At 40.6% G+C, this 53,185-nt stretch overlaps 2 protein-coding genes across 2 annotated transcripts; both read left to right on the top strand.

Moving 5' to 3' along the window:
* Nucleotides 1-25,259: 25,259 nt before the first annotated feature.
* si:ch211-106h11.1 (volume-regulated anion channel subunit LRRC8D) lies at nt 25,260-31,941 on the top strand. Its single transcript, XM_062990886.1, has 4 exons — nt 25,260-26,129; nt 27,937-28,187; nt 30,372-30,749; nt 30,828-31,941. Exons 1-4 carry the CDS (start codon nt 25,260-25,262, stop codon nt 31,939-31,941), a joined length of 2,613 nt encoding a protein of 870 aa, XP_062846956.1.
* A 6,158-nt stretch (nt 31,942-38,099) lies between these two features.
* Nucleotides 38,100-50,833, top strand: ddx39ab (DEAD (Asp-Glu-Ala-Asp) box polypeptide 39Ab). The gene is made up of 10 exons (XM_063016326.1): nt 38,100-38,149; nt 41,437-41,645; nt 42,583-42,710; nt 42,812-43,088; nt 43,248-43,366; nt 43,462-43,593; nt 45,356-45,465; nt 48,066-48,210; nt 49,561-49,708; nt 50,585-50,833. The coding sequence occupies exons 2-10, from the start codon at nt 41,438-41,440 to the stop codon at nt 50,599-50,601; spliced, it is 1,284 nt and encodes a 427-aa protein (XP_062872396.1). The 5' UTR covers nt 38,100-38,149; nt 41,437; the 3' UTR covers nt 50,602-50,833.
* The last annotated feature ends 2,352 nt before the right edge of the window (nt 50,834-53,185 follow it).

Genomic DNA, 53,185 nt, shown 5'->3' with positions numbered 1-53,185 from the left:
AGCTTTTATTTTGTCTCATTCTTCCTGCAAACATGTCTTAAGATGTGCAACAGTACAGGGTCGTAGTTTTCGCATTTTTCATTTCAAAATTCTCCACACATTCTCTAATGGAAAAAAGCAGGACTGCAGGCAGGCCAGTCCAGTACCCGTACTCTCTTCTTCTGCAGCCATGCCTTTGTAATGTGTGCAGCATGTGGTTTTGCATTGTCTTGTTGAAAAATGCATGAAAGTCCCTGGAAAAGATGACAACTTGAAGGCAGCATCTGTATTAATATTTCTGTATTAATGCTGCATCACAGAAGTGTAAATGACCTTTTCCAAGGACACTGACACAACCCCATACCATGACAGACCCTTGCTTTTGGACTTTTTGGCCTATAATAGTCCTCCAAAAAAAGATCTGTAATGCTGATTTGTCTGAGCACAATAAATGTTACCACTGTGTGATAGTCCAAATATTGAGGATGTTTTTCTTTGCCAATGTGGAACTCTTTCGTTCTGGAATCTGTGAAGTTGCATTAAAATGCTTATTGTAATAACTGCTACCTCAGTAACCACTATGGTTTATAAACTTAGCACAGTCCTTCAATTTATGAATATTTAATACTGTGTAATAGGTTAATGCCTTTGTTTATTTATCCGTTGGTCCTTTCTGTGTATTTATTGCGTTGTTTTGCACTTGTCTTTACTTATTTGCTCTTAATGTAGTCATGTGCTGTTTTTTGATGCACCGTGGTCCTGGTGGAAGGCTATTATTGCTAACAGTACTTGTAAACAGCTGAAATGACAATAAAGCCTCTTGAATTTGAATTGCACAGTTTGAGGCATGGCTGGATTACTGACCGGGCCAGTGGGGCCAGCGCCCAGGGGCCCTTGAGGTCAGGGGGCCCCGGGGGGCCCTGGCCCAAAACATTTTGCGATGCCTATCAACATTTATGATACAATATATTTTTATTTCCGAGGGCCCTCCATTTTAAGGATCCTCTGACTATTAGGGACTTTGACCCCAGGGCCTCGTGGGGGCCCTAGCCATGCTTTTGGGGCCCCTAGCCATGCTTTTGGGGGCCCTAGCCATGCTTTTGGGCCCTAGCTATGCTTTTGGGCCCCTTATGAAAATGGATGAGGCGTTGTGGCACTGCTCTGACTTCGACTTCTGGCTATTAGGGGTCCTAGGAAAGAGGGGGGCATATTTTTAGAGGGCCCTGGTTATGAGAGCCCCTACCAGGGGGCCCTAGAGAAGAGCAGGGCATACCATTAGAGGGACCTTGATTACGAGGGCCCCTGCTATGGGGCCCTTGACTTCCATAGAAGTCGTTTACCATGGCTCCTTGACTTTCTAGGGACCTACAAATTGCCAGGCAAGCTACCATATTTCATAACAGACGTTTTGTTGCAAATATGCGATTCAGGCCCTTACTTAATGTTTCTGAATTTGTATTTTTTCAAAATTATTATGTTCAATTTCTCTTAAGCGCAGAGACACAAATTAATTTAGCAATTTTGCAATTATTTAAATTTAAGACAAGCAATTTCAAGCAGTTTGAATGCATACACACACTTAACTGAGCTATTTGATGTTCTTTTCATGCCTGACAATATGTCCAACAGTGAGCTCACTTTAAAGGCTAACTCACTCGCTGCAGCATATCCTTCATATCTGAACATGAGCCTGGCAGATGAATTGATACAATACAAATCATTCATAACAGAAAAAGAAAAATGTCCTAGTAAAATGCTCAAAACCATGATAAATTTGAATTTACAGTCAACCTTTCCAAATGTCTACATAGCACTTAGACTTTTTTTGACTGTGCCTATCACAAATTGTGAAGGGGAGCGTTCATTCTCCAAACTGGCTCGTATTAAGAATGAACTCAGGATTAGGATGCGCCAAAACTGCCTGAACTCACTGTCACTTCTGGCCATTGAATCAGATTTGGTCAGACAGCTTAATTTTAATGAATTAGTGGATGACTTTGCAAGAAAGAAGAGTAGAAAAATACTAATATAAAATAGATTCTTGTGTTAGGGTTAGTTATTGACAGGTTGTTTAATGTATTAATTTATTTATGTTATTTATTTATTTTTTTTGGGGGGGGGGGGGCGCCTGGGCAAGACTATCCTTAATCCGTCCTTGGTTTGAGGTATGATATCTGGGCTTCCACTCTGGACATGGACTTGTGTGTCCTTAACATTTCAAAACAGTTGTAATTTCAGCCTGCCTCAAGTAAAAAAAAAAAAACTGGGTTACTGTCATAGGTTTCAAGTCAAGTTAAGTCAGTTTTTTTTACAGTAGACATTGTCTCAACCCTTTAAATTATAGTAAGAAACCTTGAGAGGAACCAGACTCAACAGCGACCTCCATCCTCCTTGGTTTGCCTGGAGGTTGAACTTTTCTTCTTGTCCTTGTGTTTTGTCCCTCTTGTGTACAGTACATCCATGGACATGCTAATGGAGCAATATAGTAAAATATGCTAACAAGCTGTCATTTATTTTTAATATTGGCAGTGTTCAGAAAAAGGACACAAACTGTCCCTGATTCTGAGTACCAGAGTGCATGCTGTTCACCATGCTGCATACCAAGTGTGTCACATGTATTTAAACTGTTTTACCCAATGTGGCTCTACTGTGTTTTGGCACTTTTTTTAGCAAATCCTCAGCAAAAAAAAAAAAAAACAGTTATTTGTATTATGTATTGTGTGGTATTTTTAGCCATATCACACTTAGAATTTACTAAAATTTTGGCTTTAAACCATAATTTTTAACTAATTCTTTATCAGTGATCTGGAATTCATTTTCCTGCTCAGTTTCATCAGGTCTCTCATTTTGTGAAGCGGTGTGTGTGTGAAGTGCGGTGCTTGTGGTGAAGAGAAGCGAGTGAGGTGCAGCTGGCACAGGCGACGTGGCGGTACGTTCGGCGGATGAGAGAAGCCGAGCGGAGCGTTTTGGGGGAGACAGAGGGGTACAGGGGCTCGGGGGGCTTGAGGAGGGGGGCTTCTCTCCACAGTCCCTTGATGTCTTTGTTTTTCCTGCCTGTCTTCAACCGTGCTTTCTAGGAACCTGAATGTTGGGGGGTTTGGGGTTGAGAGAGAAGGGGGATGTGTAAATGAGTAAGTGAGAGCTATTTAACTCTTCCATGAACAGATAGTGGATGGTTTATTGAGGTGTTGATTTCATTTGTGCTGCGTTACAGAATACATGTCATTATTGTATGTTTATGATAGTGGAGATTGCACTGAGGGTGCACACTCTCACCTCCAATCAGGACCTTATAACGGCTCTTAGAAAAAATTAGACTTCATCTATTGAACCCGACAGGTCTGGTGGTGGGCTTATAGAAAGATAAACTGGTAAATAGTTTTTCATAGGAATATGATACTGGTTTAGAAGGAGTAGGGTTTGGGGTTCCAGAAAATGTTTATCAAACCTATTTTATGTAGATTATGTTGAATCTGTCTAAAAACCTGGTGATCTTTCTGCATAGACGCATTTTACGTCATCCTACACTCTCAAGAAAAAGACGTCTCAATTTTTTTATGCCTTAAAATGCTCCTACTGAGATGCAAAGCAGCTACAGTTTTTACATCACTTCCTGTGTGATACTTCTTTTAACTGACCCCATAACAAGATTAAGTCAAGTCAAAGTCTGCTTTATTGTCAATACTGCAATATGTACAAGACATACAGAGGATTCAAATGACATTACTCTCTGAACCATGATGCAGCAGTAAACATTAAATAAACACTAAACGTAAAATATATGACAAATATATGAATTAAATAAACACACTAAATGCAAAAATATCTGAATTGAGTAAAACACTGGATCGTAAATATATAAATATCATATATTATGTATAATATATCAGTCTGTGTTGAATGAATGAATATAATATACAAGTTTCACTTTTTGAATGGAATTACTGAAATAAATCAACTTTTTCATGATATTCTAATTTTATGACCAGCACCAGTATATATATATATATATACTGGTGCTGGTCATAAAATTAGAATATCATGAAAAAGTTGATTTATTTCAGTAATTCCATTCAAAAAGTGAAACTTGTATATTATATTCATTCATTAAACACAGACTGATATATTTCAAATGTTTATTTCTTTTAATGTTGATGATTATAAGTGACAACTAATGAAAACCCCAAATTCAGTATCTCAGAAAATTAGAATATTGTGACAAGGTACAATATTGAAGGCACCTGGTGCCACACTCTAATCAGCTAATTAACTCAAAACACCTGCAAAGGCCTTTAAATGGTCTCTCAGTCTAGTTCTGTAGGCTACACAATCATGGGGAAGACTGCTGACTTGACAGTTGTCCAAAAGACGACCATTGACACCTTGTTCAAGGAGGGCAAGACACAAAAGGTCATTGCTAAAGAGGCTGGCTGTTCACAGAGCTCTGTGTCCAAGCACATTAATAGAGAGGCGAAGGGAAGGAAAAGATGTGGTAGAAAAAAGTGTACAAGCAATAGGGATAACCGCACCCTGGAGAGGATTGTGAAACAAAACCCATTCAAAAATGTGGGGGAGATTCACAAATAGTGGACTGCAGCTGGAGTCAGTGCTTCAAGAACCACCACGCACAGACGTATGCAAGACATGGGTTTCAGCTGTCGCATTCCTTGTGTCAAGCCACTCTTGAACAAGAGACAGCGTCAGAAGCGTCTCGTCTGGGCTAAAGACAAAAAGGACTGCTGAGTGGTCCAAAGTTATGTTCTCTGATGAAAGTAAATTTTGCATTACCTTTGGAAATCAAGGTCTCAGAGTCTGGAGGAAGAGAGGAGAGGCACAGAATCCACGTTGCTTGAGGTCCAGTGTAAAGTTTCCACAGTCAGTGATGGTTTGGAGTGCCATGTCATCTGCTGGTGTTGGTCCACTGTGTTTTCTGAGGTCCAAGGTCAACGCAGCCGTCTACCAGGAAGTTTTAGAGCACTTCATGCTTCCTGCTGCTGACCAACTTTATGGAAATGCAGATTTCATTTTCCAACAGGACTTGGCACCTGCACACAGTGCCAAAGCTACCAGTACCTGGTTTAAGGACCATGGTATCCCTGTTCTTAATTGGTCAGCAAACTCGCCTGACCTTAACCCCATAGGAAATCTATGGGGTATTGTAAAGAGGAAGATGCGATACGCCAGACCCAACAATTCAGAAGAGCTGAAGGCCACTATCAGAGCAACCTGGGCTCTCATAACACCTGAGCAGTGCCACAGACTGATGGACTCCATGCCACGCCGCATTGCTGCAGTAATCCAGGCAAAAGGAGCCCCAACTAAGTATTGAGTGCTGTACATGCTCATATTTTTCATGTTCATACTTTTCAGTTGGCCAACATTTCTAAAAATCCTTTTTTTGTATTGGTCTTAAGTAATATTCTAATTTTCTGAGATAGTGAATTTGGGGTTTTCATTAGTTGTCAGTTATAATCATCAACATTAAAAGAAATAAACATTTGAAATATATCAGTCTGTGTGTAATAAATGAATATAATATACAAGTTTCACTTTTTGAATGGAATTACTGAAATAAATCAACTTTTTCATGATATTCTAATTTTATGACCAGCACCAGTATATGTGTATATATATATATATATATATATATATATATATATATATATATATATATATATATATATATATATATACTGTATATATTATGGCAATATATATATATATACAGTATATATATATATATGTCCCCGATATTAACATCCGACACAGTAAAGTGACATAAGGCAGATTAAACAGATTAAAGTCTGTGGGTATGACCAGTGCAATTATAAACAGTAGTGCAATTTGAATGAGCTTGTAGACTGATTAACGTGTTAAGTGCATAACCAGTTTCTGAGAATGTCAAAGTTCGGTAGAACAGGAGAACAGGAAGAGAGATGAGCATCTTGACGGCTGTCCCTCAGCTCCATATCATTCTTGAAACACCAATGGCAATTGAGAACAGAGGAAAAACAAAGTGGTTTCTTGCAATGACCACAATGTTAGGGTTAACTAACAATGATCACACAAGCAATTGTACTTTTATTGTCTTTATTAATCACATTAATTAATGACTAGCTAAAATCCAGGCAGATAAACGTATGTGACTTTGTAACTTAATGGAACCTAATATTGTGAAGCTGCTCTGATTAGGTGAGTGTTTATTATACACACAGAGTTCATTTAGTTTCTTAACGAATCAATACAATGAAATAAGTCTGCATCAGAGGTTTTCAGCGTATCTGAGGTTACCAGTGGCTATCAGAGGTGTTCAGTGTATCTGAGGTTTTCAGTGGGAATCTGAGGTTTTCAGTGTATCTGAGGTTACCAGTGTATCTGAGGTTTTCAGTGTATCTGAGGTTACCAGTGTATCTGAGGTTACCAGTATATCTGAGGTTTTCAGTGTATCTGAGGTTACCAGTGGCTATCAGAGGTGTTCAGTGTATCTGAGGTTTTCAGTGGGAATCTGAGGTTTTCAGTGGGAATCTGAGGTTTTCAGTGTATCTGAGGTTACCAGTGTATCTGAGGTTACCTGTGGGAATCTGAGGTTTTCAGTGTATCTGAGTTTACCTGTGGGAATCTAAGGTTTTCAGTGTATCTGAGGTTACCTGTGGGAATCTGAGGTTTTCAGTGTATCTGAGGTTACCTGTGGGAATCTGAGGTTTTCAGTGTATCTGAGGTTACCAGTGTATCTGAGGTTACCAGTGTATCTGAGGTTACCAGTGTATCTGAGGTTACCAGTGGCTATCAGAGGTGTTCAGTGTATCTGAGGTTTTCAGTGGGAATCTGAGGTTTTCAGTGGGAATCTGAGGTTTTCAGTGTATCTGAGGTTACCAGTGTATCTGAGGTTACCTGTGGGAATCTGAGGTTTTCAGTGTATCTGAGGTTACCTGTGGGAATCTAAGGTTTTCAGTGTATCTGAGGTTACCAGTGTATCTGAGGTTACCAGTGTATCTGAGGTTACCTGTGGGAATCTGAGGTTTTCAGTGTATCTGAGGTTTTCAGTGGGAATCTGAGGTTTTCAGTGTATCTGACGTTACCAGTGTATCTGAGGTTTTCAGTGTATCTGAGGTTTTCAGTGTATCTGAGGTTACCAGTGTATCTGAGGTTACCAGTGTATCTGAGGTTACCAGTGTATCTGAGGTTTTCAGTGTATCTGAGGTTTTCAGTGTATCTGAGGTTACCTGTGGGAATCTGAGGTTTTCAGTGTATCTGAGGTTTTCAGTGTATCTGAGGTTTTCAGTGTATCTGAGGTTACCAGTGGGAATCTGAGGTTTTCAGTGTATCTGAGGTTACCAGTGTATCTGAGGTTTTCAGTGTATCTGAGGTTACCAGTGTATCTGAGGTTTTCAGTGGGAATCTGAGGTTTTCAGTGTATCTGAGGTTACCAGTGTATCTGAGGTTTTCAGTGTATCTGAGGTTACCAGTGTATCTGAGGTTTTCAGTGGGAATCTGAGGTTTTCAGTGTATCTGAGGTTACCTGTGGGAATCTGAGGTTTTCAGTGTATCTGAGGTTACCTGTGGGAATCTGAGGTTTTCAGTGTATCTGAGGTTACCAGTGTATCTGAGGTTACCAGTGTATCTGAGGTTTTCAGTGTATCTGAGGTTACCAGTGTATCTGAGGTTTTCAGTGTATCTGAGGTTACCTGTGGGAATCTGAGGTTTTCAGTGTATCTGAGGTTACCAGTGTATCTGAGGTTTTCAGTGTATCTGAGGTTACCAGTGTATCTGAGGTTTTCAGTGTATCTGAGGTTTTCAGTGGGAATCTGAGGTTTTCAGTGTATCTGAGGTTACCAGTGTATCTGAGGTTTTCAGTGTATCTGAGGTTACCAGTGTATCTGAGGTTTTCAGTGTATCTGAGGTTACCTGTGGGAATCTGAGGTTTTCAGTGTATCTGAGGTTACCAGTGTATCTGAGGTTTTCAGTGTATCTGAGGTTACCTGTGGGAATCTGAGGTTTTCAGTGTATCTGAGGTTACCAGTGTATCTGAGGTTACCAGTGTATCTGAGGTTTTCAGTGGGAATCTGAGGTTTTCAGTGTATCTGAGGTGTTCAGTGTATCTGAGGTTACCAGTTTATCTGAGGTTTTAAGTGGGAATCTGAGGTGTTCAGTGTATCTGAGGTTACCAGTGTATCTGAGGTTTTCAGTGGGAATCTGAGGTGTTCAGTGTATTTGAGGTTACCAGTGTATCTGAGGTTTTCAGTGGGAATCTGAGGTTTTCAGTGTATCTGAGGTGTTCAGTGTATCTGAGGTTACCAGTTTATCTGAGGTTTTAAGTGGGAATCTGAGGTGTTCAGTGTATCTGAGGTTACCAGTGTATCTGAGGTTTTCAGTGGGAATCTGAGGTGTTCAGTGTATTTGAGGTTACCAGTGTATCTGAGGTTTTCAGTGGGAATCTGAGGTTTTCAGTGGGAATCTGAGGTTTTCGGTGTATCTGAGGTTACCAGTGTATCTGAGGTTTTCAGTGGGAATCTGAGGTTTTCAGTGTATCTGAGGTTTTCAGTGGGAATCTGAGGTTTTCAGTGTATCTGAGGTTTTCAGTGGGAATCTGAGGTTTTCAGTGTATCTGAGGTTTTCAGTGTATCTGAGGTTTTCAGTGGGAATCTGAGGTTTTCAGTGGGAATCTGAGGTTTTCAGTGTATCTGAGGTTTTCAGTGTATCTGAGGTTTTCAGTGGGAATCTGAGGTTTTCAGTGTATCTGAGGTTTTCAGTGTATCTGAGGTTACCAGTGTATCTGAGGTTTTCAGTGTATCTGAGGTTTTCAGTGGGAATCTGACGTTTTCAGTGGGAATCTGAGGTTTTCAGTGTATCTGAGGTTTTCAGTGTATCTGAGGTTACCAGTGTATCTGAGGTTACCAGTGTATCTGAGGTTTTCAGTGTATCTAAGGTTTTCAGTGTATCTGACGTTACCAGTGTAGCTGAGGTTTTCAGTGTATCTAAGGTTTTCAGTGTATCTGAGGTTTTCAGTGTATCCGAGGTTTTCAGTGTATCTGAGGTTTTCAGTGGGAATCTGAGGTGTTCAGTGTATCTGAGGTTTTCAGTGTATCTGAGGTTTTCAGTGGGAATCTGAGGTGTTCAGTGTATCTGAGGTTTTCAGTGGGAATCTGAGGTTACCAGTGTATCTGAGGTTTTCAGTGTATCTGAGGTTACAAGTGTATCTGAGGTTTTCAGTGTATCTGAGTTTTTCAGTGGGAATCTGAGGTGTTCAGTGTATCTGAGGTTACCAGTTTATCTAAGGTTTTCAGTGGGAATCTGAGGTTACCAGTGTATCTGAGGTTTTCAGTGTATCTGAGGTTTTCAGTGTATCTGAGGTTTTCAGTGGGAATCTGAGGTGTTCAGTGTATCTGAGGTTACCAGTGTATCTAAGGTTTTCAGTGGGAATCTGAGGTTACCTGTGTATCTGAGGTTTTCAGTGGGAATCTGAGGTTACCAGTGTATCTGAGGTGTTCAGTGTATCTGAGGTTTTCAGTGTATCTGAGGTTTTTAGTGTATCTGAGGTTTTCAGTGTATCTGAGCTTACCAGTGTATCTGAGGTTTTCAGTGTATCTGAGGTTTTCAGTGTATCTGAGCTTACCAGTGTATCTGAGGTTTTCAGTGTATCTGAGGTTTTCAGTGTATCTGAGCTTAGCAGTGTATCTGAGGTTTTCAGTGTATCTGAGGTTTTCAGTGTATCTGAGGTTACCAGTGTATCTGAGGTTACCAGAGGCTATCAGAGGTTTTCAGTTTATCTGAGGTTTTCAGTGTATCTGAGGTTTTCAGTGTATCTGAGGTTTTCAGTGTATCTGAGGTTTTCAGTGGGAATGTGAGGTGTTCAGTGTATCTGAGGTTTTCAGTGGGAATCTGAGGTTACCAGTGTATCTGAGGTTTTCAGTGTATCTGAGGTTACAAGTGTATCTGAGGTTTTCAGTGTATCTGAGGTTTTCAGTGGGAATCTGAGGTTACAAGTGTATCTGAGGTTTTCAGTGTATCTGAGGTTTTCAGTGGGAATCTGAGGTGTTCAGTGTATCTGAGGTTACCAGTGTATCTAAGGTTTTCAGTGTATCTGAGGTTTTCAGTGTATCTGAGGTGTTCAGTGTATCTGAGGTTTTCAGTGTATCTGAGGTTTTCAGTGTATCTGAGGTTTTCAGTGTATCTGAGCTTACCAGTGTATCTGAGGTTTTCAGTGTATCTGAGGTTTTCAGTGTATCTGAGGTTACCAGTGTATCTGAGGTTACCAGTGGGTATCTGAGGTTACCAGTGTATCTGAGGTTACCAGAGGCTATCAGAGGTTTTCAGTTTATCTGAGGTTTTCAGTGAATCTGAGGTGTTCAGTGTATCTGAGGTTACCAGTGGGTATCTGAGGTTACCAGTGTATCTGAGGTTACCAGTGTATCTGAGGTTACCAGAGGCTATCAGAGGTTTTCAGTGTATCTGAGGTCACCAGTGTATCTGAGGTTACCAGAGGCTATCAGAGGTTTTCAGTGTATCTGAGGTTTTCAGTGAATCTGAGGTTTTCAGTGTATCTGAGGTTACCAGTGGGTATCTGAGGTTACCAGTGTATCTGAGGTTACCAGAGGCTATCAGAGGTTTTCAGTGTATCTGAGGTTTTCAGTGTATCTGAGGTTACCAGTGGGTATCTGAGGTTACCAGTGTATCTGAGGTTACCAGAGGCTATCAGAGGTTTTCAGTTTATCTGAGGTTTTCAGTGAATCTGAGGTGTTCAGTGTATCTGAGGTTACCAGTGGGTATCTGAGGTTACCAGTGTATCTGAGGTTACCAGTGTATCTGAGGTTACCAGAGGCTATCAGAGGTTTTCAGTGTATCTGAGGTCACCAGTGTATCTGAGGTTACCAGAGGCTATCAGAGGTTTTCAGTGTATCTGAGGTTTTCAGTGAATCTGAGGTTTTCAGTGTATCTGAGGTTACCAGAGGCTATCAGAGGTTTTCAGTGTATCTGAGGTTTTCAGTGAATCTGAGGTTTTCAGTGTATCTGAGGTTACCAGTGGGTATCTGAGGTTACCAGTGTATCTGAGGTTACCAGAGGCTATCAGAGGTTTTCAGTGTATCTGAGGTCACCAGTGGGTATCTGAGGTTTTCAGTGTATCTGAGGTCACCAGTGGGTATCTGAGGTTACCAGTGTATCTGAGGTTACCAGAGGCTATCAGAGGTTTTCAGTTTATCTGAGGTTATCAGTGGGTATCTGAGGTTACCAGTGTATCTGAGGTTACCAGTGGGTATCTGAGGTTACCAGTGTATCTGAGGTTACCAGAGGTTTTCAGAGGTTTTCAGTTTATCTGAGGTTTTCAGTGAATCTGAGGTGTTCAGTGTATCTGAGGTTACCAGTGTATCTGAGGTTTTCAGTGTATCTGAGGTTATCAGTGGGTATCTGAGGTTACCAGTGTATCTGAGGTTACCAGTGGGTATCTGAGGTTACCAGTGTATCTGAGGTTACCAGAGGTTTTCAGAGGTTTTCAGTTTATCTGAGGTTTTCAGTGAATCTGAGGTGTTCAGTGTATCTGAGGTTACCAGTGTATCTGAGGTTACCAGAGGCTATCAGAGGTTTTCAGTGTATCTTAGGTCACCAGTGGGTATCTGAGGTTACCAGTGTATCTGAGGTTACCAGAGGCTATCAGAGGTTTTCAGTGTATCTGAGGTTTTCAGTGAATCTGAGGTTTTCAGTGTATCTGAGGTTACCAGTGGGTATCTGAGGTTACCAGTGTATCTGAGGTTACCAGAGGCTATCAGAGGTTTTCAGTGTATCTGAGGTCACCAGTGGGTATCTGAGGTTACCAGTGTATCTGAGGTTACCAGAGGCTATCAGAGGTTTTCAGTGTATCTGAAGTTTTCAGTGTATCTGAGGTTTTCAGTGTATCTGAGGTTTTCATTGTATCTGAGGTTACCAGAGGCTATCAGAGGTGTTCAGTGTATCTGAGGTTTTTAGTGTATCTGAGGTGTTCAGTGTATCTGAGGTTTTCAGTGTATCTGAGGTTTTCAGTGTATCTGAGGTTACCAGTGTATCTGAGGTTTTCAGTGTATCTGAGGTTTTCAGTGTATCTGAGGTTACCAGTGTATCTGAGGTTTTCAGTGTATCTGAGGTTTTCAGTGTATCTGAGGTTTTCAGTGTATCTGAGGTTACCAGTGTATCTGAGGTTACCTGTGTATCTGAGGTTTTCAGTGTATCTGAGGTTAGTAGTGGGTGTGTATCTGTATCTGAGGTTAGTAGTGGGTGTGTATCTGTATCTGAGGTTAGTAGTGGGTGTCTAAGGTTTTCAGTGGGAATCTGAGGTTTTCAGTGGGTCACTGAGGTTACCAGTGTATCTGAGGTTACCAGTGTATCTGAGGTTTTCAGTGTATCTGAGGTTACCAGTGTATCTGAGGTTACCAGTGTATCTGAGGTTTTCAGTGGGTCTGAGGTTTTCAGTGGGTCTCAGAGGTTATCAGTGGATATCTGAGGTTACCAGTGGGTCTCAGAGATTATCAGTGGATATCTGATGTTACCAGTGGGTCTCAGAGGTTGCCAGTGGGTTGCAGAGGTTATCAGTGGGTATTTATGGTCACCAGTGGGAATCAAAGGTTTTCTGAGGGTCTCTGAGGTTTTCAGTGGGTCAATGAGGTTAGTAGTGGGTGTCTAAGGTTTTCAGCGGGTCACTGAGGTTACCAGTGTATCTGAGGTTTTCAGTGTATCTGAGGCTACCAGTGTATCTGAGGTTTTCAGTGTATCTGAGGTTTTCAGTGTATCTGACGTTACCAGTGTATCTGAGGTTTTCAGTGTATCTGAGGTTTTCAGTGTATCTGAGGTTTTCAGTGTAACTGAGGTTTTCCGTTAAAATCTGAGGTTTTCAGTGTATCTGAGGTTACCAGTGGGAATCTGAGGTTACCAGTGGCTATCAGAGGTGTTCAGTGTATCTGAGATTTTTAGTGTATCTGAGGTTACCAGTGGGTATCTGAGGTTACCAGTGGGTCTCAGAGGTTATCAGTGGGTATCTGAGGTTACCAGTGGGTCTCAGAGGTTATCAGTGGGTATCTGAGGTTACCAGTGGGTCTCAGAGATTATCAGTGGGTATCTGATGTTACCAGTGGGTCTCAGAGATTATCAGTGGGTATTTGATGTTTCCAGTGGGTCTCAGAGATTATCAGTGGGTATTTGATGTTACCAGTGGGTCTCAGAGGTTTCCAGTGGGTCGCAGAGGTTGTCAGTGGGTATCTATGGTTACCAGTGGGAATCAAAGGTTTTCTGAGGGTCTCTGAGGTTTTCAGTGGGTCAATGAGGTTAGTAGTGGGTGTCTAAGGTTTTCAGTGGGAATCAGAGGTTTTCAGTGGGTCACTGAGGTTACCATTCGGTCTCAGAGGTTATCAGTGGGTATCTGAGGTTACCAGTCGGTGTCTGAGGTTTTCAGTGGGAATCACATGATATCATTGGCCCTTTGATTGTGAGATGTAAGATCTCAGTGGTAATATTGAGTAGTTGCTTTGCAGTAGTGATGAGGTTTTGAAGCAGGCTGTGGTTTGAGTCAGGGAACGAGGGGAAGACCACTGCACTTTACACTGTTACATTCTCACGGCCCACAGCTCTTTCACTCTTTCCCTGCTCTCATCACTAGAAACTACCTACAGTCAGCTCCAGATTCAAATTATTTATAATAAACATTAATTAATTTATTTGTTCATTGTCTGTTTTACCACCGCTTCATCCTGGTCAGGGTCATGGTGGGTCCAATTCCCTGGGCGAAAGGCAGAAAACACCCTGGACAGGTCACCAGTCCATCACAGGGCAATTTTAATGAACATTTACTACTTATGTAATGAAATACTAGTTTAATTACCCCTAGAAAGATTAACTGCAAAGTAGTTAGTTGCAACTGCAAAAAATTAGTTTAATTTAATACTTAATATTAGTGATATATTAACGTATTTTTAAAGTACATCATTCAATTTGTTTTACATAATGTTATTAAAATGTATATTTATTTTAAGCATCTGTTGGCTGATTTAGCTTTAGTCTGGTGCTTTCAAACGTTTGGCTGGTAGAGTATCTGTTATGGCTATAAAAAAAATCACAACATTTTTAATGTTGGCCTGATACACTCATTGTTCTAGGTATCAGTTGTGTATGTAGGCAATGCTCAGTATTTCTCATCCTCCCCTCTATCAGCCTCTGGCTCTCTGTTTCCGCACCTTATGTGGGTTAATCTGAGAAAGAGTGGGTCGTCAGGGGTGTGTGAAAGTGTCCTCGGAATCTGTAAAGTACACAGTCGCATGAGTAAACACGTTATGTAATACAGCACAGTTTAGTGAAGTTTTTTTTTTTTACTGACTTAACCAACTTCAGGTTCAAACAGACTAGACCATAGTGTGGGTGTGAGAAGACTTGCAACAGAAAGCATCCTATATTACAATGCAGTTTAGCATTTTTACTGTTTGGTAAATACTATAAAATCATTAAATCATTCTAATCATTAAATCATTTCTAATTTGAAATGTTTTGTTTGTCAACCTATTCAAGCTTACATGTCCAGATCAGTTAGCTAAGCTACTAAATATAAACTGTAAAAAATGCACAAAGTTACTGTTAGTTTTGTGTTCTGTCTTCCAAGGTTACTGAGTGTATAACTCACTGGCCAATTTATTAGAAACCCATATTTATTACTGTAATTTCAGTTTGTCGTGTTCAGATGGCTGTACAGTTCACACTACACAATTTGATCTCGTAATCTGGAGTCTTTTAAGTCGTCATGGTTTTCACACTACACGATTGATCGGCGATAGGGGGTCACGCACTACACCATCTATCATCAGGAGGAATCTCAGACGAGTCTGTCTGGTCTCCCAAACTACGTCACAAAAACACACAAGAAGTGACGAGGGGTTTGATGATTATTATGTCCAAAAATGTACGTCAACAATAAGTGAGCGATCAAAGTTGATATGTAGCGTAAAAGCAAGTAGAAAAAGAAATGAATCTGGGTGAGGGATTGGATTTGGCTGCGCGGCCAGCAGGAATCGTCTGTTCTGTTCTGTTCTGTAGTGAGTTGGGGGTAAATAAAAAATTTTTGCAATGAAACATTGGTATGAAAGATTGGCATGGACGATAAGGTCACAAATACAGTAAATCTTGTGTGTGTGCCGATTTATTCTAGAAACTATATTATTCTCCTGCCCCACACATTTACAACTCCTCCCCCTAATTTTCTCTTCTGTATCTTGCATTCATAAAAGTCACAACCTAATCGCAACACTTTTCACACTACATGATCTTGAGTCGCTGACAGATCCAGATATTTAGCATGCTAGATATTTTTCTTGAGTCTGCGAGCACTCGGCGAGTCACTCTGATCGAGTCGTTGAACAGTTCACACATAGAGATTGAGAGCTGATTTGCCTCCGAGCTGCCACATCTAGCGGCGACCAAGAATCTGAGAAAAGGAATCTGAGGCTGCAGTGGCCACAAGGACATCAAAACCAGACTGTTTAAGATTGAGAAACACAGAGATCAGTGTGTGACTGGCCTGACAAGCAAATAATAGAGTGTCAGTGGACTGTGCACACATCAAAGGGCGGGTGTCAGGCAAATATACCCTCCTCAGACGTGATCTGTGTCTAGCAGTGGACAAATAATTGGCTATTCTAAATTGGGGGAAAAAAATGCATAAATAAAAATGATTATTTACTATAACCTATGTATACATACTGTATGTGTATATATGTACTGTATATATTTATACGTAGTATATATAGTGTTCTCTTATATAATTGATATTGCATTACAGCGTCTTTATTTTTATATTTTGTTATTTAATTTTAATTTTTTTTCTCTTTTTCTCCGATTTCCCCCCAATTTTCTCCCCTAATCTTGTCGTATCCAATTACCCTGATTGCGTTATGCTTCACCTCTACCAATACAACCCTCCACTGCTGACTGAGAAGCTTTGCAACTGACACACACCCCCTCCGACACGTGTGCAGTATCGACTGCATCTTTCCACCTGCACGAGGTGACTTCATATGTGGCAGAGATCGTAATTGCACCAGTTATGAGGAACCCTGGTCCGGCTCATCCCACCCTGAACAACAGCCAATCGTTGTCCATCCACAGTCCATTACATTATTAGAAGATTCAGAGAATCTAAATAAATATCTCTGTATAAAGGCCAACACAAAAAAAAACCTATACTAAATGGCTTGCATAGAATTTACTTATAAATTACTTCTAATATTGCCGTGTGTCTCTGAGCCTAGGGGTAGCCTAGAAGTTAAGGTACTGGACTAGTAATTGCTGGTTCAAGCCCCACCACTTCCAGGTTGCTGCTGTTGGGCCCTTGAGCAAGGCTATTAACCATCAATTGCTCAAACTTTATACTGTCACACTACTGTAAGTCACTTTGGATAAACGGTGTCTAATGCTGAAAATGTAAATGTTCATGTGGTATTTTTTGAAAAGGCGTATGCACAAGGGCTTTTTTAACACTTACTCCACCCAGCCAAGCCTTGCTGAGTTAATAGGTAAGATGGTGTGAAGCGATCAAGGGGTGTGAAACCACAGGTCCTGTAAAGGACAGAACAATCTTTTTTTCTAGCTTGTGTATGACTGCAGACACACAAAGGTAATTTTTTCATTGTATATTTGAAAGCGGAAACTGGTCGTACGAGTGGCTGATTTTTTATCTTTTGTTTCATAGTTTTAACATGTTGCATGTTAAAAATAGAAAAATGGGATCAGTTCATCCCAGTCTATTAGAATAATGAGTCTGACCAGTAAGATTATAAAATGAAAATAAATGAAAATTTAAAATGACAGTAAAGCCGCTCAGGTGGCGCAGCGGTAAAAACACACGCTGTTCACCAGAGCTGACATCTCGAATACATCATTTTGAAACTTGGCTCTGCCTGCCGGCTGAGTGGCCACATGAACAACGATTGGCCTGTTGTTCAGATAGGGGCGGGATTAAGCCGGATCGGGACTCTCTCTCAGACTAGTGATTCGATTATGACCTCGATTATGACCTCTGCTGGCTGGTTGGTGGCATCTGCACAGAGATGGGAAAGGAGTGCGGGAGAGGGTGTGGCTCTCTGTACACAGCACCGTACTGCACTGCACTCGTCAAGTGTAGGTGATAAGATGTTCGATTGCTGTGCACGTGTCGGACGGGGCGTGGAGCAGCCTCGTCCTCCCCTATCAGGAGCAGGGACCAGCATTAGTGAGAGGATGATTGATGGGTAGAAATTGGATGCACTAAAGTGGGAGAAAATTACAGTAAAGACTACATTATTAGTTGATTAAGGAATGTAGAGAAAAACTGAAAGCAGAAACTGGCCCCACTGGCCTCTAGCGAGCACAATTGGCAGAGCCTGCAGCAGACAGAATTGGTCACTAGTCTGCTGTGTGGGAAAAGACCAGACTAATGAGAAGGTGGGGTCCTCAAATGCTATGCAAGGTCCCTGGTTAGCAGCACCTGTGCAGAAGTGGAGTAACGTGGTGATCTCCATGTGAAAGACTGGCCTCAAAAAAATGGAAAACAGAGAAAGAAATGACTTTTAATGTTAAGGCTAACCAACTTCATTGTATTTTGTCAATACACTTAAAAAACACTGGAACAGGAGCAAAATAAAGTCACTTCACTATGGGACAGTGGTAGCCTAGTGGGTAGAGCTTTGGGCTATCAACTGAAAGGTCATGCAGCCACTGCTGGGCCCTTGAGCAAGGCCCCTATCCCTGTCTGCTTCAGGGGGGCTGTACAATGGCTGACCCTGCGTTCTGACCCCAGCTTCCAAAACAAGCTGGGATATGCGAAGAAAGAATTATTATTGTACTGTATGTCTGTATATGTATATATGACAAATAAAGGCGTTCTGTTCTGAAGTATTTACGCTACAGTGTTTTGAAACACTCCACAATAAGCAGGTAAATCATTAACAGGTGAAAGTTTCATAATTGGGTATAAAAGGAGGATCCACCAAAGGCTCTCTGACAGTCACAAATCACTGAAATCCCATGTATGACATGTGATCAATACACTATATGGCCAAAGGTATTTGGACAACTGACCATGAGCTTGTTTGACGTCCCAAAACAAATGGCATTAAAACAGAGTGACCTCTGTGTGATCTTTTCAGCTACAACAACCACTCTTCTGAGAAGTCTTCTCACAGGACTTTGAAGTATGCCTGTGGAAACTTGTGCCCATTCAGTAGTACTAAAGAGCATTTCCATGTTTGGGCACTGATGCTGGTCAAGAAAACCTCAACTGATGTTCCAGTTCATTTGGAATCTGTTTAGTGGTGCTGAGGTGCAGGACTCTGGAGTTTCTATAAACCAAGATTTTCTTCATGTCTTTATAGAGCTTGCTTTGTACACAGGGGCACAGTCATGCTGGAACAAGAAAGGGCCTTCCCTAAACTGTTGCTGCAAAGTTAGAAGCATATCAAACTCAAATGTAGCTTTGTTGGCATGACAAAATATATACATTTGTATCGCCAAAGTATAGTTACATATTTAGAAAATGTAGTAAAAAGAAAATAATAACAATAGCAAATATACAATATATAAAATTTACAGATATACATGTAAAGATTTAAGAAAAACAGTGCAAATGGTAACAACAATAAAAGAAACAGTAACAGTGACATGGTCACCCACTGTCCCTCACCTGGTGGCAGGTGTGTGTATAGTGCTGCTAGTGTGCAGTCAAGACATGCAGTCAGGTTAATTGGAGATACTAATAATTGGACTAAGTGTGAGTGTGTGTAAAAGTGTGTGGTGTGTGTGTGTGTGTGTGTGAAAGTGTGTGGTGTGTGGGTGCGCTGTGATGGACTGGCAACCTGTTGTGGGTGTTTCTTGCCTTTCGCCCAATAAATCAAACCCACTGCTACCCTGACCAGGATAAAGCAGGGGTTAAACAGACAATAAATGAATCATTGATTTATTACACCTGTTAGCAATTGCTGTGCCTGAAACACACAAATTCCCAAATAAGAAGGAGTGTCCTAATACTTTTGTGTATCTAAACTATTAATTTGTATTTATAAGAATGCTGACTTCCCCACACGGCGTGTGAATAAACCATTGTTCCTCTAAGTCCCATAAGCATGTGCTGCACTTTTTGTGTGGTCCCTTCTCTCACTGGCTTTGTTCCCACTCTCAAACTTCCTTACTAATGAGTATCCCAAAAGAGTGTGGCCACATTCTTCTGTGTCACTATGGTTACATCCAAAAAATGCATACTACCATACTCCACAGTGTGTGTTTTGTCATCACCCCTCTCTTTTACACTCCTCATCCTGAGTGAACCGGACTGTACCGGCCTGGCATTCAACAGCCAAATCCCAAACGGCTCACCGTTCCCTGAAGAAGCGCACTTCTGCACCCTACATGTGCAGTCCAGACTCCACATCTAGTGCCGTGCCGTCTCCTTTTTGTTTTACACAGATCTGTGTTTGTACCCTGTGTAGTGCACCTTTGTAGCAACAAGGCAGAATTTGGGCTGCAGCCTGTGTGATGTACTCTGTGATACTGTTTGTAAGCGTCCCAAACTCCTGGACACTGGGTACTGAGAGTTGGTCACTATAAAGTAAGTACATTTTTGTGTGTGTAGTTGTTTGTGTAGCATGGCAGGCAAAAGGTTATTTATTTAAATTATTTTTAGAAAGAAAAATGACATTACATCTGTGTGTATAGTCAATAGTCCATGAAGTAAAAGTAAGAATTATAAAAAAAAGTACTACGTACAGTTAACTGTGATGATAACACTATATGGCCAAAAGTATTTGGACACCTGGCGATGCTTGTTGGACATCCAATTTTAAAAAGAAATGGTCTTAAAATAAAGTTGACCTCTATGTGATCTCTATCTTTTCAACTAGAACCCCAACAGCCACTCTTCTGAGAAGGCATTTCACAATACTTTAAAGTATGTCTGTGGGAATTTGTGCCTGTTCAGTCAAAAGGGCATTTGTATGGTATCATTTCAAAGCTGTTCAGTGTGGCTGAGGTCAGAGTTTCTTTGTATCAAGCTTTTCTTCGTGTCTTTATAGAGAGGTGCACAGTCATGCTGGAACAGGAAAGCACCTTCCTGCTATGTTGGAAGTGTGTAATTTCCTTTATATGATTGATTTATTACACCTGTTAGTAACTGTTGTGGCTGAAACATATGAATTCAGTCATTAGACGGGATGTCACATTACTTGTGCCCATATAGATCAGGGTTTTTCAAACTTTTTTCAAGCAACCTGAATTTTGTCCATGATTTTTTAAGTGACCCAGGAAACACAAACAATGCATCTTATTCTCTCTATACAAGATGTAACATAAAGGGTTGTTCACATGTTTTTTTTTTTTTCTCTGGGTATTTGATGGCATGCATCCAACAAAATAAGAATAATAATGCAGTGGTACCTCGAACTAATTTTCCCCATTTAAAATAAAGGAAATAGAATTAATCCGTTCCAGCCCTCTGACAAGTCCCCAAAATATTGTAAATTATGAAAAAATACACGTTTTTAATTAAGAAAAACACATGTATAAACATATAAAACACAACAAAATAAATAAATAAAAGAAAAATGTATAAAAAACAGTAAGAAAATGTATAAAATACGTAATAATCAGTATTATTATAAAAAGCACGCCTTGCTCATGCTTTTCTATTATCTCTTGCTTTAACTCAATCGACATCATCCTCTTCTTCTTCTCACCATTGTCACTTGCACTTTCTTGGGACCCATGAGAAGAACGGGATGAGGGGATGCTAGAGGATTGTGGGACCGAGGATTGTGGGAGCGAGTACTGTACTAGTAGTAGTAGTAGTTGGGAAATTCCTTTGAAACGGCTCCCTTGCGCCGACGCGCAAACTAGCGGTAGCGTCCCCGAAGCTCCAGCCCGGCTTGTATCTTGGATCTGGGCTCGTATCAAGAGCAGAAATTTTGTCCGAGCCTCGGCTCAGATCTCGAAAAGCTCGTATGTGGAGCAGCTCGTATCTAGAGGTACCACTGTATAATTAATATAATATAATTAAAAGGAAATTATTCAATACATGTCAGGTAAATATTGAAATTTGAGGTTACTACACACGTGTCGGAGGGGGCGTGTGTCAGTTTGCTCTCCTCGATCGGGGCGGTGGGCAGCACCAGTAGAGAGAAAGCATGACGCAATTGGGTAAAAATTGGACACGTTAAAATTCTTAGTCTGATCCTCAGATTTTGCAGCTCTGGTAACAGATCAACGTTTATCATACACAATAATAATAATAAATTATTTGAAATTGTACAAATGTACCAAAAGCGATGCCACTCAGGTGGTGCAGCGGTAAAACACGCTAGCACACCAGAGCCGACATCTCGAACTCGTCGGTTCGAAACTCAGCTCTACCACCCGGCAGTGAGAACAACGATTGGCTTGTTCTTCATACAGGGAGGAAATAGTCGGATGGGGACCTCATAACTGATGCAATTATGACCTCTGCTGGCTGGTTGATGGCGCCTGCACAGAGTTGAGGGTGTGGCTCTCCGTACACAAAGCTGATCCGCACATGCAGGTGAAAAGATGCTGAGATTCTATTTCAGTTTCATTACAATGGCTTTTTTGTGATTTACATTAAATTCTTAGTCTGATCTCCAGATTTTGCAGCTCTGGTAACAGATCAACGTTTATCATACACAATAATAATAATAAATTATTTGAAATTATTCAAATGTACTGAAAAGCGATGCCACTCAGGTGGTGCAGCGGTAAAACACGCTAGCACACCAGAGCTGACATCTCGAACTCGTCGGTTCGAAACTCAGCTCTGCCATCCAGCTGTGCTGGGTGGCTATATGAAGAACGATTGGCTTGTTGTTCATTCAGGGGGGAAATAGTTGGAAAGGGACCTTATAACTGATGCTATTACGACCTCTGCTGGCTGGTTGATAGTGCCTGCACAGAGTTGAGGGTGTGGCTCTCCGTACACAAAGCTGATCCGCACATGCAGGTGAAAAGATGCAGTCGGTCACTGCACACGTGTCGGAGGGGGCGTGTGTCAGTTCGCTTTTCTCGATCAGCACCAGGTCCAGTAGTAGAGAGAAAGCATTACGCAATTGGGTAAAAATTGGACGCGCTAAAACTCGGTAGAAAATGCCTTTAAAAAAATCCCATTCCAAACCATGGACATTATTATAGAGTTGGCCCACCTTTTGGAGCTACAGTGGATTTAGGAAGTATTCAGACCCCTTATAATTGGCATTTTTACCACCAGGCTACACTTAATCACTGGTAATGACAAAGTGACAAAGTGATTTTTTACAGTTATATATTTTTTTGAAAATCAATTAAAAATCAAAAACTAAAATCTCTTATTCACAACCGTATTCAGGCCCTTTTTTTTTTTTTTTTTTTTTTTTTTTTAGAAGCCATTATGGCTGCAGTTACAGCTCAAAGTCTTCTTGGATGTGTCTATACAAGCCTTGCACACCAGGGTTTGGGCAGTTTATCCCAGTTCCAGTTCTTTATAGCAGTTCCTGTTATCCTCAGGCTATCAGATTGGATAATGAGCATCTGTAAACTGCCATCTTCAGGGTTCTCCACAGATGTTCAGTGGGGTTTAACTCTGGGCTTTGAATGGGCCACTCGAGGTCAGAGACTCACCCTAAAGGATCTCCTGGATTGTTTTTACTATATGCTTTGGGTCAATGCCTTGTTAAACAATGAACTCGCAGACCAAACTGAATCGCCCTGGTAGAGCAGCGGGATATTCCGCTAGCACAACAGCGCTGTAATTCTGAGCTCTTTTTTTTAGTTTTTTTTTTTTATGCATTTTCTTAATTTTAGTGCGTCCAATTGCCTGATTGCATCATGCTTCCTTTCCACCAATGCCGATCCCCCGGTCGTATGCATTTTGTCACCTACACTTTGACGAGTGCAGTGCGGATCAGCTCTGTGTACAGACAGACACACCCTGACAGCACTCTTTTCCCGTCTCTGTGCAGGCGCCATCAATCAGCCAGCAGAGGTTGTAATTGCACCAGTTATGAGAGAGACCCTATCCGGCTTTAATATCCCACCCCTATCTGAACAACAGGCCAATCATTGTTCATGTGGCCGCTCAGCCCATTCAAGGTCCCAGCGTATGTTTTTACCGCTGCGCCACCTGAGCGGCCTGTAATTCTAAGCTCTTTGAGTTTGAATCTCAGCTCTGCTACCCTAGCTGGCACAACTGGCCACTAGTCTGCTTAGTGGGAAAAGACCGGACTAAAAAAGGGTCTGTTAGCATTAACAGGTCTGTATCTTTTAGCATTAGGTATGGTTGAAACACCTTAACAGATTTAGTTTAGTTTATCTAAACTGTGAAGTATTTGTATAATTTTTTTAAACAATTCTTTTGTTCAATACACTTTATAAGTGGACACTCATCCTAACAGTTGTACACACACCCAAGTGAATAAAAGCAATTATATTAAATATATTTTGGTAAAATTTGTGTTAACAGGCATATTAAATCACTTTAATTTGTAATCATTTGTATGATACTGTAAAAAGGTTGAGGTGTTTTCCTCTTGTATTTTATATAGCCAAAAAAAAGTGGACACCCATCCTAACTGTTTCACACACCCAGTGTGAACCAGGCATATAAAATCAATTTCATTACATGTATTTTGGAATAATTTGTATGATTCTGTGAAAAGCTTGAGTTATTTCCCTGCTGTATACTATATAGCCAAAAGTAAGTGGACACTAATCATATGTTTCACACACACACAGTGCTAACAGGCGTATAAAAACAATTATATTAAATATATTTTGGAACAATGTGCATGATTCTGTTAGCAGGTTGAGGTGTTTTCCTTTTGTATTTTATACAGACAAAAGTAAGTGCACACCCATCTTAACTGTATCACATATGCACAGTGTTAACAGGCAATTATATTCAATATACACTGCCTGGCCAAAAAAAAGGTCACCACCTGGATTTAACTAAGCAAATAGGTAAGAGCCTCCCATTGGATAATTACTGCATGGGTGATTGTTTCAGCTGGTTATTTAACCCTAACTGATGCAGTGAGTAGCTTCTCATTTGTTAAACAACCATGTCGAAAGACACATCCTGTGGTCGTGGAAAAGATGTTAATCTGATTCAGAATGGTCAAATTATTGGCATGCAGCAAGCAGAGAAAACTAAGGAGATTGCTGAAACTACTAAAATCGGGTTAAGAACAGTCCAACGCATTATTAAAAAGTGGAAGGACAGGGGGGAAACATTATCTTCAAGAAAGGAGTGTGGTCGGAAAAAAATCTTGAATGATCGTGATCGGCGATCACTTAAACGTTTGGTGAAATCAAATGGTAGAAAAACTACAGTAGAACTCAGGGAAATGTTTAATAGTAAAAGTAAGAGCATTTCCACATGCACAATGTGAAGGGAACTCAAGGGATTGGGACTAAACAACTGTGTAGCCTTAAGAAAACCACTTGTCAGTGAGGCTAACCGGAAAAAACGGCTTCACTTTGCTAGGGAGCATAAAGATTGGACTCTGGAGCAATGGAAGAAGGTCATGTGGTCTGATGAGTCCAGATTTACCCTGTTCCAGAGTGATGGGCGCATCAGGGTAAGAAGAGAGGCGGCTGAAGTGATGCACCCATCATGCCTAGTGCCTACCGTACAAGCCTGTGGGGCAGTGCTATGATCTGGGGTTGCTGCAGTTGGTCAGGTCTAGGTTCAGCAATGTTATGTGCCCAAAGAATGAGGTCAGCTGACTACCTGAATATACTGAACCACCAGGTTATTCCATCAATGGATTTTTTCTTCCCTGATGGCACGGGCATATTCCAAGATGACAATGCCAGGATTCATCGGGCTCAAATAGTGAAAGAGTGGTTCAGGGAGCATGAGACATCATTTTCACACATGGATTGGCCACCACAGAGTCCAGACCTGAACCCCATTGAGAATCTTTGGGATGTGCTGGAGAAGACTTTGCAGTGGTCCAAATCTCCCATCATCAATACAAGATCTTGGGGAAAAATTAATGCAACTCTGGACAGAAATAAATGTTGTGACATTGCAGAAGCTTGTGGAAACGATGCCACAGTGAATGTGTGCCGTAATCAAAGCTAAAGGCGGTCCAACCAAATATTACAGTGTGTGACCTTTTTTTTTTTGGCCAGGCGGTGTATTTTGGAATAATGTGTAGAATTCTGTGGATATATAGAGTTGTTTTCTTGCTGTTTTTTATTATTACACATGATTCTGCTTTAATGCAGCGCTACATTTCTGTCTTTCACTTTTATTTCAGGCTATGTTTACTCTGTCCGAGCTGTGGTCTGTCAGTGAGAGGCAGGGTCACTATAAGCTCCTAAAGCCGTGGTGGGAGGTCTTCATGGACTACCTGGTGCTCCTCATGCTGATGGTGTCTATCCTAGCCGGGACGCTCCTGCTGTCACAAGACAGAGTCGTGTGCGTCCCTGTTCACTCCACACCGAGCAACGACAGCGTTTTTAAGACTCCCTCATCTTCCCAGATGCCTTCTTATCATTCTATACATGAGAGCACGCCTAAGGGCATTAGAAACTTCTTGGACTTCCAGCAGTACACCTACGTGAGCCATGTGTGCTACCATGAGGCCCTGCCATGGTTCTCACGATTCCTGCCCTACGTGACCCTTTTGCAGTCGCTGATCCTCCTCGCCAGCGGCTCCTTCTGGTTCCACTTCCCACTCACTTCTGCCAGGATTGAGCATTTCTTGGCCATACTGGCTAAGTGCTGCGAGTCACCCTGGACCTCCAGGGCTCTTTCCCATGCTGCCCGGCTATACAGGGCCGGCAGTCACCCTTCAGAGGTGGAAAAGCAGACGAGGACTTCTCTTCCTAAACCGTTTACCCGACACGCCAGTCTTGATTCAGGGACAGACAGCCCCCTGCTGGCTAGGACCAGTAGTACATCTACTTTCCAGCCTTCTCCGTGTCCATCCAATTCCTCTCGCTGCTCCACACTGTCTGCTCTGGCAGATCCAGAACCTCCTGCTGTATCTAAAGCAGCTCCAGTCCTTCCAGAAGGTTCTACACCCAGGCAGGCTATGGACCGAAGTGATGGAGAACAGGCCAGAGCTCTTTTTGAGAGGGTTCGCAGGTTTCGAGCTCACTGTGAGAGCTCTGATATTATTTACAAGGTGAAAATCTAAATATATCAGCTACGTATCATCTGACATTGTTTTTAAGTACAGTGGAACCTCGATTTAACTGACTATTAATGTATTTATTTATTAGGATTTTAACCCTTTGATGCACAACCTGGGTCAAAAGTGACCCAACTGAGTTTTTATTGTCTATATCTTTGCAATAAATTAATTTTGTCATTCAAGCTTCCATGAATTTTTCAATTAACTTGTTTTTGATCATCACAAATCCTTATTTCAGTTTTATATTTTTTGCTTTTTTAATAAAAATCCTTTTTGTATCACTACCCTTCTAATGCACAACATGGGTCAAAAATGACCCTTATGTATTTACTATGGAAGAAAACTACTGACAGAAACTACTGACATTTGTAAATGTTTGTAGTCAAAAACATATTTACTGATCTTTTGAAAGACAACCAAAGATTAGGCTCTTGAATCTTGAATATGTCCAATACTATTTGCTTGCTAGCTGTTTACATATTCTAGTATAGATAGCTTTTATTAGCTAAGACAGCAAATACATGAATAACTGACAAATGTGCATATGAAAATATTCTTGAATGGATGAATATGGGTCATTTTTGACCCATGTTGTGCATTAGAAGGGGTTTGCTTAGCTTGTGCATCAAAGGGTTAACATCATGTTTTACACACTTAGGACAGGTAGTTACTGGTTACACAAGATTCATCAGTTCACAAGTTTAATATCAAACACAGTCATGGACAATTTTGTATCTCCAATTCACCTCACTTGCACGTCTTTGTACTGTGGGAGGAAACCGGAGCTCCAGGAGGAAATCCACGCAGACACAGGGAGAACATGCAAACTCCACACAGAAAGGTCCCGGACCGCTCCACCTGGGAATCCAACCCAGGAACTTCTTGCTGTGAGGTGACAGTGCTACCTGAGCCACCGGGCCACCCCTGATTTAATGGAATAAAAGGGGGGCGCACTGGTCCGTAAAATGTGATTGTCCGAAAGGTCCACAAAAGTGCTAAACATGCACATATGGTCAACAGTAAAATTAACAATGTAAATAGATGAGTAAATATGGTAATGTAAAACCTGTAAATAAATATTAAAATTGGTTTATTGCAGCGCTTTCCAACCTTTTTTGCACCACAGACCGATTTCATATAAGATATAATTTCACGGACCCTCTGGGGCGGGAGGATTTAAAATAGAATAACTGTACTACTCACAAATTAGCTTTTTTCACTGCAGTGAGACGCTGCTCCCACCTAGTGGTGATTGGAGACAATAACACCCATAAAAAAGCAGTGTTTTCATTGCTTTTGTAGTGATCTCTAATTATTTATTCTTTCTGTGCGGCCCGGTAATAAATAACCCACGGACCGGTACTGGTCTGTGGCCTGGTGGTTGGAGACCACTGGTGTAGTGTACTACTGGGGAGAAGTTTCATATTTCATACAACCATATTCCTCACATGCATGCGCAAAATTTTCAGCAATATCTAGATGCCTCTTTTGCTTACCACTTGTCTTTCGAAGCCATAACTAACTACAAAATTAAGCATAAAACACTGAGAAAAAGGCGAGAACAAAGCAAGCCTCCCGGCAAAATAAAGCCTATCATGCATGTAAACAGAGAGACGTGCGCCGACTAGCAGACAGTTACAGTACTACCGGTCTTGGTACGCTTCTCATGGCAATTTTAAACAATCGGAGCAGTTTTCCAGATTTTGTCCTTTAAATCCGAAATCCATTAAATGTGGGTCCGTTAAATCGAGGTTCCACTTTACCTGTAGTACTGTGTCCTGTGTTTTTGTGCTTTCAGGTGTACACAGCCCAGACAGTGTTCAAGGTGCTGAAGTTCATCATAATCGTAGGCTACACCACTCCTTTATTGGGTTCCATCACGTTTAATCACATCTGCCAGCCCCACTCGCATGCTTTAATAGGATATGAGGAGTATCAGTGCAGCCACTCACTGTCGTCTGTACTTCGCAAGCTGATGAAAGCCTACATCTGCCTCGTAAGCCTGTATGGATTGTTGGGCATCTACACCCTTTTCTGGATCTTCCACAAGTAGGCTTGTTATATCATTTTCCTGTGCCTGGTTTATACTGTATATAGTGAGAGTAATGAAATGTAACTTCAGGCAGGTTCACAGCACTAACCTGTCAGTAAAAAGCACATAGTACATAGTGGAATTAGCAGTGGTGTAGGGACCATTATTTAAACTGGCCCCACTGATTCTTCTTAATATATAAATAAATAACAATCCCACATTTTACAGTTAAAAGATTAATATTGCCAATTTGCCAAAAATAAAACCTACAAATTGCTCATACAGCTCAAACAACGACTGGTTGATCTTCCTCCAATTCCAAAACGAACCAAAAAAATACAGGAAAAAATAATAATTCTTATTCGCCCTTACTTCAATGAATTCATACATGTGGTGAAGCTCGTGCTCATGGTCACAGCGGGTCCGGTTCCACCAGGAAACACTGGGCACAGGAAGGAATACCCTAGAAAGAGAACCAATCTATCACAGGGCTTCAGCCATCCCAACCCCAGACAGAAATGGCCAATCATGCCTGTGTAACTACCTGTCCTGTCATACATGTAACAAAAGTGTAAAACATGATGGTAACTAGGGGTGTAACGATGCACCACAAGACAGTTAATAACCAATTAAAAAATTCCACGATTCAAATCGATTTGACATGTAAAATGAATCGATATTCACTTTAAACAGCAGAGGGCACTGGCGCTATACACCACGCCTGGTTTACGGCACTGGCGCTATACACCTCGCCTGGTTGACGTCACTGGCGCTATACACCTAGCCTGGTTGCCAGATTCGAAGGTTTTCTGTTTAATTGGGCTTAATTCAAAATTGTTTGCATAGTTTGTACCTACTTCAGAAATAAAAGGGCATTTATTATTTAGATAAATAAAGGATAATCACAAATACAGTATTTTGTTTAAGGAAATAATAAAAGAAAACTTTGTCATAATTTGTCTTCAATTTTAGTTTAAAAAATCGTATCGTGAACCCAGTATCGTGAATCACATCACATTGTGGGTAGAGTGTATCGTTACATCCCTATTACTAACTGACCTAACCAACAGCGATTTTATCAGCTGGTCAGTGTTGGGGGGGGGGGGCTGTTGACCGTGGTCCCACGATTGATTGGCGTCCTGTCCGGGGTGTGCTGCTGCATTGCACCCTGTGAACCAGACCCTGATCAGGATAAAGCGGTGGTAAAACATAAGAATGAATGAATGAATGAATAAATAAAATACTTAGTAGTGCTTATTTTTTTCTTCATGACTGAAAGAGTCCAAACTAAACATGGTGAAGCAGCATTTAGCTGTTACACTGCATATAACTGGAACAGACTGCCAGAAGATATTAGATCTGCCCCAAATGTAGAAATGTTTAAATCCAGGTTAAGAACTTTGATTGAGCCCTATTATTACTGCACCTCAGCCTTGATAAGCTATTTTTATGTTGTTTTTTTATATATATATTTTCTTTATGCATTTTCTCCCCTTTTTAGCACGTCCAATTGTCGAACTGCATCATGCTTCCTCTCCACCAATGCCGATCCCTGCTCCAGTTGAGGAGAACTAAGCTAACCCACGCCCCCTCCGACACGTGGGCAGCATGCCATATGCATCTTATCACCTACACTTTGACGAGTGCAGTGCAGCTCAGCGTTGTGTACGGAGAGACACACCCTGAGAGCACTCTTTTCTCATCTCTGTGCAGGCGCCATCAATCAGCCAGCGGAGGTCGTAATTGCACCAGTCATGAGAGAGAGACCCCATCCGGCTTAGTCACGCCCATCTGAACAACAGGCCAATCATTGTACATGTGGCCACTCAACCTTAGTCGGCAGGCAGAGCTGAGATTCGATACGATGTGTTCGAGATCCCAGCTCTGGTTCCAACGTGTGTTTTTACCGCTGCGCCACCTGAGCACCTGAGCACCTTTATTTTATATTACTTTTATGTTTCACCAAATCTTACTGCACTGACTTTTTATAAGCTAATTTACTTTATATTTTCTTTTAGTTTTTCATGTTCTTAAGTTTAGTTCTTAATGAGGTTTTAGATCTCAGGAATGTTTTAATGCTTTTAATTCTTTCCTTATGTAAAGCACTTTAAATTACCACTGTATATGAAAGGTGCTGTACAAGTAAACTTGCCTCGTCTTGCCTTGAAAACATCTTTAATGAGTATGTGTATCACTCCCAGGTCTTTGAGACAGTACTCATTCAAGCGTCTGAGGGAAACTGGTTCCATGTGGGACGCTCCGGACCTATGTAACGACCTGGCCTTTCTTTTACACATGACCGACCAGTACGACCCCTTACTGGCTCAGCGTCTCTCAGTCTTCTTGTCTCCTGTCAGTGAGACTCGTCTCATGGAGGAAAACCTAGACCGTCGCTGGAACGCCTCCCGTCTGCGCTCAATGATAAGCTCCGACCAGCAGGGGCGCTCAGTGCTGCAGCTGGTGGCGGTTCCTCATCTCCCTCCGGCTCTATTTACCCTGGGTCAGCTGGAGGTCCTTAAGCTTGAGCTAATTGGAGACGCCAAACTGACAGCACAGATCTCAAACATGGCTGCTCTGAGGTGACTAGTTATTTTTGTCCATATATTTATGCATATATGTTGATGCAGCGTGTTTAGTTGATCATTTCCCCCCCACAGGGAGCTGCACTTGTACCACTGCTCTGCCTCGGTGGAGACTTCTGCCCTGACGTTTCTCCAAGAGCGCCTGGAGTCTCTGCACCTGACCTTCACCCATGCGCTGGAGATCCCAGGCTGGGTGTACTCTCTACGCAGTTTGCAGGAGCTGCACTTGAGTGGCCGAGTGGCCAGCGAGGGCACCGTGGGTCGCGGCTGGGCGTTGAACAGCTTGCGCCACTTGCGCCACCTGCGCGTTCTATCCCTGTATGGCATGGTGCTGAGAATACCTTCCGAGCTGAGTGAGGTTTCGGGCAGCTTGATGCGTTTAGAGATCCACAATGAAGGAGCCAGGCTGCTGGTGCTAACAGGACTTAGACGCCTGGCCGGATTGGCTGAGCTGGAGCTGCAGGGTTGCCAGATCGAGAGGCTGCCGTCTGCCTTGCTGGCTCTGGCGGGATTGCGCAGTTTGGACCTGCGCCACAACAGCCTGAGGACCTTGGAGGAACTGTTGGGACTGCAGCATCTAAGGCATCTTTCCAGTCTACGACTGGCCCACAATCGCATCCTGGCCATTCCCACCAGCATTGGCATTCTGCGTGCCCTTGAGCTCTTGGACTTGGCACACAACGAGCTGCGCAGTCTTCCACCGGCTCTTTTTACGCTACACCGACTTCGACGCCTTTTGCTGGCTGGTAACCTGCTTGAGGAAATACCAGATGAAGTGGGGGCACTTTCTCTCCTCAGTGAGCTCGACCTAAATGGGAACAGACTTGAGAATCTTCCCAAGAGGCTTTTCACCAACTGCAAGGAGTTGCGTATTCTCAACGTAGCTAACAACTCCATCGGTTCCCTAGACGTGGAGATCGGGTCGTTGAGACATCTGTCCAAGCTGAATATTCAAGGAAACAACTTTGAGGAGCTTCCAGTCGAGCTGGGCTGCTGCTCAGGGCTGTGCAGTGGTGGTTTGCTGGTGGAGAACTGGCTTCTCCACACTTTACCCCGGCATGTCAGAGAATCTCTACAGCAGCCATCTTGTGGGTCTTTGGAGGCCAGTTCCCGCCCTGCTTCAGACGTCTTTCCCACCTTCCCCACCACCCAGTGGAGCTTCTTCTCTGCTATGGAATCACGGATATAACTCGTTTTTGCCCGTCAATCATCCTCTCACTAATGCTGGTCCCTGCTCCTGATTGGGGAGGACGAGGCTGCTCCACACCCCCTCAGACATGTGCACAGCAATCGAACATCTTATCACCTACACATTTGACAAGTGCAGTGCAGTACAGCGCTGTGTACAGAGAGCCACACCCTCTACCGCACTCCTTTCCCATCTCCGTGTAGGCGCCACCAACAAGCCGGCAGAGGTCGTAATTGCACCAGTGTGACAAAGAGAAACCCCTATCCGGCTTAGTCCCGCTCATCTGAACAACAGGCCAATCGTTGTTCATGTGGCCGCTCAGCCGGCAAGGCAGAGCCAAGATTCGATATGATGTATTCGAGATCCCAGCTCTGGTTCCAGCGTGTGTTTTTACCGCTACGCCAACTGAGCGGCAACAAATGACACTTTTCTACATAATCACCCTCCAATTTTTCCAGCGTCGTACCAACTTTTTAGCCACTGATGCAGCACTGTTTTCACATCATCATCACATGAAAATCTTCCTCCCTTTAAAGCTTTTTTGAGCGTCCAAAAAGGTAGAAATCAGATGGAGCTAAATACGGATTATAAGCGTCTCTCAGACACGACCGATTACGATTACTACTCCTCCCACCCTCACCGCTTCACACCAAAATATGAAAGTGTGGAAACTTTTTAAAGAGCTCCGTGTAAAACTTCTCACAGACATTAATGGGGGCCTTGATCAAAAGACGGTGTGTAGTAACTAAAACAACATGGCTGTTAAACGCATCTCCAATCTCATCTTAGTCACTGAAACACCACATTTTTGAGAAGTAACCTATTTTTATAGCCAGAATTGTAAATGATTTATTAATACATTCAATAAATACTCACTCACTCACTTACTTTCTTAACCGCTTATCCAATTAGGGCAGTTGTAGCCTAGTGGTTATGGTACTGGACTAGAAATCAAAAGGTCGCTGGTTCAAGTCCTACCACTGCCAGGTTGCAAACTATTGGGCTCTTAAGCAAGGCCCTTAACCCTCATTTGCTCAGACTGTATACTGTCACAGTACTGTAAGTCGCTTTGAATAAAAGTGTCTGCTAAATGCCGTAAATGTAAATTAGGGTTGCAGGGGGGTGCTGGAGCCTATCCCAGCTTTTTAATGGGCGCAAGGCACACAGTAACACCCTGGATGGGGTGCCAGTCCATCGCAGGCCAGACACACATACACACACCTCTTCACCTATAGGGCAAAGTTAACCTGACTGCATGTTTTTGGCAGAGGTGGAAAGAGTACTAAAATATTGTACTCAAGTAAAAGTACTATTACTTTAATGATTTTTTACTTAAGTACGAGTAAAATTACTAGTCTAAAAATCTACTCAAGTAAAAAGTAACTCATTTAAAATGTACTCAGAGTAAAAGTTACTTAGTTACTTTTTTAACAGGACAGGGTGTCTCTGTGTAATGCAAACAGGACAAGTGGATATATCTCACAATAGTTGTTTTTAATTAAAATATAATAGAAAAAAACATGTTGATACAACATTTAAAACATCTAGGGATTTGGCATGTCATTTTAGTACAGACCATCCCATAAAACTTTTTCAAACTGTATAACCACTGAAGTTGACATTAATTGTGTATTCTATAGACCAGCCTTTCATCACTAACAAATACCAAACAACATCATACTGCAAATCTCATAACTCAAAACAAGTCAAGGTTACAGGTGTTGTGACTTTCATTAAATGACCCAAAGAAAACCTTCAAGATGTAAGACAAAACTTCTGTAATTCTGTAACATCAGACTATGTTATAAAATAACGAAACAACATTTAAAAATCACCCTTCCCTCCCTACTCTATACCTAGATTACAGCTTCTTTATTTTAGCACCAGTTTATTTTCCATCGCAGAATTTACTGCAGAAGTTTCCCAGATGCGATTTTTTTAGCGTTTTTCTTTACTCAGTATCGGATATTATTTACAATGTAGCGAATTACCATTCTTAATACAAAACATACTTAAGTAAAAGTAAAATTACTGGTTGTAAAATCAAAAGGTAAAGGTAAAGATTATCTGACTTTAAATGCATTTGTTAGTTGTCTTGTTTAAAAGTAGCTGTTTATTTATATAGCTGTTTAGTAGTTGCAGGGTTATTAATGCAATTGTCAAATATGTATACCCCTACTACTTACACATTGCCATGGTGCCACCACCATGAAATTACAAATCCAATCCAACCCATCCCACCCCCCAAACAAAACCATGTCTGTCTGGCCCATGCTGCCATCTTGCCAAGCGTCCTCTTTTTTGAAAAGCAAAATATGGTCACCCTATTACTGCTGATCAGATGAAATCAGACAAGATGAGATGTTTCTATGATTTTCAACCCAAGAATCTTCTATTTTGTAGCCTAGTGGTTAAGATACTGGACCAGTAATCAAAAGGTCGCTGGTTCAAGCCCCACCGCTGCCAGGTTGCCACTGTTGGGCTCTTGTGCAAGGCCCTTAACCCTCAATGGCCTCAACAGTATACTGTCACAATACTGTTGCTTTGGATAAAAGTGTCTGCTAAATACCAAAAATGTAAATATGATCATGGTATTCTGTACAATATTTACCCATATGCATGACATTTTGTAGGTAGTTTTAGCCTAGCAGTTAAGGTACTGGACTAGTATTCAGATGGTGGCGGGTTTAAGCCCCACTACTGCCTGGTTCTAGCTGTTGGACCCTTGAGCAAGGCCCTTAACTCTCAATCAATTTAGAAATGGGCCAGTGATAGCTCAGTGGTTAAGGTACTGGACTAGTAAACAGAAGGTTGCCGGTTCAAGCCCCGCCACCACCAAGTTTCCACTGTTGGGTCCCTGAGCAAGGCCCTTAACCTTCACTTGTGTAAGTCGCTTTGGATAAAAGTGTCTGCTAAATGCTGAAAATGTAAATGTAGAAATTAGCGCTAGTAGCTTTGATAGGGTGACCATATTTTGGTTTTCAATAAAGAGGACCCTTGGTCCTGGGGTGGGGGAGTGGGGTAAATTAGTGGCACTCTTTTACAAGACAACTAACCAGATAATCTTATTCTTTTTCATTCAGTGTTTAGCCCTAAACAATAAAAACAACAAAAACAGTTGTCATCTATAAATAAAAATTGTATCAGTTGACTTATTTGGAGTGTTTTTAACTTTCATTTAATTTACTTTAATTTACTTGCTCCCATCAGTAGAAACCCCACAGTAAGGTGTGTCTTCTATTGCTTGCTGAGCAATTCGACAGGAGTCTCTGTGTTTTCCGCACTGTTTTAGAATCAGGGAAAGACTCTTTTAATAAGACAGACGTGCAGTCCATTGATCTGTTGTGGTGCTTTGTGGTGTGAAATGCAAAAAAGTACTAAAAAGACCTAAAAACAAAGGTGAAATCAATGCAAACACACACACACATGCACACAGAACAGCGAGTGCAGACCAGAAAAGCAGAATCCCGGACGTTTTTGGTGAAATCCCAGCCAGACACATTTTTTTAGATCCCAAAAAGAGGACGTATGGTCACCCTAAGCTATGGTCTTTAAACATTACCTGTCTATGCTAGGTGCCTCTATTAACTCCAACAGTTTAATAGCTTAACCTAAAATCTGATCACTGATTAGAATGTATTGTGTATTAAATACACTGTTAAATACCAGCACTTACTCAATTAACTCAGCAAATGTGTTGTTTTTGTGCTGTTATTTTATATGTATTATTTATTTTTACTTCAAATTAGCTGTGCTGTTTAATTATTGCTTAATGAAGATTTGATTGTATTTTTACTCAACACTAGCTAACAGAGTTAATACAAGCTAACAGAGTTAATACAAGCTAACAGAGTTAACTGGTAGGTACTGTGTACTGCGCTTATTATTGAGTAAAATAACCTGCATTAACTGGGACTATTCAACTTTCATACAGAGAGATAAAGCTTGTCTGTAAAAGTCTTGCAGCAGCTTGATGGAGCTATTAGCAGCTTTCAGGACACTTAGCAGATACTTGAGGTTTCATGCATCTGTTTAGCAGACTGTAGACAAAGAGCCTTGCTGTTAAACTCATTTACATATATATAAGTATATACAGTATAGGTATATCAGTAGACAATAGTGGTTTTAGGAGTTCCAAAAGACTGGAAGACCCAACCCTTTTAACAATACATAAGACGACATGTATTTTTTATATTTTTGTACTAATGCCTCTTTGTAATACTTTAGTTTCTTCCTATGTTAAGGGTTTTTTTCTGGTTTTCTTTCTATGAATTACACACTAAGTTATGCAATGTTTAAAAGTTTAGAAAATAGTTTATAAGAAATGCTGTAAAATATTTACAAGGTTGGTGTGTTTTTAATGGATATGAAAGTAATAGAGATGGTCTATAAACATCGGCACATTTTTAATCTATGTACACTCATGAATACGGGAATCTTCTTATCCTCCCTCCATCCTGTAATAGCACGTCATCTTGAAATTATGAAACATTTGATTGGTCTGTCGGACTGGGTTCATTCATAACCACAAGTGAATTCTAATCAGAATTCTGTATTATACAGGAGTTCACATCTATAGTAAACTTTTACCTCTTACCACTCATAAAAATCTGTACACATTTAAAACAAGTGCATTTAATCCACCATTCTGACAGTTTGTGGGAGTAAAGCTTGTGCTTTTAGCTTTTGTAATAGTAACAGTGTAGTCTATATGTCAACAAATAGGTTATAATCTGTTTTTCTTCTATAATTGTTTTTTCCTGTATATTTAAAACAGGGCATATATTTGTATTCAGTTTTAATGTAACAAGGAAAAAGCTGAATGATCTTATAGACGTGTGGCCTTACTTATTAAGATGTAACCATATTACCTAAACCGAATAAAAACTCAGTTTCTGAAAAGCCAGTTTTATAAATTTACTTTATTTGAATTAATGTAATAAAATGCAATACAAACTAGAGTCTGTGATATGTTAATTCTCTTAAATCTTCATTTAACTGACAAACGTAGAAAGAAAATATTTCCAATGTTTTCACTGATCAACAAATTGCATGATAAATATAAACAAATTTAGAGCTTAATGCCTGGAGCTCATTAAAAATAATAAAATAAAAGTAAACTGTTCAAGTTCAACATATTCAAGTTATACAGTTAACATATACATATTATACATATTATACATATTATACATATTAAAGTTATACAATTTAAAGACATAAAACCACAATAAGCAGGTGAGGGAATCATTAATGGGTATAAATGAAAAATCCAGTGTTTACAAGCAGAGATGGGTTGTGGTTCACCATTGTTCCAAACTTGAGAAACATGAGAAAGTTGTCAGTCAGATAAAAAAAAAAACAGTTCTCATGCAAACTTGCAAATAATTTATGTGTTTCACCATCAGATATTACTGGCTATGTCTGGGGGGTGGCTGAAGCCCTGCGGTGGATTGGCACCTGGGTATTCCTGCCTGAGTCTCTGACCAGGATAAAGCGGTTGATGAAAATAAAACTAAAAGACAAATACTTATAACCATAATTTATGTAGTTACCGGGCTGGTTTGAGTTTGAGTAAATAGACACTTCATTTACAGTTAAAACAGGCTCAACTCTTTTAAGAAATCTTTCCTCAATATAATGAAGTATTGTCTTGTGTTATTATTCTCTATGGTAGTGTTGGGAAATTTCAGCAAGTAACTTAAAAGTTACTTCATTTTAAAACATAAAAACAAAATAAGCAGGTGAATTGGCAACAGGTTAGGGAACCATTATTGGGTATAAAAGGGAAGATCCACCAAAGTCTTAGTCTTCACAAGCAATAAATGGCTTAAAATGTTAAAATTGTTTTTTATTACTTTGTTTGTCAATATTCGTGGCAACTGTTTAATCGACTGGTTTGAATTGTAGCTCTGTCCTAACATATGCAATCTACAAAATATTTTAGATGATTAGAATACGTAGTGAGTGGGTGAAACCTCTCAATCTGGCAACATATCCAACAATACAGCCCATTCCTTAAAGCGGTTTCATTATGTAATGACTGACAGTCAGAGCAACCAATCAGAAAACCGCTAGCGGTGTTAGACGTCTGTCTCATCCAATCAGGTCGCTAGTTTTGACGCAGCCGCTTGTAGTATAAACCGCAGGCCTGCGCATGTGCTTGTACCTCTTTCTCTCTGCTACAGTGTCCGGATCTTCAAACAGCAAGGTAACAACTGCTTTATTTTCACACTGTTTTCATTTGTTATATACTTAAAAACACTGTCTGAGCGGCTCTTGTTTCGGAGTTCGTAATTCAAAGTAGCGGTTGGGCTGAAATGAAAGAAATACCGGTGATTGTTAGTTTACTGGATAATGTCGGTTAGCCGGATAGCAGCTAGGCTAAGCTAATTATTAGCACCGCGCTGTTAAATAATTCAACGTATATTTGTATTTGTTTGTCGACTCGTTGTTAGTTAAATGTACATAGTATATATAAAGCATACGTATTTAGGCGTTATATAATGACCACAAACTACTGTGACGCTAACAGCCGGCTAGCATTTAGTAGTGATGTTGGCCTGTAGAATGAATGCTAACGTTTGCCATTGTTTCATTCACACTTTAGCAACTTCAGCAAATGCAGCGTCGTGTAAAATTAAAATATTCAAGTAAGTTAAAACGGCAAATCGAATTAAACAAATAAAGTAAACAAACAGCTTAGAGACGCGGTTTCTTCACGATTTGGCTACAATAACGCGGTCAGTTGTGTGCCTTATCCCAAATGGCTCCGTAATGCAAATATAGTGCACTAGCTAGGTTGTATCTCAGACCGTACGTAGTACGCAGGAGTAGGGAGCCAATGCTTATTTGAGATACAGCCATTTCAGTAGAAGAAGCAACTGTTTTAGTTTGATTTTGTTGAAGTGTGCGCATTTTTACGGGTACACTTTTACTAGGACTTCTAGAAATGTGAAAAGAGACTTGAAAATAAACATCTTGTCCAAAATTGAGCATCTAAGTCCTTTAATATGGTTAACAAGTTTGATTAAAAGATGCAATCACGACATTTTAATTTGGTTTTATATCTAGATTATCTTGGTGAATAAACACTGATGGAAAGATACCCTTGTTGTTAGTGAAGAGACTAACTTCTTTATTTCATATTGTAGGTTGTACAAGCACTTTGTGTCGTTTAGTGAGGGCTGTGTTTGGGGGGGGGGGGGGGGGGGTAAGTTTAGTAAAGATACAGGAAAACAAATGGTTGAGACCCCTCCCCTTCCACACACACACACTTAAAAGTTTTGTGTAATTGTTAACATTTATTAATTTAGGGCTTTATAATTGGTAGCTTAAGTTGGAGCAAGGTGTATTGTATTTACATGTAGGTAGATATTTGAGGTGTAGCTAACATATGTTTTTTAGGTCTGTCTGAGATCAGCTTCAAATAAAACTGGTCGTAAACAAAGAAAAAAAGAGTGTACATTTTAATAAACACTGATGGTTTAAAACCTTTTGTAGTTGTGAAAAGATACCCTTGTTGTTTCTGAAGACTAACCGCTTTATTTCATATTGTAGGTTGTACAAGCACTTTGTTGTTATTTAGTGAATACTAGATTGTATGGGGGGGGGGAGGGTTAAGTTCTATAAAGATACAGGGAAAACAGCTGGTTGAGAATCCCCCCCCCCCCCTCACACACACACACTTTTTTTTTTTTTTTTTTGTTTAATTTTTAACATTTATTTAAAAAACGAATTGATTTAGGGCTTTATAATTGGTATCTTAGTTGTTAAATTACTAGACTACTTACCACTGTTGGACCCTTGAGCAAAGTGTATCGTATTTGGGGTGTAGCAAACATTGATTTTTTTATTTTTAAGATCAGACTGCTAGATCCCAGTCAAAACTCCATAAGGGTGTGATAGCTTTCTCAGATGTATGTCAGATCAGTCTGAGAAAAAAAAAAAAAAAAGAGGGAATACTGGTCATAAACAAAGAAAAATGAGTGTACGTTTTATATGAGGTACTTGAAACACGATGTAAAAACTTAAATGATCAAGCTTTTTGTGTACAAGCTTTAATATCTTTATAATTAGATATTTGACACTGGTTTGTTTAGAAGTTACAGTGGTTTTAGTAAGCAAATAGTGTGATATTATATTTAAGATTGCAGATTTACCACAAGGAATAGTGTAATAGGTTTTAATGCTTCAAGTTAATTTATTGACTCAGTGGCGAAGTTAAACACTTACCACTGACTTAGCTAAAATTATCATGTTACCACGTACAAATTTTGGGTGCCCTTTTTTAATGCAACTTAAGATTGCCGCTCTGCTTCCAAGCCTCTCATGCACACGCTCATCTAGTCAGCCAAGCAGATAAGTTGTTCAACCCACAACCACTCTGAAATCTTTACCAACCAAAACACACCAAACATTGCTGTCAACGGTGGAGATTGTATCATCAGTTGTCTTTCTGACAGCATCCATAACCTGTCAAAGCAATAGTATAAAGAACCCCTATTGATTTTCTTACGTGTATGTTGGCCTGCATAGTGTAGAAGCCTTAATTTCTTACCTGTGTAGGTTAGTAATGTAGGATACTGGGTTATTTGGGGTGCAGTTATGATTGAAAATAACCAGTGTACTGATTAGGTGAGGGTAGAAATGACAATTACAATTTTAAAAGATGCACCTGGATGCAAACCAGATTACGGTTCTGATTCTGAAGTACAAATAGTAAATATAAACTGACAATTACCTTGAGATAGATTATCTAATTAAATATGCACGTGTAAAGATACCATAAATGCATCTAAACAACTAACATAACAGGATAGACTGCCTATAATAACCTCAGTTTAGCATTATTTTGTCATGTTTTAATGACTGTTGCATGTGCCTTGACACATTTGTCTCTTATCAATACTAATGAAAGTATAATGCTTGTTAAATAGTGCCAGTTGAAATCTGTCAACATTGCTCCTTAAGCTAGCTGTAGAACCTGTACACAACACAACAATACAACTTGTCCTGATTGATTGACTTGATTTAGCTATTTATATCGGGACTCGGGTGCAAGTTGTACCTGTTTAACCTGAACGTTGTGGGTGAATTCATGCATGACGCGGAGAGACCAGTTTGTGTTTCCCCCAAAAATTCCTACTCCTGTTTTGCAGTAGACAGCAATAATCCAATAAACTGCATAAATATTTTTTATTGAGTGGGGGGGGGGGGGGACTTTTGCCAGAGCTAATAGGAACTGTGCGCATGTTGCAGATAAACTAAAGTGAGAAAAGCTCATTGTTTTTAATCTGTAGCATGTCTGAGATTTATATGTAGAAGTGGGTTTTATGGGTGCAGAATTTCACAAAATTGGTTTTATGGCTTTTTTGTTCAGATTACATTCGATCGTGCTTTTTAAACATAAACTGGATCATATGTAGACGTTAAGAATGAGGCTTCTTGGTGTGAACTGCTCCTGTAGTTAGCTTGCTCTGTCCTGTGTTTCTCCAGCATGACCGAGAACGATGTCGATAACGAGCTGTTGGACTACGAAGAGGACGAAGAGCCACAGGGAGCACCAGAGAGCGCTGCCCCCACCGGCAAGAAGGAGGTGAAGGGTTCTTACGTGTCCATTCACAGCTCTGGCTTTAGAGACTTCCTGCTTAAACCTGAACTCCTGAGGGCCATCGTGGACTGTGGATTTGAACATCCATCAGAAGGTACGGCTTGCTTAGTATGAGGACTTTTGGTGTATGTTTAAAGTGAGTTTAATAAAAATGAACTCTTAAGGGAGTGCTTAAAAGTGTATGATGGTAAGCAGGTATCTCCCACTATTCGAAATCAAGGCAAATTATATAAAAATAATGTACGTTCGGTTTAGTTTATATCATCAAAATCAGGAAGATAGCGTACTGCCTTTGTAATGGCTTGTTACAAAACAAACTGAGCACTATTTTCCATAATAGTAAAAATCTTTTTAGGTTTCCTTACAGTTAGTGTAAGCAGGTACTGACGTAGGTGTTTGAAAGCAAAGTGGCATAAAGAAGGAAAGACTTATGTATAAAACTGTGGTAAATAACGCATGAGCTTGCTTAATTAGTAAAATGCTAACAATTTAAAAAAAAAAAAAAAAAAAAAAAAAAAAACTACTGGGATCAGAGAAAGCTGCAGGTGGCAGAGGTGAAGATGCTAAGTTTGTCACTGCTTGTAATTAAGTTGGAAAAGATTAGAAAGGAGTTTATTAGAGGGCTGGCACAGGTAGGTAGTTTTGGAGACAAAGTTAGGGAGGTGAGACTGAGTTTGAGCATGTGCAGAAGTAAGGGAGAGAGTTGTGTGAGGAGAGGAAGGCCCAAGGAGAAGATTTGAGGATATGCAGGTGGTTGGGGTGACAGGAGGATGTTCAGGACAGGGCAGGATGGATGAATGCTCTACAGTGGTGACCCCTAATGGAAAGCCAAAGGAGCAGGAAGTAATTAATTGAATGCTGTGAGTGCACATGAATGCTTTTAAATGTTAAATCTTTTGTGATGCTGAAGAACCACTCAAGCTTTATGATGTAATAAAAATTACTCATGGGTTTTTTCACATGGTACTAGATAGCGAATGAAATGGGCTCCTGTACACTTGTAATGATTGCTTGTGCGTTTTGTGTTTCAGTGCAGCACGAGTGCATCCCACAGGCCATCCTGGGCATGGACATCTTATGCCAGGCTAAATCTGGTATGGGTAAAACAGCAGTGTTTGTGCTGGCCACCCTGCAGCAGATAGAGCCAGTCGATGGACAGGTAAATCCCTCGATCATTATTCGTGTGTCAGAGTTTAAGGTCTAGTTGTAATTCTGCTGTACACCAGATTGCATACATATTTTTTTATCTTCACCCATCAGGTGTCTGTGCTGGTGATGTGTCACACCCGTGAGCTGGCCTTCCAGATCAGTAAAGAGTACGAGCGCTTCTCCAAGTACATGTCCACGGTTAAAGTAGCTGTGTTTTTCGGCGGCATGCCCATAAAGAAAGACGAAGAGGTACTGAAGAAAAATTGCCCGCACATCGTGGTCGGCACACCGGGACGCATCCTCGCCCTCATTCGCGACAAATTGCTCAATCTTAAAAACGTCAAGCACTTTGTCCTCGATGAGTGTGATAAGATGCTTGAGGCGCTAGGTATGTCGGGTTTTTTCTTCCATATTGTTACTGTAACTGCCAAGAGGCTTTATTAACTTATGACCTGATTAAGTCATGTTTTGCTTTTTGTTAGGGTTTTATATGGTGTGTGTTCCTCTCTTCAGTGAATCATTCTGATGCTCTGATCTATTCTCACAGATATGAGGCGTGACGTGCAGGACATCTTCAGGCTCACCCCTCACGAGAAACAGTGCATGATGTTCAGTGCCACCCTCAGCAAAGAAATCAGGCCAGTCTGTCGCAAATTCATGCAGGACGTGAGTACTCTCATCCTGATGCTTTTTCAACCGTTGCGACGTTCACCCGAGAGTCTAGTCCTGGTTTTTAAACCATTCTTCCTTTTTGCCCTCAGCCGATGGAGGTGTTTGTGGACGATGAGACCAAGCTGACTCTGCACGGCCTGCAGCAGTACTACTGCAAACTAAAGGACAGTGAAAAGAACCGCAAACTCTTTGACCTGCTCGACGTCCTCGAGTTCAATCAGGTTGGAAAAACTGCATTTTTGTTATTTTAAGATGATTAATCAAGGTGTAGTGTTATACAGGGTGGGCCATTTATATGGATACACCTAAATAAAATGGGAATGGTTGGTGATATTAACTTCCTGTTTGTGGCACATTAGTATATGGGAGGGGGAAAACTTTTCAAGATGGGTGGTGACCATGGTGGCCATTTTGAAGTCGGACATTTTGGATCCAACTTTAGTTTTTTCAATGGGAAGAAGGTCATGTGACACATCAAACTTATTGAGAATTTCACAAGAAATACAATGGTGTGCTTTAACGTAACAATGGTTTTAACGTAACTTTATTCTTGCATGAGTTATTTACAAGTTTCTGACCACTTATAAAATGTGTTCAAAGTGCTGCCCATTGTGTTGGATTGTCAATGCAACCCTCTTCTCCCACTCTTCACACACTGATAGCAACACCGCAGAAGAAATGCTAGCACAGGCTTCCAGTATCCATAGTTTCAGGTGCTGCACATCTCGTATCTTCACAGCATAGACAATTGCCTTCAGATGACCCCAAAGATAAAAGTCTAAGGGGGTCAGATCGGGAGACCTTGGGGGCCATTCGACTGGCCCACGACGACCAATCCACTTTTCAGGAAACTGTTCATCTAGGAATGCTCGGACCTGACACCCATAATGTGGTGGTGCACCATCTTGCTGGAAAAACTCAGGGAACGTGCCAGCTTCAGTGCATAAAGAGGGAAACACATCATCATGTAGCAATTTCAAATATCCAGTGGCCTTGAGGTTTCCATTGATGAAGAATGGCCCCACTATCTTTGTACCCCATATACCACACCATACCATCAATTTTTGTGTTCCAACAGTCTTGGAGGGATCTATCCAATGTGGGTTAGTGTCAGACCAATAGCGGTGGTTTTGTTTGTTAACTTCACCATTCACATAAAAGTTTGCCTCATCACTGAACAAAATGTTCTGTGTAAACTGAGGGTCCTGTTCCAATTTTTGTTTTGCCCATTCTGCAAATTCAGTGCACCGATCTGGGTCATCCTCGTTGAGATGCTGCAGCAGCTGGAGTTTGTAAGGGTGCCATTTGTGAGTAGCTAATATCCGCCGAAGGGATGTTCGACTGATGCCACTCTCCAGTGACATGCGGCGAGTGCTACGCTGTGGGCTCTTGCTGAATGAAGCTAGGACAGCCACTGATGTTTCTTCATTAGTGACAGTTTTCATGCGTCCACATTTTGGCAAATCCAACACTGAACCAGTTTCACGAAACTTGGCAAGCAGTTTGCTAACTGTAGCATGGGAGATGGGTGGTCTCGTAGGGTGTCTTGCATTGAAATCTGCTGCAATGACCCGGGTACTGCGTTCACCAGACATCAACACAATTTCTATCCGCTCCTCACGTGTTAACCTCTGCGACATGTCAATGGCTGTAAACAAAGAGAAGCTTGTAAATAACTCATGAAAGAATAAAGTTACGTTAAAGCAACCATTGTTTTTCTTGTGACATTCTCAATAAGTTTGATGTGTCACATGACCTTCTTCCCATTGAAAAAACTAAAGTTGGATCCAAAATGGCCGACTTCAAAATGGCTGCCATGGTCACCACCCATCTTGAAAAGTTTCCCCCCTCCCATATACTAATGTGCCACAAACAGGAAGTTAATATCAACAACCATTCCCATTTTATTTAGGTGTATCCATATAAATGGCCCACCCTGTATATTAATCAGTGTGGGTTGTAATTGCTCCGTTTTGCCTGCAGGTGGTGATCTTTGTGAAGTCAGTACAGCGTTGTGTCGCTCTCTCTCAGCTGCTGGTGGAGCAGAATTTCCCAGCCATTGCCATCCACAGAGGCATGGCCCAGGAGGAGAGGTAAATATATATCAGCAGGGCTCTAGACTAACGTTTTGCACTGGTTGCACTGGTGCACCTAACTTTTTTTCTTAGGTGCACCAGCACAAAAGTTAGGTGCACCCAAATTTACCGCATCGCATTTAACACCGCAGTTTTACAGGTTCACTTTTTTTTCTTTTTTTTTTTTTTTTTTTTTAAATCACTGTCCATACAGGCAATATTGACTTGGAAATAACTAACAATCTGGTCAACATGGCCTCGTCTGATGATCTGATTGCTGCTGCCTGACAATGAAGGGCAGTGGGGAGAGGGGGACACTTGGGCAGTGCATTTATTGCGGCATGTAATGTGTTTTATAGATGCATTGGGCTTTTTCAGCCTTTCAATTCGAAATGTATTAGAACCAGTCACAAATATACTATTGCCGGCCACTGTCTTCTTTACAGTTAATTATAGTATTACAGACTAATTATAGCACACTTATAAAAAATATAAAAATAATAGAGTAAATGTGTATGTATGTGTGTATATCTATTTATATGTGTGTGTATATTTAAAATTATATGTATATGTTTGTGTGTGTGTTAGAGTGTAATCTTAAATGCAGTGCATTATATTATCGGCTTTACTGAATCTTTTACACAGATTCCCAAAATCGCTTGCTGTGCCACTCACTGCGTATTTTGACTACATGTATTGTAATATATTTTGGTCTTTTAGTTATTTTTATATTTTACTTAACGAAAATATAGTCGTGTTTTTACTTTCACTATCGCGGCACTTTACCGCTAGCATTAGCCCCTTGCTACTGTAGAGGGTCGGCTCACCTAGCCGCTGTCCGGTGGGGATGCTGCGGGTCTTTTGCTGTGCGGTGGTGGAGGTGTGGGAATAAAGGCACACGACAGGGTCGAGTCACTTTAACTGTTTAGTCAGGACTTAAGTGAGCGTTACAACACTTTACACCGCCGAGCTCCAGAACCCGAACTTCCATTCTGGGGACATCCGGCGAGTCTCATATACAAAACTAAACTTACGGCAGAACGTCCGAACGCACGTGTATAAACCTGGTGCTGCATTCTGATTGGCTGAGCTGAATGTCGCTCACATATCACCGCTACAATATTGTCCCGCCCTTCACTATCTCTGGTTGGTTTAGACCATGATATTGGCCTAATGTGTGTCTGTTGTTTTTTTTTCCCCTCGGACGCCTGGTCGCACCGGTGCGACCTGAGATTTTTTTTAGTCGCACCACTGAGAAATTAGGTCGCATGTGCGACCAAATTGGTCGCACTCTAGAGCCCTGATCAGTCTTACTTAAAGGGGAGGATTATTTTGTTGTGCAGGAGAAAGAACAGCAAAGATGGATCAAAACAAGTTTAAATCTCCTTTTTTGCCATCAGATCTAGCTTCTTGGTTTATAGCAATTGTTTGTGTTTACTTGCTTTTTTTAAATTATCTACACGAGATGCCACATAGGACACACCAAATTAACCCATACCTACCTGGAGACCAGGCCCTTACTTGCCCCCTTTGTGGATCAAGAACTTCCATTAAACACATCCTCTATTCATGCCAAAAAAGAAACACCTGAACTAAATTCTACAATACAGCAATAGCACTTAAAATGCCTTAAGTTATTAAAATCTACTTTTCATTGTGATCTACTGTTTAAGGTTGGCGCCATAATTTTTCAAAAAAAGCTTTGATTTTTTTGGGTTTTTTTTAAAAATGCACTTCAGTTCCTATATTGATATTCAGCTTTACAGGGCAAGCGACTTAAAAATCCCACTAATCTTATTCTGATGATTTGCACTGAATGGTGTCAGCCAGGTTTATGTAGTCTGGACAATAGCTGCTGATGCCACTTCTCAAGCAGGCATCCAAGTGTTCATCAGTAAGGGTGGACCCATATTTAGACTTAATTATTTTTATGTGGGAACAGGCTGATTCACACAAGTAGGTTGATCCAAAAATCTTGTCAAATATGTGGCACATTTTTATGTTTGAATATTTTACCTCAGCCAGCAAGTTCCAAAATTGTCCAGCAGAGGCCCTAGACTTCATATGAATGTAGGATAACAGGGTTAACATTTCTCTGTTGGCTTCCTCCACGTATAAATGAAACAGCCATCTCTGCAGTGTTCTTACCCAAATTGAGTCGTTTTTGGTTTCTTTGTGCTTGCTTGCGCACTCATCTTTACAAACGGTGCAGGTTACAAAAGAAAGATGCAAAAATGGCACAAACTGGCTACTGATAATTGAAAAACTTAGTAAAACGTAGCTGTGGTAACAAACCGCAAATTAAACAAAAAACGGCCACATTTCATGTCAATCACGCTGACCAGTTTGAATGAGGCGCAGTCTACCAGCGAGCACTGTCGATGTATTGGGCACCCCTGCTTTACACCCTCATAGTCACACACACACTAACCACTATACACACAAGTTAAAAAAAGGAAAGCAAATCAACCCCCTACATTGACGTTTAAAGACTGAATCTACTATCCAGCCATGATAATAGTCGTATTAGCTAACATGGTGTTAAGAATTAAACAAACTTGCTTTTTTATTCTGCACTGACATGACTGAATGAACTCTGTGTGTGTGATTGGTTCCAGGTTGTCTCGTTATCAGCAGTTTAAGGACTTTCAGAGGAGGATCCTGGTGGCCACCAATCTGTTCGGCAGAGGGATGGACATTGAGCGGGTCAACATCGTTTTCAACTACGACATGCCAGAGGATTCGGACACTTACCTGCACAGGGTACGTCTCAGTTCTCACCGTTTTCAATAGTGACGACAAGATTAATCAATACAGAATGACAATCTCAGAGGGTTCATTGAAACTGGATGGGTTTAATTTGTGCTTGTTTTTGTTTGCCTGTTATGTAATGTAACTGTTATACAGTAGTGTTTTATAAGTATTAGATGTAGTGTTCACTCCCTGAGTCTGTGTGCTACTGGTATTAGCACTGTAGTTTGGATACAACTCGATGCAAAAGTAAATTCAAGATTAGTGTTGTAAACGAAGCAAAACTAGTTCAGCTACTCCCAAGTTTTACCGCCATGCTGAGGCTCTCTAATGTTTACGCCTTGAATCACTTGCTCACTGAGTGTACACTTTATAAGGAGAGGAAAAGTGGTCAAAGCAACATTTGGGAAAGTAAAGTATTGTAAAGATTGTGCCAGGATTTGTAGGAAGAATATAAAGCTTACTAAAGAAACACCCTAAACAGCTCGAAACGACAACCACCCAAACATCAGGAATAAACCAAAAATATACTATGGAAAACGTACAGACCAAGTTATCTACGCTAGATGTACAATAGGCAGTTTACAGATTGACACACCAACACATAATACTAGAAGAGGAGCCCAGACTTTGCAAAGAATGTTAAATACCCATCACCATAGTACATATCCTGAACGAATACCCAAATTACAACAGAGAAAGACTACATATGTCCAATATATTAAAAGAAACTCACACAAGATAATACAGAAATATATGTTAGACTTTATTTTGGTAAGAAAAATATAAAGCTTACTAAAGGAACACAAAAAGAAACGGCTCAAAACGACAAGTGTTTGCCAGTTATAGTTGGGCAACTGTGTATTGACAAGCGTGTACAGCATTCCATCAAAATATGAATTTTCCCAGAGCCTCATGTTAATAACACTATGCTTTATTGGTTAAAAAAATCATCATGCAGCTAGCATGACAAGAAAATAATATTCATGTAATGTTATGGCCAGTGCTCAGTTCATATTGGTAATCACTTCACTCTTAATTTGCATAAAGTTAAACTTTGCTTAACTTTTCCAATGGTTACGCTGGCTCCTGTTGCCAGATATCAGCAGACGTAATTGAAAATGATTGACAGACGGTCGTTTTGTTGCGGGTTACAGATTAAGACTGACCACCGTTCACTGGCAAAATGTCCCCCTTTTATTGCATTAAAAAGTCACAAAGTATTTAGTTTGTCAGTAAATTTTACTAGGGGAAAAAAGCTATGCAATGTTTTAGTTTCATTCTGCCTGTGAGTTGTGAAGAACAAATGTCTGGCCATATGTCGAACCAGATTAGATCAGATTTGTTTGTTTTACCCTGCAGGTGGCTCGCGCTGGTCGTTTCGGCACTAAAGGTTTGGCCATCACCTTTGTGTCGGACGAGACGGACGCCAAAACGTTAAACGACGTGCAGGACCGCTTCGAGGTCAACGTGGCAGAGCTACCTGAAGAAATCGACATCTCCACTTACAGTAAGTTTCCCCTTCCGTTTTGTAGCTCTGTGTTGTAAAGAAGTGGGCAGTCATAGCTTAGTGGTTAAGGTACTGGACTAGAAATCAGAAGGTTGCCAGTTCAATCACATCACATTTTTTTTGTGCAGTGAAATAAGTGTACTGTACGAGCACTGTATAAAATAACACACTTTACATGAATTTTTTCTAAATCAGTTATGTCCTTATGATTATTTATAATGACAATTTATTTGCCCTCAAAAATGTACACTAGTGTATACTGTTTGTTTTTGGCTGCCCCCACATATTTAGGGGTCACATCAGCAGATCATTCTGGTGCAGTTTTAAGAGTTAAATCGCTGCATCCTAACCTTTTATTCCATTAGAAAGCCTGATGTTTTGGCTTTTACATTCATACCTTTGACAGATGCTGTATGTTAACAAGACTGTCAATATATGACATGTCAATATGAATTCTCTACTATGCAGCCACTGTTGGGCCTTTGAGAAAGGCTTTTAACCCTGTCTGCTCCAGGAGTGCTGTGCTATGTCTGACCCTGCGCTCTGACCCCAGCTTTCAAATCAGCTGGCATATGCTGAGAGAGAATTTTGTTGTACTGTGCATCTGTATGTGTATATATGACAAAGCATTCTTGTTCATCACAAGTGTGTTAGATTATTGTTGTCCAGTAGCAATATCATGTCAGGTAATTTTTCCAAATCTGATGTGATTGTAAAAAGGATGTTAAAAAAATCATTATATATGCTTTAAAAATCAAACCTTATCAAAACTTGTGTTGGACACCTTATGAGTAAACAGCACTTCTAAAATAACAATATAGTGTGTGGACCTGTGTGCATATGTGTGAAGTAACACTTATTTCTTTCTCTCTGTAGTTGAGCAGTCGAGATGAGTCCTCGATCGTGCCATCGGACCACCAGCCCAGACACACCAGTCATCACGATCCGGGTTTTCATCCTGATGATTCACTTCTAGTCTGTGCTGATAGTTTTAAAGCTCTGCACCTCAACGTTGTTTTTAACTTTTATTGTCTCTGTTGGGATGGGAGGGGGGAGAAAGATGTCAGCTTTTTGTTGCCCAGTCATCATTTTGTTTTAATGGAATTAAAACCTTTTATACTGTCACCAGTTTGTGTTTGACTGCTGTTTGTCTCAGTGACATTTAGACTTTAGAAGAAGATATTCTTTATTTGTCAGATATACAGTAGTGTTAAAAAAAATAGCAGTGACTTTAAAAAAGAGAATAAAGCACAAAATCATTATAATAACTTTTATTTCCATAAATGCAAACGCACTGAAAATACTACACTTTCAATTCTAAATCAAAATATTAACAACATTTAGCCAGTTTGTGTTTAATCCTTTACAGAAAGTTAAGAAAAATGAATATTAGGTTGTTCAAAATAATAGCAGTGCAGCATTTTTCTTTAAAAACTCAAAAAATGTATCTATAACATGAAAAAATGTTTGAGGTTTCACTTTACTTTAAATTACTGAACTAATATTTAGTGGCAGAACAATTGTTTCTGAGATCTGTGTTGCATGGAGTCGACCAACTTCTGGCACCTCTGAACAGGTATTCCAGTCCAGGATGATCAGACGACATTCCACAGTTCTTCTGCAATTTTGGGTTTTGCCTCAAACGCACTTCACAGATATCAGCCCACAAGTTCTCTCTGAGATTGAAGTCAGGGGATTGTGCTGGACACTCTATTACCTCAATCTTGTTTGTAACCAAGATGTTTTGGGTCATTGTCATGTTGAAACACCCATTTTAAGGGCATTTCATCTTCAACATAGGGCAACATGATCTCCTCAAGTATTCTGATATATTTAAACTGATCCATGATCCCTCGTATGTGATAAATAGACGTAACACCATGGTATGAAAAACATCCCATATCATCATTTTGTACCACCATGCTTTACTGTCTTCACAGTGAACTGTGGCTTGAATTCAGTGCTCGGGGGTCGTCTGACATACTGTCTACGGCCACTAGACCCAAAAAGAACAATTTTGCTTTCACCAGTCCACAAATGTTGAGCCATTTCTCTTTGGACCAGTCAATGTGTTCCATGGCAAATTGTAACCCATTCAGGACACGTCTTTTTCTTAACAACGGGACTTTGCAAGAAGTTCTTGCTGGTAAATTGGCTTCACTTAATCATCTTCTGTACTCACTGATAACTTCAGATGTTCCTTGATCTTTTTGGAGGTGATCATTGGCTGAGTATTTGCAATTTTGGCTTTTCTTTGATCCATTCGAACAGTAGTTCCACGCTTCCTTCTGCATCTTTCAGGTTTTGGTTTTCACTTCAAGGCATTTGAGATAATTTTAGCTGAGCAATCAATAATTTGCTGCACTTCTCTGTATGTTTTTTCCCTCTACAATCAACTTTTTAATCAAAGTACACTGTTCATCAGAACAATGTCTGGAACAACCCATTTTACCCAGTATTTCAGAAGGAAATGTGCTTTGACCAACCTGTGCAACATTTGCCCCCTCCTACCTTAAATAAGGGCCAAAATTGACACCCGTTCTTCTGCAGAATGAATGACTTCACCAATTGAACTCCTCACTGCTATTATTTTGAACAAGCCCCTTTCAATTAATGCTTCGATTACTCAGAATGAGCGGCATGCATGTTCTAATTGTTGGGTTTGTTTTGTTTTCATTACTCTCCTACACTTTGAAGTAAATTTTTTTGCTATGTAGAAATAGCATTTCTACTAAAAACAGTGATTTATCAGGTTAATGGTGTTGGACTGCTATTTTTTTGAACACCACTGTACATATACAGGTGTACAGTACAATGAAATTGTTTCTTCACATATCCCAGCTTGTTTGGTAGCTGGGGTCAAAGCGCAGGGTCGGCCATCGTACGGCACCCCTGGAGCAGACAGGGTTAAGGGCCTTGCTCAAGGACCCAACAGTGGCTGCATAGCAGAGCCTGGATTTGAATCGGCAATCTTCCGGTTGATAGCCCGAATTCCTACCCACTAGGCTACCACTGTCCCAGGCATTAGAGAAAATTTACCGCATTTAGTGTGATCTTTTCTTTCTCTTTGATATTAATGTAGGCATTTTAATAATTATATTTTGTAATGTCTAGGACCATGTAATAAATTGGTACTCTTGCCCAACGAGTGGTTATTCTTGCCCAGTGAGTTCCAGTGAGAGTATTTTCTCATTGCCCAATAAGTTCATTGGGTGGCACCAGACCCACTGTGACCCTGATCAGGATAAAGCAGTTAGCATCGAATGACCAATAGTCATAAAATTAGTCTCTTAAACAATTTTGTGAAACATACAGTGTATCACAAAAGTGAGTACACCCCTCACATTTCTGCAGATATTTAAGTATATCTTTTCATGGGACAACACTGACAAAATGACACTTTGACACAATGAAAAGTAGTCTGTGTGCAGCTTATATAACAGTGTAAATTTATTCTTCCCTCAAAATAACTCAATA

This window comes from Trichomycterus rosablanca, chromosome 2 (assembly GCF_030014385.1).
Source record: "Trichomycterus rosablanca isolate fTriRos1 chromosome 2, fTriRos1.hap1, whole genome shotgun sequence".
NCBI lineage: Eukaryota > Metazoa > Chordata > Actinopteri > Siluriformes > Trichomycteridae > Trichomycterus > Trichomycterus rosablanca.
Note: the sequence above shows the minus strand (reverse complement) of the source record. Positions and strands in the feature narration are given on the sequence as shown.

What these genes read in the sequence shown, in the direction of transcription:
- ddx39ab (XM_063016326.1), top strand. Translation starts at nt 41,438, where the DNA reads ATGACCGAGAACGATGTCGATAACGAGCTGTTGGACTACGAAGAGGAC. An exon ending in ACGTCCTCGAGTTCAATCAG is followed by an intron (nt 43,594 to 45,355) that starts GTTGGAAAAACT and finishes TTTTGCCTGCAG; the next exon opens with GTGGTGATCTTTGTGAAGTC. An exon ending in CGGACACTTACCTGCACAGG is followed by an intron (nt 48,211 to 49,560) that starts GTACGTCTCAGT and finishes TTTACCCTGCAG; the next exon opens with GTGGCTCGCGCTGGTCGTTT.
- si:ch211-106h11.1 (XM_062990886.1), top strand. Translation starts at nt 25,260, where the DNA reads ATGTTTACTCTGTCCGAGCTGTGGTCTGTCAGTGAGAGGCAGGGTCAC. An exon ending in CTTTTCTGGATCTTCCACAA is followed by an intron (nt 28,188 to 30,371) that starts GTAGGCTTGTTA and finishes TATCACTCCCAG; the next exon opens with GTCTTTGAGACAGTACTCAT. An exon ending in TCAAACATGGCTGCTCTGAG is followed by an intron (nt 30,750 to 30,827) that starts GTGACTAGTTAT and finishes TCCCCCCCACAG; the next exon opens with GGAGCTGCACTTGTACCACT.